The 60,948-nt window shown below is 37.3% G+C and overlaps 2 protein-coding genes and 1 long non-coding RNA gene across 4 annotated transcripts; 2 read left to right on the top strand and 1 right to left on the bottom strand.

The window, feature by feature from the left end:
* The first annotated feature begins 29,438 nt into the window (after nt 1-29,438).
* IFNE (interferon epsilon) lies at nt 29,439-59,291 on the top strand. The gene is made up of 3 exons (XM_079926610.1): nt 29,439-29,707; nt 31,894-32,730; nt 59,179-59,291. The coding sequence occupies exon 2, from the start codon at nt 32,106-32,108 to the stop codon at nt 32,685-32,687; it is 582 nt and encodes a 193-aa protein (XP_079782736.1). The 5' UTR covers nt 29,439-29,707; nt 31,894-32,105; the 3' UTR covers nt 32,688-32,730; nt 59,179-59,291.
* LOC307189162 lies at nt 42,792-51,827 on the top strand. Of its 2 annotated transcripts, none has more exons than XR_013829111.1 (3): nt 42,792-43,289; nt 44,444-44,475; nt 51,726-51,827. It is a non-coding gene; the product is annotated as an uncharacterized lncRNA (long non-coding RNA). The 2 variants fall into 2 exon arrangements; XR_013829112.1 differs by lacking the exon at nt 42,792-43,289 and adding an exon at nt 44,057-44,147.
* Nucleotides 59,050-60,468, bottom strand: LOC307188965 (interferon omega-1-like; the record flags this gene model as incomplete). The annotated part of the gene is made up of 1 exon (XM_079926608.1): nt 59,050-60,468. The coding sequence occupies exon 1, from the start codon at nt 59,800-59,802 to the stop codon at nt 59,050-59,052; it is 753 nt and encodes a 250-aa protein (XP_079782734.1). The 5' UTR covers nt 59,803-60,468.
* Nucleotides 60,469-60,948: the final 480 nt, after the last annotated feature.

Consider the following 60,948-nt stretch of genomic DNA (forward strand, 5'->3'; position numbering starts at 1 on the left):
TAAGGCTTTGGAGGATCTAGGATATGAATTTATTGGGAAACTCAACCATTATAAAGATTTTTTATTGAAGTATAGTTGATTTACAATAGTATATTAGTTTCAGGTGTACAGCATAGTGATTCAATATTTTTATAAGATTTTGTTTTTTAAGGTATGCACTATACCAGATCTTCAAGGGTGACGGCTATCCAGTGGTTAAGGGGTCCCCTTGGCTGGGCTTTCAAGGTATCATATATATTACTGGTAAGTCACTCACCTCATGTGTGACTCACAACAGCTCCACCTTCTCTACATTTTCACACATGAAAATATTGCTCACCCACCATCAGAATGCTCTGGTCTCTTTCTAGAAGTGTTGATAGGTTTGCATGGTTCTATCCCCAGTCTCTCATAACCCCTTTAAGGCCAACAGCACACAATCTTAGGTAACTAGCTAGGATTGGGGTGGCAGTCCATGGCCATGAAATCAAGAGAAAATAGAATGACTCATACTCAAATGAAGTAATGACCCTATTGTAAAATAAACATTTTAATTTAATAAAGGACATGTTTTAAGGGCTTGATTAAGAACTAAATCTTTAGGAAAAGATGCCAGTTACCAAATCAAGCCAATGCTTTTACACTGGTATAGACCACAGTATGGTGGCAATAGCAGTATTCAAAAGGATAATTGAATCATGACCTTAAACAATTAGATTTTTTAAAATAATTGCATTAAATGAAATTCTAGGAATATGGAGTTTAAGATCAATGAAAGGGAGCAAAGTAAGAGTGCATACTTTGTGTTTATGGAGCGCTGTAAAGTCTAGTTCAATTTTTAGGTCCATGGAAAGTTAGTTAAGCAGGAAAGGATTCACCCTTAGTCTTTAAAACTGATTTCAAATGTGTCACATACACTCTTTTCTTCCTTAAGCTTAATTTCCTTTAAAGGTTTAATATAGTTCAAGAAGTTTCCACAGCAGGGTTGTATTTTGTCCTCTAACCAAGACCCAGCATGGCTTTCCTTCAGATCACTTTGGCCACATAAGGCAGATGAACTTTTCTAGTGCAACAGGTTACAATTTACTGTTCAAGGAACATCAATCTTGAAGTAAATTGATACCACAGATTCTTTAAATTGAATTTCCAGATGGTGGCTTTATACTGGGATTAACTCAAGATCTCTCTAATTAGGAGTCTACATTTTTAAAATATTTGTCCTCTTTCAGAGTTCCCTATTTCAGTGAAAGTCACCGCTGCCCATCCAGGAGCACAGACCAGGAAACTGGGTTTTTTTCTTGGTTCTTCTATTTCCTTAAGCCCTCAAACAAGTTTTTTCTATTGTGCCTCCCAAATATATCTAGAATCTGTGTTCTTTTTTCTTCTAATCCAAGCTGACACCACCTCTGACTGGACAACCTTCGTGGCTGCCAGCTGGTCTCTGTTAATCCGTTCTGGCCCCTTTGTCCATTCACTACCAAAGAGCAGCCAGAGTCATCTTGCCACATCACAAGTCTTAAAAATAAAGAGATAAAAAGTGTTTAAACTTAGGAAAAAAATTGTGTTTTTAAAAACACAAAGCTTCTCATGTTGCTTCCTTACAGCTCTTTGACAGCTTCCCATTGATTTGATAAAATAACCCAAATCCTTACTATTCTCTTATTCAACAAATACTGACTGACCTTTCTGCTGAAGGCCTTGTATCACGTTGTGTCCTGGGGATGCAGAGATAAATGAGACTTGCCTCCTATCCTCAAGGAACCCACCATCTAGCAAAACAGTAGTTGATCAAAGTTTACTCATTTACCAGCAGGGTGCTGGTAGGAACTTGGGTGTCTGTTGACTTCGCTATGACTTTAGTGAAATGGATGGCTTGAACAAACATGGCCTACACTGCTCTCAGGGTAATTTTGACCCTGTCAGCCTAAATCCAGAGCACATAGTCTTAATCATTATTTATGTCACTTATTGTCAAGCAATAATGCTGCATAGCAAACAACCAGAAAAAAAATCCAAAGGAGTTCGGCAGAAGTGTTTATTTGCTTACACGTTGGGGTGGTCAGCTAAGCAGCTCAGTTCATCTTGGTTAGGCATGCTCACATGTCAGGGCAGGCTGTTGACTGATCTAGGCTGGCCTTGGCTAGGACGACCGGGGAGACTTTGCACTATGTGTCTTATTTTTCAGTAGAGTAGTCTAGGTGTGTTCTCATAGTGATGGCTAAGGCTCAGGAAAGAGCAGGCAAGCACAGTCTCACAGTGCTTTTTAAGCTCTGCTTGCATCCTGTCTTGCTAACGTAACAAGTTGACTAAAGTGAACTACACAGCTAATAACTCCAGAGTCAGAATGGGTACTGCAAAGTTACATGGCCAGAATGCGAATACAGGGAGAATTGAGGCCGTAAATTGTAATCCGTCACAATGCTATGTTTTCTCTTAATACACTTTGTGCATAACTGATCATAGGACTTACCAAAGTAAGTTGAGACATATAATATGTTAAGAGTTTACCCCTCCCCCAACTTGGGTAACTCACTATGGACGGAGACCTGTCTTCAGCACAATGTTTGGCATATAATAGATGCCAACAAATGTTAAAGTAATGGAATTATTGGTAGGTTAACTTTCGTCTGTTTACTTGAGATAATTAAGAGGATAATAATACCCACTGCAACCACCTTTCTGAGGGTTAAAAAGGGGAAAAAATGTAAAAGTACATACCATTTTCTCAAGAGAATTGGTTCTCCCCCCCCACCTTCCTTTCTCACTGGCTTTACATGAATTTGGGAAAATGGTAAATGATTTAATCTTGGCCTATTTTAGGCAGGAAGTTGTAGGATAGTGATCCCCCTATTAAAACCATCTTCCGTATCTTCTCATTAAAAATTAATTTTGTATAATACTCATCTCCTAAAGAAGTCAGGTCCCCTTGAAGGCTTAAGCCTTTGAACCATTTGCAGTTTGTCTTAAATTCCTATAATGAAGGGATAGATTTCTTCTTTCTCATTCCCACAGAGAACTTATGCAAAGAGGAAAGGCAGTTTAGAATGGATAGAGGACTGTAATTTGGGGGAATGGAGTTCTTTGAGGGAGAACAAGCCTGGTAGGTGCCACAGTATATGTGTGTGTGGGGAGGTGGACATTGGACTGGCAGAGGGGAGTATGAGATATTCCAGCAGGAAAGCCAGGGGCTAATGGGGAGGGCAAGGAATAAAAACCCAACCCTTTCTGCCAGTTTATCTTTAATTTAGTGGTTGCAGCATGGGGGTTGTTTTTGATGCCTGATACAGATATTCAGTTGTGTTTTATTAATATTTCTAAATTAAAATGTATAATATATATTTATATAGTCTTATTTCTTATTTTTTCCATATGGTTTATATAATTATATATAATTAAATATATATAACTCTATAAATAAATATATATATATAATTATATATATGTATAACTATACCCCTTTCTTTCTTGCAGTCCCCCAGATGCAGGGCAGACACACATCTGGCTTCTATCAGTTGGGGAGTAGCTTTAAGCACATCCTGTCAAATTGTCTGTTCCCAAAAGCAATACCAACACATTCAGTGAATGTTATTTTTTCCCCACAGTTATGTTCTTGATTGGACCACAAATTTTTCCATAATACTGTACTTGAAAAATAGGACATTCTAGCTCTTTATACATAATCAGCCCCCTACCTCCAGCCACTTTTAGAAAACTTGTCTTTTAATGAAGTGTTAAGTAGATTGTATTCCAGCTCTGAAAAAAAAGTAGATTGTATTCCAGCTCTAGTTACACCATTTTTCTTTTTTTCTGTGATTGAGTTGTTCTCATTCTTTATATCTGTGTACTAACTGGGGCTGGTATAGCTAACTGCCTCCTGTCCCACTCATGTCTGGGACATGCTGGATTTGCTGCCAGAATGGTTATAAATCAGTTATTCACAAAATGAAATCAGATTATTCATTTTAAATGAATTTAAAGTTAGTTAAAATAGTTTGAAAGTTCTATAATTTAAACTTCATTTTGTTAATTTTACTACAAAAAGGTTTAGTAGGTTTGAGATGTTTTTAAAAATTATTTTTAGGGCTTCCCTGGTGACGCAGGGGTTGAGAGTCTGCCTGCCAATGCAGGGGACACGGGTTCGTGCCCCGGCCCGGGAAGATCCCACATGCCGCGGAGCAGCTGGGCCCATGAGCCATGGCCGCTGAGCCTGCGTGTCCGGAGCCTGTGCTCTGCAACAGGAGAGGCCACAACAGTGAGAGGCCCACGTACCGCAAAAAAGAAGAAAAAAAAATATTTTTATTCTTCTTTTAGGAAAAAATTATAAATAGGCATTGCATTCTCTCCAGGGCATTTCATTGACAGTATTTTTCAAAGTTTAACCTTAACTGCCAAAGGCTATAATCAGGTACCCATAATATTTTTTTGCTTTCCAGTTGTAACATAATTCATGGTTAGGCCGTATTTTTGCAAGAAATTTGTCTGAGGTGTATGTGGTGAGGAGGTGCATTTTACCAGTGTCTGATGGAAGCCATCTTCCCTGAATACATCAGAGAAATTAACAAAAGGACCCAAGTTTTAACAGCAACAACTTCTTTAATAGGGGAAGGGCATGGTCTTGTTCTAGACTTTTAAATTATAAATTGAACAATTATTTGATAACTTACAAAAGTAAGTTTCATCTTATTTTTAAAAAATGCAAGTAAATAAGGAAGAGGATCATGGGGCAGGTTATTGCATTATCCTAGCTTTTCCCTTTAAGTGATCTTCATTTAAAATAGCCTGTATGACTTCTCAGGTATCTGCTGTATCTACTGCATCTGACTGGTAAATCAGATAGTTGCTAGCATTCAGTTTTCTTTTGCATATGCAAAATGGATCTGAAAAAGTCACAAGGAATTATTGTTTTCAAATATGTAGTCTCTTCCTTCCAAAATGATGGCAATCTACATCTTCCTCTCAATTATGAATATTAGGAATATTTTAAAAAGACTAAACTTTTGGAAGAAATTTGATTTAATTAAATCTTCTTAATTCAGTGGTGCATTTTGTAACCTAAGCTGTATTGTATTTACCATTAATTTTGAACTAATGTTCTGTACTTGATGAACCAAAAATGAACCAAAAATTCCTAAATACCTTTACATTAATAGATCATGATCAAGTTGAATTGTACTCTAGGAAGTCAATTAGTACCTCTTCCACCAGTTCTCTAGCTCCAGGACAATGTTTACAGGGTCTTGTGCAATAGAACCCTCATTACCTCCTGTCCTCCCACTAGAAATGTGTGCCGCATAGTGCACATGTATAAGTGAATGTGTCTGTATATGCCTAGCTCCAGGCTTAGGGAACAGGGAACTTTTGTTTCTGGCAAATGCAATTGATATTAGTCAAGTTTAAGTGAAAGTGATTCTTTCTTATCTGTACCTTGGTAGCACTATGCAGGGAAATGTTTTATGTTTATGTGGGTATATCTTAGGTTCATTTTTTTGTAAGTAATATTTGTTAGTATTTTTATTAGAAATGTATATAAAGAGGAAAACAAAAATATAATATAATCCTGTCATCCAATTACTTTTAAAATAATAAACCATTATTTAAAATAATAAATCACTCATGTACCCTTCAAGAAAAAATTTATATGTGCGCCCCAGGATATGTGTATGATTATACATACTTTTTCACTGACACAAAAGTTCTCATACACCGTGTCATTATTCTTATGCCATAATACTTTGTAAGAATGACAAAGTACTTTATTGTGAGACTATATCATAACTTATAATCATAATTTAGCCAATATCAATCATACTGATGGACATTCAGGTTGTTTCTAGTTCTTTGGCTATTACAAACAGTGTTTCAGTGAACATCTTTGGACATGATACTGGTGCTTTTGCAAATGTTCTTGTGGATTAAGTTCCCAGCTGGCAGTTAACTGGCTCAAAGGGGCACTATTTTTAAGAGCACATAAAGCAGTGAACTACACATTGCAGGGTGACAGTTTGTTATTGTTTGAGTACATCTGAGTGGCAGAAATTGACCAAGAGAGTTATTAGAGTAAAAATAAAACTGTACTGAGAGTCACTGGGATGTACCATGGACTGTGAATATAGTGGTAATAACCTATAATTAACTGTCATCAACTTCAGACTTTACTGACTTAAAATTTTTGTCAGCATTTTCCCTCCGTCGTTTCACAAGCAGTCAGTAAACATTCTCAGGACTCATTTTAGATCAAAGGCCATGAAAAAAAGAAACTAGCCACAACCTTCCTGTGCCTAACTACATCTTCAGAATTGGATGCTCTAAGAAGACTGTGTTGTAATGTTCAGAAACCAGTTTGCATTTTCAATTAATGAGTGTGTTTTCCCTCCCTCAGGTGGAAGGGAAGATTCTGGAAAAGTAAAACATCGAAGAGGCATGGTGCTGCCCCTGTAACTTGGAACTGGAGAGGAGGCAAGATGCTGGCATAGCTGTTGAACTGAGAGCCTGCTATGCCAGCATACTGCCACCTCTCTTGTCTGACAGCAGCCATCGCCACCTGCGTGCCGCTCCTCCACGCACTGCTCCGGATGTGTACCCTTTCTTGGATGTGGGTTTCCATTACATGGCACCTCTCACCTCCCTGACCTCTCCTGCCATACTCTGAGTCACTTCATTTTAGCCGCACTGCCTTTCTGGCTGATCCTTGAACACATCCAGGATGTTCCTGCCTCTTTCTCTTCATTTGGGTCTTAGCAAGGACATCACCTCCTCAGGGAAGCCTTCCTTGACCACTCTTTAAAACAGCTGTCACATACCATAGTCACCCTTCATGCCTGTACCCTGCCATATGTTTTCAAAACATTGGTCACCATCTGAAACACATGTGTTGGCTTGTTGAGTATCTTGATCTCCCTCGTTAGAATGTAAGCCCCTTGGAAGTTAGGGACCTTGTGTCTTGACCAACCACAGTATCCCCAGAGCCTGACACATAGTAGTCCCTTCATGCATATTTTTGAGACTCCACCCTGATTTTATTATGCTGGAGAGATGTCAGTCTCTTCCCATTTTGAATGGTTTTGGTAAAACCGTTCTGGGCCTGCAAACCTAACTCTTTAAAACAGTCCCAACATACAGTCAGTCCTCTGTATTCAGACTGAAATTTGATCCAAAGTTTGTTGAGCATGCAGATGCAGAGAGCCAGCTATACTACACCATTTTATATAAGGGACTTGAGCATCCGTGGATTTTGGTATCCCTGGGGACTCTTGGAATCAATCCCCCACATATACCAAGGGATGACTATATAGATCATTGGGTCCACAGACTCATGGAGCTCAGCAAATCATGGTGAGAAAAGCATGGGTTTCAGAATAAAACTTATGTTCGAATCTCACCACCGGTATTACCTATGGTGTGTTCTCGGACAGTCATTTAACCTTTGAGCTACAGTTTTCTCAAGTGCAAAATGAGGATACTACTACTAAACCCTCAGGATTCTTGAGACTAAGAAATGAGATATTTTAGCCAGATAATTCTTACTTTGTGTCTAAGTTAGTGTCTTAAATTTCTGAGGTATGTGTAGTAGTAGTAGACACCCAACAAATTTTATTTTACTACCAAGGAAAAAAAGTTAACTTTTCTTCAGCTAGAAACAGGTAATCAGCCATGGAATGTGTGGAACTGCGTTGCCAGAACTATAGCACATGTGGAATTCTTTGTTAAGACACAGAGATCTCAAAAGGCCAAGGAATTAATTGTCCAATATCTCAAATTCTTCTCTCTGGGTTAGTTCTTACTCCTCTGTCTTCTTTTATTTCTAGAGTTGCTCGTTGTCTGTAGATCTCTTTTAAAAGCAACTTTTACAGATTCACTTTACAGAATCAAAATAGTTAACAAATACTGTTTGCTGATCATGTTTTTTAAGCATTGAAGTTTTAGTGAAACGTTTTGCTTTTAATAAACTAAATTAATTTTAATTTTGATGCTTTTCCAAGAAATAACAGTCACTACTCATGACTTACTTATTTTTTTATAAATTTATTTATTTTTGGCTGCGTTGGGTCTTCATTGCTGTGCGTGGGCTTTCTCTAGTTGTGGCGAGCGGGGGCTACTCTTCTTTGTGGTGTGTGGCCTTTTTGTTGCAATGGCTTCTCTTGTTGTGGAGCATGGGCTCTAGGCACGCTGGCTTCAGTAGTTGTGGTACGTGGGCTCAGTAGTTGTGGCTCGCGGGCTCTAGAGCACAGGCTTGGTAGTTGTGGCGCACGGACTTAGTTGCTCTGTGGCTTGTGGGGTCTTCCGGGACCAGGGCTTGAGCCTGTGTCCCCTGCACTGGCAGGTGGATTCTTAACCACTGCGCCACCAGGAAAGCCCATGACCCATTTATTGTTGCTCATGGTATTATAACATCCAGAAACTGTGTATTATACATTTTTGTCTTGCCTCAGAGTATTATTAATCTGAACTGTGAATTTAACAAAAATACATAGCACAAAGTATGGCAGTTTTAGTCTACAAGTCTTATAAAAGTTCCGTTGATACCTGAGGATGATTAGTTTAGAGACATCATTTAAAATTCAGTATGGTAAGTACCTTAAGCAATATTATGCTGCTTTCCTAATCTGAAGTTCTACAGATTTATCATCTCAATCTTGATGGTTTGTGTATTCATCACCTTGTTTTATTCTTTGAATTCTTGAAGTTATCAGCCAGAAATAAATGCATAGAACACCAGCCCTGAAGGGTCATTATGTAAGCTGATATTGCCCATGAAAACTTTTAAGAACCCACACAATAGCTGTAGCTAAAAACAGAGATCCACATCACCTTATTCATTCTTTATCTTGCTAGTAAAGAAAATCTGTGCAGAGTCAATAGGCTGGGACATTCAGTCTATTCTAGGAACTGCTGTTATTTAATACTTTTTTAACCTATAACTTTGTTCTAAAAACTTGTTTCGTGAGTTTGTTTGGGCTGCTTCTGCCTTTTTCAGACTTCCATTTTATCCTCATCTACATCCATTGAGAGAGATATCCACTACCCCTTGACCTCAGTACCACTGATGGCTGGATCCATAATGGAAATGAACCCTGAGGTCACTTCAATCAATCCTCCACATCTTAATGCGTTTTACAGTAATTTGCTAAACACCTGAACCTTCTTTTTTATTTTAAGTGATCATGGGGGCAAAAACAAAACTTGGCATATAGAAACATCAAAATGAGAGGCTAAGAAATTAGTATTCTAAAGTATCCAATAACTCCTCTAAGTCAGTGGTTTTTAAACTTTAGTGTTGCATTATCAGTCAACTGGAGAGCTTGTTAAAAATGAAGATCCGAAACCATCCCCTAGACATTCTGATTTAATAAGTCTTGATTGAGACTCAGGAATCTTCATTTTTAACAAGCACCTTATTTTGATGCAGTTTGACAATGCACTTTGAGAACACTTGTCTTATATCCTAAGTCACAGGGCAGATTTTTAAAAATCATATACAATTCCCAATATGGAACTTGGGCATGGTTTTGAAAGCAGCCTGCTTTCCCACTGCATCTGTGCTTATGGAAAACTGGAACAGTGTTTTGTAATTGTGCTTCATATTCTGAGGTTTCTTATATAAACAGGCTATATAACTACACACAGGAGCACCATGGGCTGCTGATGTGCTTCTGCGGAGTTGTTTTTAACTTCAATTATCTTTTCTCCACTGGTTCACATTACAGTTTCCAAGATGTTTTCTTTTCTTTTCTGATTGACTTGATATTGACCAAAATCCTTTACCTCTAAATATACATTCTTCTGTAAGATTTCTGTTAAATTGCAAATGATATATGAGCTCCTCAAGGCAAGAGACTAAGTCTGATTGTGCAGAAGGGGAATTTTCAACATTTATAGGACTCCTACAGTGATAAATCTTTCTATAAACTAAAGGGTTACATCTTAATTGATCTATTTCTTAAGTTTAGACTTTTGTGGATTTTTTTTTTAATTGGGACATCTTTTCCTCTCTGAGACAGTATGGGGTAATAGAAAGAGCTTCAGAATGAAATGCAAAAAGACCTACGTTCTAGTCCGAGTCCTGTCATTTTCTAACTGTGTACATGAATTCGGACAGATCATTTAATCTGTTACCTTATTTGTAAATTGGGGGTAATAGTAGGAGAGACTATATGATATATTAGAAAATAGGAAAACACAGCTGTGAAAATTAAGCATGTAGGCAAACTGGAAGGCAATCTACAGAAAGAAAATAGTTGGACATTTTCAGTAGTAATTTAAACTTCTTTCAGTGTTTTGTTGCTTTATGTTGTTATTGTCTAATTTTAAAATTATTTAAAAATTATGACTCCCGGGTAAAAGGCAGAACTTTGTTCTCATTTAGCCTCAATCACTTATTTCCTAACTAACTCCAGTCAAAAGAGAAGGAAGGTGATATTTTAGTTAGTTTTATCTTGAAGAAAGGTCCAGCTTCTCTTATCCTATTTTAAGCCTAGAAATAGCTTATAGGACTTAAAATAATGATAATTCTGTGAACCATATACCTTTCTCTATCTCATTGGCTTATTATGAGGTTCAAATTATGAAACTGCGTCAAAAATGGTAAGAAGTTATATGAAGTCCTAAGATACTGTTTATAAATTCTTTCCAACCCACCCTTTCTCCCTTTATCCCTACAAAAGTTTGCCTTTGAAGTGATTGAAATTTTAACAAAAATGAAACATGTTATTCTAAAGCTGGCTATAAAGTTTTAATTCGTAGGGTTCTCATTATTTATCAGTATACCTGTAGCAGCTAAACTGACTACAGAGGATTGTATGTTAGGCCCATCTTCTTTCAGTTCTGCTCATCTGGGAATGCGGAGGCAAAAAAGTGAGAAGCTTAGAGCATCCACTACAATGAATTTCCTGTTCCATCCACACGTGTGACGAAACAAGCCAAAGTACTACTTTTAGTTTCACTGAAACTTAGATGATGTTTTTATTCCCATATAAATATTTTACATGTTTATTTAATGTATATTAGAAAAACTACACAGAGTTTCCTTTTGAAAGTAAATTTGTTTTAAAAGTTAATTAAATAAAATGTTACATTTATGGTAAGTGCATATGACAAATGTTGTGGAATTGCTGCACAGGTAGTGGGAAACGGGAGTTTGGGTGAGCAAGAGCCTGCTCTGGGAGCAACAGGTGAGAGCTTTATGGATCTGGTGAGATGTTTCCTAAAGTCTCTTCAATGGATAGTCCAAACAGAGAAGTTCATGTATTATTCATAAACGAAGAAAATTTTAGTTTTGAGTGTTAATGGACTTTGCCTGTGCATTGCATATATGGTCATATACTTAGTTGCTGTCAGAAACTACTAATACTTCCCTGATGTAAAGATAATATATCTTATGTCTTTGAAAGCAAAGCCCAGTTGGTAAATGATAAGAAAGTCCATTTAAGTTGATTTGCCAGTTGAGCAAGTATTTGAGGCTAGGTGTGTGTTCTGTTTTTGGAGATAAGAGGGTCCTCAGTGCCCAAAAGTGGCAGTTTCCATTGACAGAGCAGGCACATCACCTGCGTATATGCAATAAAGCCAGATGCCCTTTCTAATAGCCTAGAGAGCTTTCAGAGTCTCAGATCAGAAAATAGCACTGAGAGATTTGCCTTACAATGCCTATGTAATGCCATGAGAACTGCAAATTAGAAAATGTCAGCAAAGATAATTTGCTAAGTTTGGAATTAAAAATCTAGAAGTCCAAAAAGATGTGTACTGAGGAGATCATCAAGCATGTATGAGGAAACAGAACCGGGATGGCATTACAGGACGATGATGTAGTTACTGGGAAGCAGGCCACCTTCATAGTTTGCATATTTTGGAAATATGTTCTATCTAATTGTGTAACTTTGCTGAAAAATGAGTGACTTGACTTGCTGATTCTGAATTAATTACCTGGCTGTTAAAAGAATTTCTAGAAGAGCACTCAAAATTTCTGTAACCAATAATGGTATCTGCCCATGTTTTCTCATCTGCCTTTTCACTTGCAAATCTTTCCTGATTTCTAAAACTGTGTAAGGGACCCATATACTGGACTTTAGAGACTGGTCATAAAAAATAGGTTGACTCCATCGCTGGATTGTGGGGAAAGAGGGAGGAGAGAGGAGGTTATTTGGGAAGATCAAGGTCTAATCTTAGAAGAATCAGCACTTGAGAATGAAAAAGAGGTAAAAACAAAGGTAAAAATGTAACTGGTGACAAGGCCACAAACTGAAAAATTAGGGGAAAACCCACCTTTTTTTAAACCATTTTTTAAATTGAAGTATAGTTAATTTACAATGTTGTATTAGTTTCAGGTGTACAGCAAAGTGATTCAGTTATATGTGTGTGTATATATACATATATATGTATATATATCAGTTTCATATACATATATCTCTATTCTTTTTCAGATTCTTTTCCATTATAGGTTATTATAAGATATTGAATACAGTTTCCTGTGCTATACAGTAGGTCCTTGTTGTTTATCTATTTTATATATAGTGGTGTGTATCTGATAATCCCAAACTCCTCATTGATCTCTCACCCACCCCCCACTATCCCCTTTGGTAGCCAAATTTGTTTTCTGTGTCTGTGAGTATTTCTGGAAAACCCTTTAACCTTTTAAAATTAAAATGATTAGAGTCTGTAGATGAATACTTACCCTAAATTTAATGACTCTGCATCACTACCTTCACTGAATATAAAAGCTCTATCAGTTTTTTTGAGAATTACAGAAGTCTTCTACCCAACTTTCTGTGTCATGGCCTCGATTTTTTCAGTTATTTATTCACCATTTAGTATTTATTAAGCACACACCATGTACCAGATACATAGTCAGTCCTGTCCCATGGCTTGGAGTATTAAGGAAAGAGATAAGCCATTGCAAGTTTGATTATGATAGGGAAGTACTTTTTGCATATGGAAACATAACAAGGGAACCTAATTTAGACAGGAAATGGTGAAGTAATCTCATTCCAATGAAGAGGTGTTTTAAGTTTGGTTAGATCCTCCTAAGAGTGCTTTGTGAGGGGAGAGTGCATGTCTTCTTACTTCTTCATGGTACCTAGTGCAAAACCTTATGCATATAATACATTTGATGAATCTCTGTCATGATGGTTATCAATTGTTGTATAATGTACAAAGTACTTGCAACGGATCAGCTTTTATTAATTCATAAAACACACACAAAACGCTGCAGTTGCTGCGGTCCCTTTGCTCAGTGAGAGCTCATTTCCTTGCTCAGGCATTCCAGTAGTGCTTTATTATATAAGCTACTGCTGTGGTTAAACTCTAATGATTTCAAGGATCCAGTTACCTCAAACAGGAGGGGTCCAGTGTAAGAATTCATGACTGGAACTAGAAGATGTCAAGAATCAAAGCAGCTATAACGGAATACTCTTTTCTCCACCCATCATTTCCTATATATCTATTGCTCACTGCTCCCCTGCTCCCTCTGAGAGTACTCCATTTTCTTTTTCAGTACACTTTTCTATTCTTACTCATTTTTCTCTTTCTCATAGCTTTGGCTTAGGAGGGGCTCTTATATGAGTGCCACCACCTGCTTTTATGGACTGTCTGCATCACAACCTTTCAGCTTCACTTCCCACTGTTAATTGTAACAGACTCTCCATGTGTCCCAGTTCTGATTCCCAGGAGTGAGAAGCTGACGGGCTCAGTTCTCCTTTTGTACCAGACCATGTCATAGGGTTCTGGCAGAGACAGTCCTTGGGTCATGTACCACCTCTGGCCCAGTCACCTCTAAACAAACAAACGTGGCTACCTAGGTCATAGAAATTGTGGGCAGGGCTCTATTCTTAAGGGGTGTAAGGAGTATCTGCTTATACTCACCAGGTGCCATCACTGAATATCATTAATATATTTACATATGCTTAAAAGTTTAGAATTATTTTCCTACTATCGTATATCCTAATCATACTTCCAGAAACACTAAAATAATTTTGATTATAAAACATCATAACCCCAATTTTTGGTTTTCCTTTCTTCTGTTTCTCCTCTATATCATAATGAACTTTGTCCTTTGAACCATTCATTTATAGGACTTTCTCATACACTTGCAAGATTTAAGTATGCTGATATTTCAGAAAGTCCTAAACCTTAGAGATTTCTTGTCTCTCCTCTTCCTCATCTTTTCATAATATAGCCCACATAAATTCCCAAGTTTTGGTGTTTGCCTTCCCTTTTAGCATCCTTTATCACTGCTTTCAAGAATTTTAGATAAACACTGGAGTACGTGTGAGACTGGGTCTCTTCATGTTCTACTTTAGACCAGTTCTTTTAACACTTAACTAAAAAATGAATTTAATGTTCAGTGATTGGCTGAGTGAATGAGTTAGAGAAATCATGAGAAAAAAGAAGGCCTTTCTAGATTAAAGAAATCAAGTGTAATATCTTGTGAAATTTCCAAAACCTTTCAACCTTGATTTAATTCTGAAGTTATATAATACCGAGTATCTCAGTGACATGCCTATAGCATAAATAGCCCGTTTCTTCTTTAATCTCATCTATACATTTCTTGATGTACTGAAAACATCCTTTTATGGTTGTAGCCAGAATCAGAGTTAGGCATTCCTTTAATTTTTTAAAACATTAATGGACTGAGTTTTTTTAAATAGTAATCAAGCAATGTGCTGATATGCAAAGTCTTCTATGGTATTTCTCTTGCCTTTAGCTAATATTTGTAATTCCTTGTTAATGTGTTTTAGTATGAGGGTTTATTCTCTAGTTCCTCTTAAAAGATGGCAAAATTACAAGAGAATCTAAATGCTAACAACTTACTCTTTCTCTCGGGAAGGCCAAGAGGAGTGATAATTTAGAAAAACAGTGATGTAGAAATCAAAACCAATCTCTAAGGAATCAAATGAGGAGTATCTAGATTTCACTGTTATTATTGATAGGCACTCAGTAAATATTTGTTAAGATGACTGACAGTTTTCATTGTTTAAATAAATAAATTTTATGGTTATTTCAAACCCTTACTGTCCAGGTTTTAAAGGAGTAACAAGTACTTAAAAATCAAGTTCCCTTTAAGAGGAATATAAAGAGTAATTAATGACAGCACTGCCTTCCGGAAAGTCTCAAAATTAACTGTGTAGCACTTGCTGAAACTTCATCCTTTGAAAAGACTGCCAGAGATATCGATGTTGCCTTATGTGCAGTGCCCTTCTTTTTCACAGACCACAGCCAGTGTCCTCATTTTTGTCTGAGTCACAGAAGGATGCCCAGGCTCCTTTCTCTTTATTTATTTAAGCTTAAATTTACTTACCTGCCAATAGATCAGTGGTCTTAGTCTATTGTTTTCTGATGTCTTTAAAGGGAAAGAACATGTAGGAGTCATGGTGTTATTAAAAGAACACCATGAATTATTGCTATGGCAACCTTAATTATATATTATGGACAAATCAGAAGCTACCTTGAGAAGTCAAGATAAATCATTGCCCACATTAATGGTTTAAGACCAAATTACGAGGAAAATGCTTACAATTTAGAAAGCTCTGTCCATTAACTTACTCTATATGCATTGGGAAATGCTTGCCGTTATTTGAGTTTAGCAGTAGATCATCCAGCTTCAACTTGCAAAATCTTGGTTCCATTCCATCCGAGAACCAGTGGTCTTAGTTATTTACCTCTTGATAATTTAAAAAATAATAAATCAGCCTAATATGAAGGCTAATTTAAAATTTTTAGACTTTCAGAATGACTGCTTTTCTTGTTTAGAAAAGTGGTTGTGCCTGTACTGATCTCAATAAATTACAAACTGCTTTGTACCTATTGCCCATCTTAATGCCCTTGGTTTCCTACCTCACTCCTCTCCCACCATACATATCTGTACTTTTTCTTTTCACATCAGTGTGATTAGTGTGATTACTAATAGTGTGATTTGCTAATTATGGCTGAATAGACATGAATTAGGGATGTAAAAGTTCAATTTTACTAAAATCTAAAATGAAGCACTATAATGTTTAGGCTCATACCCTCCTTTAAAATAAAGCACTGTCCTTAAACTGTTTTGGATGGTAACGTGAAAGTACAAAGAATGTGGCCATGAGCTGTGATGCAAAATTATACATCTTTTTAAAGGTCCATGTGATGAATATAAAATGATGGGTCTCCTTGATCTCTGAAATTCTCACAAATAACCTTAAAGTCTTGTAGTAGTACAATACTTTGTATTCAACACTCAATCCCAAATAACAGCTGACTGGCAACATTTCATAGTGTCCATTTTCCCCCTTCTGTGATACAAGGTGTTTTCTTTTAAAATGCTATTTTCTGCCTTGTATGTAAATATTATGCATACTGATGGATAAAGAAAAACAATTCTGAGGTCCTCAGAAACTGATGTAACTAAACCTTCTTGAAAGTATCAGTACACCACCAGCAGGGGAGTCAGTTCATTTCAGGGTGATCTTAATCTTGTTCTGACCTTCAGGATAGGTGAGATGAGTAGGAAGAAGCTCCATTTATATTCCCAAAGCTAGTGAATGGTTTCATTATATGACCTGACTGTATTCGCTACCCAGTCACAGTGACAAAGAGGACATTTGTTTCTGCATCTAAGGACTTTTTACAAAACCTTTATTTCTGCCCCAAAGAGGAGAACTGCCACCACAAAGGATGCTTATCAAAGACACTGTCATTGTTCCAGCTTGCTCCACCCATGCCCCAGTTGCTACCTGCTGTTGGGTATGTGTTACCATTTCTAAGCCATCTTCTCTTGAATTTCCAGAGGGCCCACTCTGGGCATCAGTCTCCCTGTTTTACATCTTTAGAATGACCTTCCTCATCTTGCATTCACACATGACCCAAGGCAGCACAGATTAGGCTTCCTGACTTCCTAGGTTAGTCGGAGTGAAGTTCGACACTGATAGATGGGGTCAAACTTAGGTGCCTACAGGAAGTTAATCATGAAGATAAATGGACCCAATGTTAATATCTATTAAGCCTGGAAAAATTGAAATTGAATTTAAGTAAATCTGTTCAGTGCTTCTCCCTCCGTGTTCCAGGCATAGATTTTCAGCCTTCATAAAGAACTTTGCAAATCTACTACTACACCTTTAATAAGATTTTTAAGCAGCAGTATTTTGTCTTCATTTTTAGTTCATTTATTTAGAAGAGCACATTGTTTGAGACAACACATCTTAGCCCACAAAGAATATTTTTACCTGGAATTCAAGTGAACTTGGGTTCTTGGCATGGCAGCCTGTAGATCACTTGGATACCCTCCCGGCTCACTGGGCTTTTGATAATACTCTCACCAATGTGAGAATTTCCTGGCACCACGTTAGGCCACAGCCTCTGTACTAGTCATCCTTCCAGTCCTATGCCAGGAGAAATGTGTGACTAGGTAGTCAGACTATGTTTTTCAGCAAACTCATTAATCTCTGGGCCAGGTCAGGCACCGGTCTTCATATCTGCTTTCTGGTGGTTATACAAGGTAGCAGTATTGATTTTAGACAACTCTGTCTCTTGATAGTTGCTTAGAGCCTTGAAAAATGTAGGCTAGGTTAAGAAGGCAAAGGGCAAAGTTTCCAGCTCTTTAATATTTTATAGTCTCCTGGTTTATTTTTGTCTTTGCTCTACCAAGAAGTGAAGCCAACCAAGTTCTTCTCAAAACTCAGAGATTAATGAACCCCAAATGTGACAAAGCTCTGTGAGGTTACAATGACTTCTCTTGTGTTTGTCTCTTTTAATCCCTCAAATGTTGATTCAGGAAAGGAAGAAGTGATAAGCCTAAACTGAGAGAGTTGACATCAGAGGCCAGTGGTATGGAATCTTAGTTCAATTTCCATCTGAGGAGGATTTCATAATATCAGATAAAATAAATAGGAATTGAAGGGAAAAAAGGACTCCCGAAGGGCAAGAAACAAATAAATATTAAATTACTAATACTAGGCAATTTATATATGTTACCTTATTTAACCGTTATAACTACAAGGTTATTATTAGCATGCCAGTTTTACAAAAATGGAGACTTAATAAGGTTAACTAACTCTCTAAGTACTGTACATCTAGTATGCTGGGTTCCAGAGCCAGTACTATCTGAGGGTAAAACAGACTCTGAAATACGTCATTTTGTTCCAAGGGAAAATGAGAACATTCATTACAATGTGAAGTTGACTGGCACATTTCCTAAAATATGTATTTTGGCAGATCCTTTTCAATGATGATTTCCATCTAGAATTCCTGTAAACTTTTTTTTAGGTCAAAAGAGTAATATCCATTAAGGCTTTGTATGCTATTCTGGGAGAAATATGTTCACGCACATCATCTGGCCCACTAGCTTTAAAAGTGGCTAGAAGCCTGGTGCAGAATCCTTGGCATCCAGGACCACCCCCTTCCACACACACAGATAGACACATACGTGCACACACATCCTATAGCTTTTCCTGAGCCTGATGCAGGCCTTCTAGTCATTGATATTTAGTTTCTTGAGCCCATGTAAGAATTTCAGCGTTCTCCCCTACCAGCTATTGAAAAAGTTATATGCCTATGTGCCAAGTGGAGTGATAAGTATCCTCTCACTTTATCTTAATTGTTGCTATATATTGCCGTGTATTGGTCCTTTCTTTCCCAAATTTACAAATGAGTCAGTGAATTCAGTGTTCATGGATTTGATTTCACCTAGCTCAATAACAGAGCTAGAATTTGAGCCTATGTCTGTCTTGTTTCTAAAATTCTTTTCTTCATTATGCGAACTTTACATTTGTCCCTCTAATCACAATCCCTCTGCATGAATGATATTTCTGCCTTTGTTGTTATCTGTGGCTTTTTATAGGGCACTATAAAATGAGAAGCACCATGAGAAAATCATAATACCTTGGAGTCATGTGGAAGTGACTTTGAGTTCTATTTATGACCTGACCGTCTCTGTTGTGTCTTTGTTGTTTGGTTGTGAATCCCATAGTGACATATTCAGATAGTGTATTTTTCAAATCTTGACTTTCTCTTTGGCTTATTTGTTTATTTTGTTTTCCACTTCTCTTCTCATTGTGTTTATGTTTGTTTTCCTCTATGTCCTTAAGCATATGGAGCATAATGTTAATATCTTTGCTAGTTCCATTATTTCTCAATCTGATTCATTAACTCATTATTCTCCTAAGTATGGGTCACATTTTCCTATTTCCTCATATGTACAGTAGTTTTTAATTGAATGCCAGACATTGTGATTTTATGTTTCATTGTGCTGGATTTTGATGTATTTCTTTTAAGAGTTTTGTATTTTGCTCTGCCAGGCAGTCATATATATATATATATTTTTGGCAGTCATATTGATTGTGGATTAGTTTGGTTTTTTCCAGTCTTGTTCTTAAGCACTTTTGACAGGTCTAGAGCAGTCTTTACTTTAGGACTAATTTAGTTCCACATTTAAGAGTGGCTCTTTAAGGGCTCTTTATGGAATGCCCTATGTATTCTCCCATGTGCCTGATGGGAACCTGAATGATTGCTATATATTGCTATGTATTGGGCCTTTCTTTCCCAAATTTACAAATGAGTCAATGAATTCAGTGTTCATGGAATTCAGTGTTCATCAGCTCTGTGCTCTTTAGCCTAAAAGTCCATGATACTTACTTTCTTCTTCTGAAGATTATACTTGTTGTGCCTTGTAGGATTTCACCTAACATGTACACACATTAGTATCCACCAAAGGCTCAAGAGTACATCTCTGAAATTCTAGATAGTTCCACCCTTTTGGGTACTCTTCCCTGCAAATTCTAGCTGTGTCGGCTCTACAAACTCTGATCTCTCTTTCTTTAACTCAGATTGTCCAGGGAGGTTTCTTCTTCCGGCAGCCTAGTCTAGAAATTGCCTCCAAGCAGAAAGCCTCATTTGTTTCCCATCTCTCAGGGATCACAGTCTTCCACTGCCTATTATCCAGTGACTAAAAATCGTTGTTGCCTGTATTCTGTCTTGTTTTCTAGTTGTTTACAGTGAGAGGGTAATTCTTGACCCTGTTACTCCCTTATAAGCAGAAGTATAAGTCCATGTAGTTGGAAATGTTATTTAATTCTCTAAATCAAAGGTGTTTTTTTCTTTTCATTTTTTAAGTGGAGATAATAAGACCTACCTCTCAAGCATATTATAAACATTAGAATTTTATCTTTTAAAAATATATATATTCTTTTTCAGATATTTTCCATTATATGTTATTACAGGACATTGAGTATAGAGTTCCCTGTGGTATACATTAGATCCTTGTTGTTTACCTATTTTATATATAGTACTGTGTATGTATTAATCCCAAACTCCTAAAAAAAGATTAGAAATAATATTAATGTATTTTCTTAACAATGTACAACATTTGTATTTAATATGTCTTCATCTAAGCTTCCTTGTTTATACAGTGGGGGTAATAATAATACTTCATAGAGTAATTGTGTGGATTAAATGAATTAATATGATATTTGCAGTTTGCCTAGCACAATGCCTTGCACAAAGTAAGAGGTATAAGTGTTAGTTAAATAAATAATTTTGGACAGTTGTGGAGGTGTTGTTTACTACCAGAAAGGAAGTAATCTTACCATTAATCAACAGTGAACACACTTGGCATTCAGAGAAAATACAAACCATTTCTTAACCTTTCCCATTGAAATACTTTTCAGCCTGTAGCAACCATCTCAGATGGTTGTCCAGGGTGCCATCTCTTTCATTGGCCCCTTCATCTTCCCTTTGTCTAAACCTCTCTTCCCTACCCTGCCTAATTTCCTGGCTCACTCCTAGCCACATGATGAAATGTCCTCAAGATCATGCCTCATACTTGCCTTTTTAAAACTTTCATCTTTGAAGAGCTTTGGATACCTTTTACTGTTCATCTTAGAAAAGCTTAGGTCTTTTAATTTGTCAGAACATATATAGGACAAATTTTTCTCTTGTTATGTAGACCACTTCTCATAATTTTGATGTGTTATATAATGCTAAGAGAGTCTCTGTTACTTTACACTATTTTACCAAGAATCCTGCTGAGAGGGAGAGGAAGGAGGTAAAGCTTTTTGAGAAGTGTCTCATAGATAGTATATATTCAGTAAACAGTGGCTATTATTTGGATATTTCCATGTGAATGGATACACAAGTAACATTGTTATCTAACCAGGTATTCAAACTAGAGAAAATATGATCAGAGGGGTTTAGGAGGACTATACTGCTCCTGAACTTGATCATTTAGGTATAATCCAGACTCACCTGTTACCAATTCCACGGTCCAGTACTTCTACTACTCTCTTACTAATATCTTGGAATTATTTCATTGTCATTCAGTTGAATACCACCTGGCAAAGCCCCAACCCTGGGTGGACTGTGGACCTTCTCTGCTTCTGCTCAAAGCAAGGTAAATTGATGCCGTTATTAACTTAGGTTCACCAATGTACCCAACAAGGTGTAATAGTCAACTAATAGGATGTGTGTATGTACACAGAGGCATAAGGAGGCTGGCAGATCCAAAATCTGCAGAGTGGGCTGGCAGTCATGAGACCTGGAGACAAGCTGATGATACATATCGAGTCACTGTGGAATTCCTTCTTGCTTGGAGGGGGGTCAATCTTTTGTTTTATTTTGTTTTATTCAGACCTCCAACTGATTGGATAAGGCCCATCCGCAGTATGGAGGACAGTCTGCTTTACTCAGAGTCCTTTGATTTAAATGTAAATATCATCCAGAAACCCCCTCATAGAAACATCCAGGATAATGTTTGACCAAATATCTGAATACTGTGGCCTAGCCAAGCTGACACACAAAATTTATTATCACACCAGGTCAATATTACTCTCCTACCCGATCAGCCATCTCTTCCTCACATTTTTTGCTATCACAGCCCTAAATCTTGTCCCTTCTCTTCAAACCTAGGACACTTCTCCCTCTTCTGTTGAATTAAAAACACTTATTCATCCAATTTTTATTGAATCCCTACTATTCCAAGCTAGGAATATAATGTGCTAGGCTGTGTGATTTCAATGTGAGCAAAACAAAGACTTGGCCACTGTCTTCTTAGGAGAGAGAGAAATTAATAAAATAGTCACAAATCTTATAGACTGTGATGAAAACAATGAATGGGGATATAAGAGGATGCAGAGAGGCACGTCAGTAGGTGAAGAGGGGTTGGAGACAAGAAGGGCTTTGAGGGCAGAGGAAACAGCATGTGCCAAGGCAAATGCTGATCTCAAAGATGGCCCTTCAAGTGATCTAACCGCCTACTTCACCAAGAAAATAAATAGAAACCATCAGAATGAAACTCTCAACTTCCTCATCCGCACCTGCACACCAACCTGCATCAATGCCTATTCTTTCCTCTTTCCTTCCTGCTAAAGACCAAGCCTGCCATGAGTCCCCCCCCCCCCCCCCCCCCCCCCCCCGTCTCTCTCTCTCTCTCTCTCCTGGCTTCTTGCAGCCAATGGGTAGTCTTTCTCACCTTAAATCAAAATTTATAAACTAACGGGACCTTTCAAGATTGAACATCCTACTCCTGCTTCCACTCTATTTTTCTCCTCCCTGGAGTGATCAAATTTTTGTTGGCATTGCCTACATTGTTTTTCCATTTCTTCTTAAAAGCGTTGAAATCTGGCTTCTACCGAGACTACCCTGTTGAAAATTCTGTTTATCAGAGTCACTAATGACTTCCATGGCATTAACTGCAACATATGCTTACTTTATTTTGCTTATCCAGTCAGCAGCACTGGACACTGTTAGACTACCCTTTTTTCCTGAAAAATGGTTTTCCTTCTACTGATCTAGGCGCTCTTTATTTCCCTTGTGGTGTCCTCTTCTACTCATTCCTTAAGTACTGGTGATCCTCAGGGTTGATCTTCAGGCTGCTTGCTCTTCTCATTCTGTATACAGAAGTTGTATAACAAAGAGGTGAATAAATGGAAAGAAAAGATGCTCCCAACTGATCTTATTCTGATCTACTTCTGTTTTATATTGTGCTACATAATTTGATTATATTTCACTGTTTCTCCCTTCTCACCCTTCCTAATCAATCCAGTTAAACCACATTCCAATAATCTTTATCTCTGGCTCAGTGAACAGGTCTAAAGCAGTAATAGGAAGATAATAAGCAATCAATAAAAATGTGTTGAATGAATTAGTATCATGAGGACCAGTAAATGTTGTGTAAGTGCTTCTAGAGCATGCACCCACTCGGTCCTTCTTTCTTTGGATTAATCAACATTTACTGAAAAACCATTGATGGAAGATAGGCTTCATCTTATTTCCAGCTGTGATTGATTAATAGGGGTCTGCTTGGAGAGCTATGTTGAGAGCAGTTACCTAGGGATCAGTGTGAAAGAGTGCTGTAATCTATTGATATTAATACTGTTGTGCCTAATACAAATAACATACTACTATTAATTGAGCACAGACCATGTGATAAGCACATTAATTGGATTATCTCAGTTAGATCTCACAACAGCTCCATGGGATACCATGACTTTACATTAATGTAACTGAGACACAGAAATGTTAAAACTTGCCCAAGACCAACCAGCAAACAAATGATAGAGTTGGGATTTAAATCTAATATATCACACTTTAGATTCCATGGGCTTAAGCATCATGCTATATATATTCATAATGGGGAGTGGTGGCCTTTTTTCCCCTGAATTTTTGCCATTCTTGGCCTAAATTAAACTATGAAGAGGGGAAGAAAGAATAGTATAGGTGATGATAGTATGTAAAAAGAAGGATACTCTGCCCTATGAGGCCTCAGTTACCACATCTCAAAAATGGGTTATTTCACTTAAAAAAATACACACAACACAAACTTCTTTTTCCTTTTGATATCTCAAAAGTTGCCAATACAGAGGAGAGAACCTTAGTTTTGGAATTATTTCAGAGTAAGTTGCCAATCTGATGCTCTAATACTCTCAAATACTTTAATGTGTACTTCCTACAAACAAGAACATTTCTCCCATATAACCACAATACCATCATCAAAACTGAGAAATCAACATTGTTACATTAGTACCATATAATACTCAGCCTTCATATTTAGATTTGTACAGATGTACTAATAATATTGTTAATTGCAAATGGACAGTGTTCAGAATCACGCTCTGTATTGAGTTGGCATATCCTTTAGTCTCGCTGAGCATCCAGCAACTCACCAATTCAGGTTTTCCCACCCAGCACTGGTTCCCACAGTGGTTTCCTCTTCTGAGTCTCTGCTCCAGTAAACTCTTACTCCCTGTATTCTCCTCTCTCTCTCTCTCTCTCTGTCTCTGAATTGTAGGACAGAAGTTTGCCCTGTGTCTTCCCCTCTTTTATGGATCCTAAAAGAGTTATTGATTTCTTGGTCTGTTCAACTTTTTACTTGTTAAGACAGAGTGACTACTTCCATGCTCCTTACACACAGAACTGGAAACTGGAAGTCCCTTTAGTCTCTTTTATTCTGAAACAGTTCTTTGGTCTTTTGTTGACTTTCACAACCTTGAAATATTCAGGGCAGTTGTTTTGTAGAATGTTCCTCATTTGGGTTTAAGTAATGGTGCTTCGTGATTAAAGTTATTTACACTTGGCAGTAAGAGCACAAAAGAGATGGTTGTGTTTTTTGAGTTGCATCTTATCTGGTCATCCATGATTTCAGTTTGTCCCATTTTGAGGTTCACTTTGATGCCTTGAATGAGGTTATGGCTGCTGGGCTTTTCCACTGTAAAGTTACTCTTTCACTCTTTAAAACTAATTAAGTTATTTAGGTAATTATGTGAGGTAATAGATATATTAATTAGCTTGACTATAGTAGTCATTTCATGATGCACATGTATATCAAAACATCACATTGTATACCTTAAATATATACAACTTGTACAAATAAATAACAAAATTTTACTTTGAAACTTTGTCCATAAGAAACTTTGCTCTCCTCACCCAACTCAGGCTGTGACTCTTCACAGCAGCTGCCCATCCCACCCACTGCAGATACTCTACTCATTCTTCTCAGGCTCCAACGTCTCATGCCAGGTTATCTCTTCATGTGGGTGCTTGACCCATCCTCTTTGAACTCTGGCATCCTACCATGGGATCTGGACCACCATGAGTCCCTGCCCCTTCCAGCACAATGCTTACTTTTTCCTACCCATCTTTTGGCTTTAGAACTAGTTTTTCAGGAAGGGAAAGGGAAGCAGAGATTACATACTATTTAAGATCACTTCCAACTCCAGCATTCTGTGATAGATAAATTAGTATGGTTAATTTAATTTGCAAGTTTATGCTTAGAAAATGGGGATAGAGGTTTGTTGAAATCATTGGGACAAATGACCATGCCTGAAATAATCACTGAGGCCGGGTCAAAGTGGGTATTTTGGACTAGGGCTGGATGTATCACACTGAGGAGTCTGGCCAGAAGCACAAGATCCAAGAGTAGGCAGAGAAGTCAGGATATGTTTACCTATAACCCCCAGAGAAGAGAGCAGTGATGACAGTGGATATCCAGAAAGCAGTAAATGTCCATTAGAGTAATCAAAGCAAAAAAGAAAAATATTTAACACTAACCAGTAAGTATCTTAGTATGAGTTAGAGTGATTAGTAAGCTTATGCATTATGGGAACAATTCAGTTGGTCAAAGCAATAACATGTTGACTACACATTATTAGACTACTAGATGCCATGAACGTTTTGATTTCTTTTGCTAATGGTGCAAGCTGATTCCAGACTATAAGTAATTGATCTTATACTGCCATCCTTTGGTTGAGTTTTAAATGCCTTCCATACTAACAAACTATTTTGGCATATTTTTAGCACACAGAGGTAATCAGGATTCTAATTACAGCACTAATTTTTTTAGATTAATAGTAAATAAATTATGGGAAAAGTGAAGAAATAGAAATATACTTTCAGCTAATAAACTTAGAAGTCACTGACAAAGCCCATTTTTGTCACAACTAAACTCGCCAATTATAGCATGAAAGTGTCATATGCAATACATAATTGAATGGGCACAGTTGTGTTCCAGTAAAACTTTATTTATGAAAACGGGTAGTGAACTGGATTTGGCTCATGGGTTGTAGTTTGCTAACTTCCGATTTAGATCATTAATGTTGAGAGAACTTTCACTTCCAGACATGCTGAGAGACTAGATTCACCCTCCCACTTTAAACAACTAAAATATGAAAGAAAACATATTAAACAATAGGTTTCAGACATTGGGTAACAGGAAGCATAGGATAATGATCCTTGAGAAAAAGAAACTAAATATAGTTAGCCCTATTATTGCTCCTGCTTACTGTGTGGAGAAAATTTCTAGGAGCACAAGGAGGAGGAGGAAACCCAAACATCAGTGATCTCACTGAGTTGATAGTCAAAGTTTGGAGTTCAGAGAGGTAGTTAGATATTGCAGGGCAAAATATTAGAGAGAAAAGAGATAGAGACAAATACTGAGATATAAAGATACAGAGATCTGTAGAAGGGACTGCTGCAGTCTGTAGCTAATTTGTGATGTGTGAATTAACCAAGACTGGGGAAAAAGACCCAGAAAGGAACAGGCCAGCTATCCCCAGGGCTGACACAGGGCTGGGAATATTTCATTTTCTACTGACCAAATTGCAAAGACTTCCTAATACAGGGAACATTGAGGAGAGTCCTTACAAGGGTATTCTCTTGGTAGTGGAATAACATTGCCCTAGACTATAAAGTCTGATCCATCCACCCTAGCAAAGCTTAAAAGCAAGGCCCCAAGAAATCAAACAGATTCCAAGTAAATTAACTATGTCTTAAACAAAGCCCAACCATATATATAGGACTTAGCAAATTCAGTACCCAGTAAAGTAAAACTTAGAATGTTCAGAATCTAACCAAAAGCTACCAGGCATGCAAAGAAGCAAGAAAATAGGACCCATAAGCAGTAGAAAAAATAATCAAGAAACCAGACCCAGAAATGACACAGATAGAATTAGCAGACAAGGAGGTTAAAAGGCCTATTATAAAAATACCCCATAAGCTCAAGAAGGTAGAAGAAAAGATGAACATAATGAAGGAAGAAATGAAAGATGTCAGAAAGGAACAAATTGAACTTCTAGAGATGAAAAATGTAATACCTAGAATGATAAATATATTGGGTGGGATTAACATTAGATAAGATATTAGGATATAAGATAAGATATAAGATATTATTCAATCAACTTGAAGATATAGCCGTAGAACTATCAAAAATAAAAGAGAAAAAGACTAAAATAAATGAACAAAACATCAGTGGCCTGTGTGAAAATATTGAATGGTCCTGACATATCTACAATAGAGTCCCAGAAAAAGATGAAAAATGTTGGAAAAAATAATGTCTGAAACTTTTCTGATTCTGATGAAAATTATAAAAACACAGATTCAAGAAACTCCTAGTAGAAGATACAGGAAGAAAATCACACCAAGGCATATCATAATCAAATTGCTGAAAAATGATGATAGAAAAATTTTAAAAGCTGTCAGAGAAAAAGGAGACACATTATGCACAAGGGGATAAAATTAAGAATGACAGCAGTCTTCCCTTCAGAAATCATGTAAGCCGAAAGACAGGAGGAAAATAACACCAGACAGAAATTTAGATCTACAAAAAAAGAATGAAGACCACCAGTAGCTATGTGGTAAATATATGATGATGGTAGATATGGTTGGTTAAATGGTAACTATGTGAATAAATATAGAAGACAGATTTCCAGAATCTCTTTACAATATAATTGACTATTTAAAAGACAAATATAATATCAATGCATTAGAGGTTTAAAATATGTGAAAATGTCTGACAACAATAGTACAAGAATGAAAGGGAAAAGATAGAAATATGTTGTTGTAATATCCTTACAATATACTTTGTGTTATATAATATTGTTTGAAAGTAAACTGTAATATGCTAAATAAAAATATATACTTTAAACCCTAGAGAAGCTATTATAAAAATAAAACAAAATGGTGTAGCTAATAAACTCATGGTAGAAATAAAGTGGAATTACTTTTTAAAAATAAATCTAAAAGAAGGAAAAAAGAACATGCAGGCAATTAGAAAACAAATAGCAAAATGGTAGATGTAAACCCAGACATATTGATAATCACATTAAATGGAAATGGCCCAAACACTCTAATAAAAAGCAAAGATTGTTAGATTGGATAAAAAGCAAGGTCCAACTATATGCCATATGGAAGAAACTCACTTTCAATATGAAAAAACCATGTATAGGTTAAAAGTAAAAAGATACAACAAGATACACCTTGCAAACACTAATCAAAAGAAAGCATGAGTATATAATATGAGACAAAGTTGATTTCAGAATAAGGAATATTACCAGGGACAAAGAGGGACATTTCAAAATAAAAGAGTCAATTCATCAAGTGGACAGTGATGTGATGTACCTAACAGCAAGAGTTTAAAGATATATGAAGCAAAAACTGATAGAACTGAAAAGGAGATAGACAAATCCAAAATTATAGTTGGAGATTTCAAGGCATCTCTCTTGATAGTTGGTAGAACAAATGATAGAAAGAGCATAGAAAATGTCAACAACGCTATCAACCAAGTTGACCTAATTACAATTTATAGAGCAGTTCAGCCAACAAAAGCAGAAAATAATTCTTTTGAGTTCACATGGTACAAGTCACCAAGATATAACATATTCTGAGCCATAAAATAAGTCTCAATAAATTTAAATTTCTTTGACTACAACAGATTCAAATTAGAAATCAATAACAATGATATCTGGAAAATCCTCCAGCATTTGGAAATCAACGCAATTTTACATTATTATAGTCAATTGGATGAAAATGATGTGAAAGTCTTGATTGCAGATTAGAGATTGTTCTCATTTATCCTTACAGTGTTTTCCTGAAGTTCTGCATTAAAGATTTATAGATATATGTTGAGATCAGGTCAAAAATCTGTTGTCTAGATAGAGAATCAGAATGTTATCAAAACAGATGTTATTCCTTTTGTATAATATAAATAACCATAGGTCTTTGTTGAGAGAGAGAGAGAAACAGAGACACAGATAGAGAAAGAAGGGGCAGAGAAGGAAGAGGAGAAGAAGGAGGAGAAAGAGGAGAAGAGGGAGAAGAAGAAATTTCAAAAACACTAGTGGAGTTGCTGCCACATTAAAAATTATTCAGATATAGTGAGATCAGACCCTTCCAGATACCCAGAACAACTCAGCTTATCTTCAAAAGAGCCACAAGAAGATAAAAATGTTGAACTTTTAATTCCTATCTTCTGTTCTATCTGTAAAAATATTTTACCATAACTATCTGTGAATCCCCAGGAAGAATGTGACTGATGAAGTCATTTGTTAAGTGGAAGTAAAATAATATGTATTAGTTATTTATCATAGTTTAGACACCATACTAGATTTTTATTTATAATCTTATTATCTGCTGATCCTCAAAAATGTTTATAAATTAGAGATGAAAACACTGAGTAAGAAAGGAATTAAGTAACTTGCACAAAGTCACACAGCCAGCAGATGGTAGAGAGAATATTCCATTCCAGGTCTTTGTGATCAAAATCCAAATTCCGTAATTCCGATGATAATATATAACAGATTTCCTTCTTTTTCCCTAGCCTTTTCTTAAGCAATTGGCTTCTCTAGCAGCCAGTGGGAAAGAACAGAGCCCTTAGTTCACTGAATCACTTTATAAAGTTACTGGTTGCCCTAGGAGATGTGAAAACATGAAAGAAGTATTTGTCATTCTGATGGACACCATGGTCCCAAGCAGAGGAACACTATGTACAGATGTCAAATAACCAGTAAGTCTAGTGGAATTACTAGGTAATTTTTGATCCTGTGAAAAGTTTAAAAACTTTTCAAAGAGGACATGCTTTACAGAACAATATCCAATACAAGCTGTGCATAGCTTAGATGTTAAGTTTGTAGTCATGGGCCCAAGGTTTAACATGACATAACCTACCTTTGAACAGAGTTAATACTCTGTCCAATTTGGTGTGAAGTTTTCTTTTCTTTCCAACTCCCACTCCCTGACATCAGTTTAAAGCCTATTTACCTTGTTAGCTCAGATAAGAGATTTCTGTAATTTGACTCTCATAGACCTGGATCTGAAAGTTCAAATTCCACAGCACCCAAAATGTTAGAAATCTTTTGATCGATGTAGTTGAACTTTTGTACAGGAAAAGATTCCTCCATGGAGCATGTTGACTCAGTTTATTTCAGCTTATTAATACCAGACCGACTAAGTGACACCAGCATATAGCTGAGCTGGTAGATAATGAGACCACACATGTTTACAGTCTCTTTTCAACACTTGTGATCTCACCCAACTACCTGCAGAGAAATGGTCAAATATAAGTTGTAACATCTTGTATTACTTTGTGGTAGAGCACATCGTCACTCCAAGTCAACACAGGTTTATTAAGCTCCTATTATAGTTGTATAGACAGTAAAAAAGATGAGTGTTTATTCCACTCTATTAAGAGGTTTTAATGTTGGAAGGTTGTAAGACAGGTAAGTAAATAACCATATATAAGGCAGACCAAGAAAAGTGGCTTAAAAGGTGCAAAGTGCTGTGAGGATCCAGAGAAGAGATTAAAGCTCCTTGGGGAGAGATCTAGGCCCTAAAGGAGAAGTTGTCCTTAGTCCTTGGACAGACAGGTACTGGGAGTGAAGGAGGCAACAAGTGATGTTTCAGAGAGAGAAAATATCATTAATACACACACACACACACACACAAGTCTAGCTATATTAAGGGAATAGTGCATCATTAACTTTATTTGGAATTCAGGTTCCCTCATACTACATTTTGAGCAATCTTATCTAAGATCGGAAAGGTTGATTGGGGGGTTATTCTGGAGGACTTAGATATGGAACTGGGAATTTGTAATTCAAGAAGCATTACTGATGTAAACTAGTCACATTGATTTACCATAGTTATTGGTACCCTAGGGAATATAGACTAACCAACTGCTCCCAAACTCTTTTCACGTATAATTTTTATCATTTATAATGGTTACATAGCATTTCATTATGTGGACTTACCAACATTTATTTAACCATTCTCCTATTGTTGGACCTATAGGCTGTCTCTAATATTCTGCAATTGCAATAATTTTTTAATGACCTTCTTTTGCTAATATTTTCCCTTTTATATTACTTCCATAGGCTAGAATCTTAGATGTTAAACCGCTTGGATAAGACACAAAACAATTTAAGATTGCTGATACATAATCTTAAGATTAATTTACTCAAGGATTTGTGCAAATTTACAGTTCTACTTGAGGTTTTAAATTTAGTAGTGTTAAAAAGGTCTCCTTTTTAACACTACTAAAAGGTCTCCTTTTTAACACTACTAAAATGTGTTTAAAATGGAGTTACTTGTGCCAAGCCCCATGTCAGTAAACCAAGACTTAATATTTAATTTAATTGCCGTTTCAACAGCCCAGGAATGTAACCTTTAACCAGCCAACCTAGAATTACCTGGTTAGCGCTAGTGAGGTAATCTGCCGTATAGGCCCCTCCATTCCCCTTAGGAAGGCAACCTTGCCTGAGACAATACATTTTTTGCTAATAATTTTCTTTTTTCTGCCCCCTTTCTACCTTTAAAAACCTTTCCTAAAAAAAAAAAAAAAAAAAAAAACCTTTCCTTTTCTACAGCTTGGTGGAGCCAGTTTGACCTTTAATTTTACTCAAATTTTTGTTATTTAATTTTTGCCCCTGAGTGCCTTACAGGTGTTTCTAAGCCTCTGATACATATAACTCCATGAAACACTACTACTTTAAGAAGAAACATTTACTCTCAATAAAAGAACTTTAATAAGCTTGATCAAATGACTAAATATTTAGAAAGCGTATTGTGTTGAGTGAAACTTTGTGTGTCATAAATAATGAGAGTAATAGAAGATCATTTTGGATGACTGGTCTGCAATTGCCTCAAGGAACACATACAAAGAAAACAAATTCTTCTGATTACTTCCTCAAACAGCCAACACAATGGGGAGGAAATATCCCATGAACAGTATGAAAAGGGAACCACAAAGCCTAACATGTAAACTTTGAGAAATGACAGCATTAGAAACAAAACTGCAAAAGAGATCCCCTTCCAGAATAATCTGAGATGCACGAAAGACATATAGTCACTAGAGTTGGAGCCTTATCAAGTCTGTACAGAGGTGAGTGGAGTATTTGACCTTCACCATGATTAACAAGCCTTTCTTTGACATTGTGCTGGTGCTGTTGGCTTCTTCCTCTGTCTGCTCCCGAGAGCTGAAACTGGTTCTTTTCCAACAAAAGAGAGTGAACAGAGAGAGTTTAAAACTCTTGAATAAATTGCAGACCTCTTCAATTCAGCAGTGTCTACCACACAGGAAAAACTTCCTGCTTCCCCAGAAGTCTGTGAATCCTCACCAGTACCAGAAAGGACAAGCACTGACCATTCTTCATGAGATGCTTCAGCAGATCTTCAACCTCTTCAGGGCAATTATTTCTCTGAATGGTTGGGAGGAAAGCCACATGGAGAAGCTCCTCATTGAACTTCATCAACAGCTGAAATACCTAGAAGCGCTCAAGAGACGGCAAGCAGAGCAGAAAAGAGACACCTTGGGCAGTGAGAACCTTAGATTACAGGTTAAAATATATTTCCAAAGGATACGTGATTACCTGGAAAACCAGGACTATAGCACCTGTGCCTGGACCATTGTCCAAGTAGAAATCAACCGATGTCTGTTCTTTGTGTTCCAACTCACAGGAAAGCTGAGCAAACAAGGAATGGAAACTTGAACCATGTGGAGGAAGAGCCAACGGCAGGCTTTAAAAGCATAGGGTAGGTGGAGGGGTGGTAGGATTTCTCCAGACACTATTATTTCTTTTTGTTTTAAAATGGTAGTATTGCTTTGGTTTTGTGTGTATATATATATATATAGTTTAATTTTGTTTTATATTTTTATATATAAATATATATATTATTTAATTTTGTTTATATATATATATATATATATATATATATATATAGGTCTGTGCTTTAAGATGATGCACATTGACTACAAGTGTTTTTATTTTGTAATGTCACTTTGTATTTTCTATCCATCTGAAATTTTTATGAGTTGAAATGAGCCATTAATATTTCATAATTGTTCTTCAAATGGGTATATTTTCATAAAAGTTGGCCAAGTAGATATAATGATATATGTCTCCACTATAATACTTTCCTTATCATAGAATATCCATCCCAGTGATTTCTTTATTTGCCGGAAATTGGTAGGAGCAATGAGAAATACTAGGAATAATTTGTATTGCAAGATCTGAAAATATCATCACACACTGAATATTTGTTACAGGTGACACAATAGAAGTAAAGCCAAAGGACATGAGCAAGCAGTTTGCAGAGGAAACCATAAATGCATGAAAAGAGGTTCAACCTCATGCACAATAATAAAAAATAGAAATTAAAAGTGACTAACGTGCCATTTATAACCTATCAGATAGATGAAACTGCCGAGTTCGGTTTTAAAAACACTCTTATGGAGACTTTGGGGAGGGATGCTCTTATAATTTGCCAGTCCTGGAAATTGACACGATCACTGTGGAGGCAATTTGGTGAAATCTATTAAAATTACAGATGCATATAGTCTTTTATCCATCAAGTGCAGGTCTGAAATGTGTCCTATAAAAATACTTGCATCCATGTGAAATGACTTACATACAGTATTATTCATTGCAATGTTATATATAATATCAAAAGACAGAAAATCACCCAGATCCTTTGATTAGAGATAGTTAAGTCATATTCACAGAAAGGAAAACTATTCAGCTGGAGGAAAGAATTGGGTGCTCTTCCTATACTGAAAAAAAAAAAAGCAAGATGCAGACTGTATATATAAAATGCTACATTTGAGATTAAAATGTAAAACACATTTTATATTTGACCTTACTTAGGTATGACTAAATAAAGAATATACAAGGAATAAATTACAGTGATGATAACCTGTATTTGGTGGAGTGGGGTAGGGAGAGAAACTAAGGGAGGAGAACAGGGTGGAAGAGGATTTACAGCATATTTTTGTATTTTAATTTTTAGCCATTTGAATGTTACAAATTAAAATAATAAAATATATCTAACAAGTCGCAGTAATCAGAAATATACATGGAGGAGTCTTGTTGTTGAAAGGAAGTGTTTGGTGGAGGTTAGAAGAAACAGGACTGAGCCAGCCTGCCCTTGGGGTGGCCCGGAGGAGGGCTAGATGGGAGGAGAGCTGGATAGAAGGGTGCTCATGCCAAACAAGAGGAGATGCTGGTGATGAAGGGATTCCAGCTCTTCCACCCAGGAGCTCCCCAAAATTGTCATGGAACAAATGTGAGGCCAGAGAAACTGAAGGTCACTGAGGCTTGTTAACTTTCCCACAGTCACAGCAACTTTTGCCCAACGTGAGAAGCATAGCTGTGGCCCCCAAATCTGGTGCTCATTCTACTACTTTATGTCATGTTCTGCTTCAGATTCATTGTATAATTCTAGTTAAAAGTTATCACTGGCTGTAAAAGCTTGCTGAGGAACATATTCCATTTCAGTTTAACTAATGTAAGTATATTAACTATTGGCCAGTGCTTCCAGATTTGGATTGAAAGGAACGAGGAGGAACCGAATAGGATCCTGAGACTGAGGCAGGGTCAGCTGCAGTAGTGGAAGAGGGTGAGGAAGCAGAGGCTGGGCAGTCAGGAGGAAGTCTTTGTTGGCTTCACATTTTCAGCCCACGGGTTGACCTGCTTACCTTCACGTTCACGCAGAGGTAGGGAAGTGGAGAAAGGAGAAGTATTTATCACACTCAGCTGTGTTTACAGGTTATTTGCTTCTCATGTCTTCAATTTTTGTTGTTTTCTATAAACCAGGAACCTTTCAGAACCAAATCCATCATTTAGCATGTTATTCAGTTCTCTAGTTAATCTCGCAAGGTAATTTCTGTTATTCTTTCCTCAGAGTAATGCAGCAAGCCACAGAGCTAGCAAATGCCAGAGCAAAATTTCCTCCCAAGTCTGCGCGCCTTGAAAGCCTGTGTTGTATTCTAGTCACCACAAACCTGAACAGCATTGTGCAATATCACTGGGAAATATAATGATGGCAGTCATGATAATAATTTGCTCCTGGCTTTCCTTATTCAAGTTCGCGTACTCTCACAGTCTTGAATTACAGAAAGGATATTTTCTCTCCCGGACATTTTTTTCTTCAGAACTAAGGTAAACAGAATGGAGAAGCTGCCAAGTGGAAACTTACAGCAGATGATAATCATATTTAGACGCTAGAACCAATACTTTACATGCTAATGTTTCCCCAAACATTTAGCTTAAGTTGACATCCTGCTTGTATAACTGTTTTAACTGCATAATACAGACTAAAAATTGCTTGCTTTTAAATATATGTACCCTTTTAAAACTTTAAAACCAGAGTTCTAAGCTTGGAGATATTGAGGAAGAGAAATACTTTAAAAGACTAGATGCCCTGCTAGTAATGCATGGGTGAGCTCAGAGTAAAGGCAAGTTCATTTGTACTCCCAGTCTGAGTCATCTGAATTATCATTGTTACATCTACATGTCCTGAGCTAAATAGATTACTAAATCAAAAAAACGAGTTACTAAATAACAAGTACAGTATCGTATTTTTTCCAAATAAAATATGCATGAAAAATGTCTGAAAAGAAATGCATTGAAATGTTCACAGCGGTACCATCTGGGTGATAGAATTTCCATTCTCTTATACTTTTCAGATTAAATACTTCTGTTATGAATATGGATTCATTTTGGAACCAGGAAAAATAAAATAATTTTATTTTTGAAATTTAAGAAAAGAACAAATAGGGAATTCCCTGTCCGTCCAGTGGTAAGGACTCCACACTTCCACTGCAGGGGGCATGGGTTCAATCCCTGGTCTAAGATCCCACATGCCGCATGGGGTGGCCAGAATATAAATAAATACATAAATACAAATATTTTTCAAAAGAACAAATATGGCCTCTTGTAGACATTTGGCTTCGTATGCTTATCATGTGCAGTAAATTAAGCCCCACCTCCAGCACATCAGAGTCATCTGGAGGGCTTGTTAAAGCACAGATCACATGACTCCACACCCACTGTTTCTGATCTAATAGGTCTGTGGTGGGGACTAAGTCCCGCATTTCTAACAATTCCTAGATGAAGTTGATGCTGTTGGTCTTGTGACTACACGGTATTAACCACATCCCTATTTCTTGATAACCAAGGTAGACTTTTAACAGATGAAGGCATGGTCTCCTTGAGGTTACTGATCTCATATTTTCCCATAGTACCTGGAGAGAAATGGGCATCCTATAGATAGGAGGTAGTTGGTAAGGATAGTTTTTTCTGTCACTGCCTTTTCACAGCAGCAGATTAAATGGCTTTTTTCCCTCTTAAAGAAGCTGTAATATTCCAGTTACACCCCATAACAATAACTGCTTTTTAAGGAAAATGATCCAAACCAAGTTTCTTTCTGTAAGAGTTTCTGTTTCTCATGCCTGTGGTTAAATGAAATCAAAACTACAACTCTAGGGGCTTCCCTGGTGGCGCAGTGGTTGAGAGTCCGTCTGCCGATGCAGGGGATGCGGGTTCGTGCCCCGGTCCAGGAGGATCCCACATGCCGCAGAGCGGCTGGGCCCGTGAGCCATGGCCACTGAGCCTGCGCATCCAGAGCCTGTGCTCCGCAGCAGGAGAGGCCACAACAGTGAGAGGCCCGCGTACTGCAAAAAAACTACAACTATATAATTGATTGGAAAAAGAATATGTTGTGAACACAAAGGAAACCACACTTCTGAAAGATAGAGGATTCCCGGGTGAAAGATGACAGGTGATTCAATAATCTCTATTGAGACGTATAGATGTTTGGTAAATAAAGAGACTTGGGGTTCATTCCTGGAATTACTTTTGGCATTTAGCCCAAGTTTTCTCCCCTTTCCTGGACTCTGCCTGTATTCAATGACTGGTCGATGTAGAGGTATAAAGACTCATACCCCTCACTCCACCTCAGAAGGGTCATCCCAGCTTCGGAGCTCCTCACTGTAATTGGCCAAGGCCACTTTGTGACTGCACTGCAACTCAACATTCTCTGTCTCAATCCTCCTGGCTTCTCTTCCCTTAAGTGTTGATCCCATAGTACTCCCTAGTAAACTCCTTGTATGGTAATTTTTGTCTCAAAGTCTGCTTTCTCAGCACCTGAACTCCAATGCATAGCATATAGAACTTCCCTTTAGGGCCATAGAAAACCCAAACTCACATTCTGTTTCTTTGGTCTGGTACATATCCTTTTTCTAATATGTGTTAATAGCTCATTCTTGCTATTTATGACTCACTTAAAAATTTTCCCTTCACTGAAAGCCCTTACAGTCAGATTTCTCTGAATCTATTTGTGCCCCTGCAGATCACAACTCTTACCATGTCACAAACTACATTGTACTATAATCAATTACTTCTCTTTCTTTCAGCTAAAGTGTGAACTACTTCACGGTAGGCAAATGACTTCTTAAGTCTTTACCTGAGCACATAACAGGGACAATCTAACTATTGAATGAATGAAGAAATTTTAAATGTATTAAAAAAAAAGAAGGGATATGTCAGTACCATATTGTCACGGACAGCTGTATATGTGAGGAGACTCTGTCTAGAGGTGAGAAGGTCTTGTTTACCTGTGTCTGCCAAGGGGTAAATTTTTTTTGTTTTTCAGTTTCTCTACTTTTCCTGGATGGGATATTTGGATAAGCTATTTCTTGGAGTAAAAAGTGAAGTATCTATCTTTCTCTGATAAAAGAGTGGTTTTTAACCTTGTATATTAAGGGCATAATAAAATAATGTCATGATATGTAGGGCCGGAGCCTCTCTTCTGATTGTTCTGGTCTTCTTAGACAATCCTTTTCTGAATTCACCCTTCCTGGGCCTTTGATCCCTGTCAGCCTAGTGATGGTTAGTTGTGCTTTCAACTGCCAAGTAGTATAGAAACCACTGGTACCAACTTAAAATTTTTGTTCAGTTTATAGAAAGCTTAATATGTTGGAAAAATTATGAAGACAATACATGGAAATGGTGTAAATGGCTTAATTTTTCTTCACTGAAGGTGGAGATGTGTACCTCTTAGCAACAGTGGAGCAAGTTTGAATAGAACAAAAGGCAGGTTCCCTTGACCCATAAATCATGTAACTTTTTCTGTGTAAGAGAGCTAAGTGCACATTGTTTTAGTGAAATTTATTCCAAGTTAAGTTTCAGTATAAGCCTTGTGCTAAATAAGGCATAGATCCCTGGGGGAAATTTAATTATTCTAAATAACAGAGATTCATTTCGGTTCATGTCAGATGATCAAGGTTGTTATCAATCTGATCAAAACAGAGTTAGTTTGAGAGCATTAAGAACTGAATTCTAGCTGGTGTATTATTTCAATATAACAGACATTTTTTAAGTAACATCTCCTAATCTATTATCACTCCTTGGGAGGGAGGGACAAGTGGAGGAGAAAAAGGCTGGATGGAGCTGGGAAGGAAATAAGCATATTTCCAGAGCAGATTGTGCTATTACAGGAAAAATACCTTGAAGTCCCCACTTTTGTCTAGTAGAGGGGTAGGGGAAAGAGGACACACTTTCTGTGGGTGGGATAGTGTTCAGGAGCTGAAATAAATAAAATAACAGAAATGTCCCCCAAATGCCTCTAGCTAAGTGGATTTCTACCATGGATTGAAATTAGAAGGGCAAAGAGATGAGTTTGGACATATCAGGGATTCCGTTGTAGCATTCTACAGGGAAATTGTCTCAGAAGATACCAGATCAAGGGTCCCGGGGAAAAAGGATGTTAGAATTTCCATCAGTAGGTTCATGCTGTAAGTTCTAGGCACGAAGTTCACTGGAGCACTTGGGGTCATATCTGAGGCCTTGAACATCAAAAACCACATGTGGCATTATATACACGTGGGGTAGAGTGTAAGATTCCAGAGGAAAGATTTCTTCCCCAAAGCATTTCTCTCAGATTGTCATGTGTTGTCTTGTGCAACTAATGCCTGACATATTAAAAATAAACAAAAAGTCAAATGAAAACAAAAAACACTAACTGTCCTTCTCTTTCACAGCATTCAGGGGTGTGGTTATAAGGGTTGGGCCACCGGAGATCCTAGTGTCAAACCCCATGGCTTTGTCAAAGCTGACCTTCTACTCCCAAGCAGAATTAGTGTGATTGGACCAGGTTGTGGTCCTCAGGAAGCTCCCTTGTCATCTCATGCAAATGGAACCCTGTGAGCCCAGTCTAAGACCCCTGACACAAGCCACACTGGTATGAATCCAAGGACAACACTAGTTAAGCTCAAGCTAGGCATCTTCAGTACATAAGGAAAAAATGTAAAATATAATTTATTATATAAATATATTTAGGCAATTCAGATGATGATATCATATCCTGAATAAACATTGAGTAAACTGTGAAACCCATACCTAGTAACGTATTTTTGAAGAAATAGATACACCCCTACCAGAGTACTAGCTCTGCTTGAGCCTCAGCTCTCCCTGAGCTGGGCTCAGACTCGGGGGTATAATGATCTACACAAGAAGGAGACCTCACAGCTTCTGCACCAAAAGAGAATCTTGCTTCTCTTATGCCTGGAGAATAGGAAGGACCAGATTCCCTCAGGAGCTGATGGAAGATAGTCAGCCATGGACAAAAGACCAGGCCACTGTGTCCTCTGTGAGTAGCACCAGCAGATGTTCAGCCTTGAGGCACAGCAGATCTCATGCTATTTGGGATAAGACCTGGATGGAAAAATTCCTCACTGGACTTCACCAGCAGGTGGACAGCTGGAGATGTATCAGGGGCAGGAGAGAAAGGAAGGAGGGGCTCCTCCTGAGCAGTGAGGAGCCAAGATTGGAAGGTTAGAGGGCCTTCCAAGGAGTAAGCCTCTAAATTAAAGTAAGTGAATATAGCCTCTGGGAGGATATCAGGGTGGAAATCAGGAGGGGCTTCCTATCCATTAAAAAACTTGCTAAAAAATTAAGGAAATAAGGAAAATAAAAGAATAAAGGAGACCCTGGGTCTCTCCATATGGGGGTGAATGTTGACTCTCTCTGGTACCCACACAAGCAATATGGTTTGGTACCCCAGGGTTAAGAAGGGTAACTTACTGTTGCAGTGCTATTGAGGATAACAGGGATCTGCTCTCAAGAGTAGAGATCAGGCCATAGAAACTGGGGTCCATGCCATGTCCTCTGAAGAGAAGGGGACCAGGATCCCACCTTCCACGATGACTGCCAGAATTACCTTAAGCACCCTGAGCAGTGCCATTCAATGGAAGCTGTGAGTGAGAATCATCTGTAGACCTCCTTGCCCTTCTCCCTCATCAGCTCCAAGTCCTCATTTTATTTATTTATTTAAATGTATGATACAAGCTATATACAAATTCATATACATTGAAATGTTAACAAGAGCAAAGTAAAAAACAAATGAGTATTTACAACCTCTCTCCCTCAGGTACCCTGTAAGAAAGATTGTACATCTCCTTGCTTGGTTTTTGGTCTTTTGCTCTGCTGCGTTATGTGTATTTATAAAGTATAGAAAGGGATGCAGAAATTGTCCCAGAAAAAATATAGAGCAATTTTCATAATATAAAGGAAGAAAACAATTGGGAGACAGATAGAAGAATGGATCCAGAAAAGCAGTGGCAGGAATCAAAAAATGGGCAAATTTCCATGTAGTCAGAGAAGATTTGAAGAGAGGGTCTCCAGGGATTTAGAAAGAGAGGAAAAGGGAAAATATCTTAAGGGTTCTGCAGTGCAGGGGCTGGAGAAATAGGGTACAGAATGCGGTGAGCAGAATCCAGATGGAAGAGCCTGGAAAAGATGGATTTTAAGAAGTTTTGTTCTGGGTTTTGAGTCCCAAAACGATCTGAATTGCATTTTCATATGACTTTGCAAAAAACATATTTTTTTTGTTGAGACGTATGTAACTTTTTATTTAAAGAGAAAGAAAATGTTTTTAATTGGAATTTTTAAAGTTGGTACTGGCACAAAAATAAACAAAACTGCTTTAAGATTCCTTGCATACTCATGTATGTATGAGAACTGATAATTGAATAATGGTTGTTTTTAAACTAAATGGGGAAAGCTTGACTGATGCAATAAATATTGTTGGGAAAATAGGATATCTGGGAAAAAAATTAGATTCCAAATCTCCCACAGTACACAAAATGAAATTTGATGTATACAGAATAAGAGGCAAGAAGAGGGTTGGCTCTGAAGGCAGATCACCTGGGTTTCAATACCAGCTTTGCCATACACTGCTTTATGGCCATGAGCATGTTACTCTGCATCTCTGTGTCTCAGGTCATCCAGCTGTTAAGTTAGTATAACAAATCGCTGAATGGTTATGGTTATAAATATATGAAACAAAAACAAACCTATTAAATACTAAAAGAAATGTGTATATAAAAAGTTTTTAAATTTTCAGATAGGAAAGCTCTTCCTGAGTGATGTGAAACACAAGGCTAAAAGGAAATGAGCAACGCATTTTAATACATGAATTAAAAACAAAAGTCTCTCCAATACAGAACTATCAAGAAAATTTAAAGACGTGAAAAAAATCTTAAAACATGCAATAGAATAATAATATTTTCAATATAAAAAGAGCTCAAAAAAGTTTAACCCAATAGCAACATGAGCAAGAAATATTGAGGTAATTTTCAAAAGCAGTAATAGCTACAAGTAGATAATATACATGTGCCAAATAATCAGCCTTCCTAGTGATCATGGATTTTTCATATAAATGAAAAATATGATAAAGAACAAGATAGCTTGGTGATGGTTGTGGTAAGAGCCCACACCTATACACAATAGAAACATAAAATTTTTTAAAAATCAGTAATTAATTTAGTAAAAATTACCAAAATTTTTGAACCACTGGACTTACCAAATGCAGTTCTAGGTACTTATATTACAGAAATATTCTGTCCATACCCCTGCCCAAATATGAATACGAATTTATTTATAGCAGCCCTATTTATATAAAAGGGAATTGTAGTCAAATTAATGTGCTATTATAGAGGATTGGTTAAGTAAACATTGATCCCCTCATATTATGGAATACTAGCTACACAGCAATTAAATTCATTTAGGTAAAGAACAGTCACCTAAATCCAAGCTTGTTCATAACATATTGAATTATGTTGAATGAAAAAGCTAATTAAGGAATAAGAATGATTACACTGGGGAAAACTGATGTCTCATTATTCCTAGAGAGTGGGATTTGATGGAATGGAGGGTAGAAATGAGATCTTTAAACTCCATTTTAACTTTTGGGACCTAGGTATCTTTCCCTTTTTTTTTTTTTTCTTAGCTATGTGTTTAAAATTGACTCTTTTAAATTGTGTCCAGTATTTCTGTTTTTCTGAAAAGAAGGGGGCTTATCTTAGCTCAGTATCCCAAAGTTGGTACTGGAAGATGACTCCTGACTTTGTATCACCAGGGACAGTATGGAGGAACCACTTCACTGGACTCTGTTAAAAGGTGAAGGTGGAACAGACAGAATTTGGATAAAAATGTTTTCCTGATAATATATAAATAAGAAAATTTTAATATGTTTCTCATTTGATGAATAAAACCATTGCTATAGCTTTAAATAAGAGTAAGTAACTGACTCCTGAATGCTGATTTTTTTCTTTACTATATGGTTTTTCATAGTAGTTTATGGATGAATAAAGTATATCCTGATTGTTTCCTCCAGCACTATTCTAGATCTTGGATCTATGTTTCTGCACCTCTTGGTATTAACTTATTTTCTCTTTAGAGCAAATATTTTCACTAAAAAGGATGTCTCTAACTCAATATCTTGCTTCAAACTTACCTTTAGCACTTCCAGCAATTGTTGAATAAGTTCCAGAAGAAATTTCTCTACATGTATCTATTCCAATCAGAAGGGATGCTCTTGGATGAAATTAACACGAAGGAAGAACTTCTGGGATGCAAGTTAGGGAAGAAAGACATTGAGAAAAGGACTTCTGGTAAAGAATTAGCCAAGATCTCTTACCTGCAGGAAGTATGAACCTACAACAAAACTTTACAAACTCAGAAGGATCCTGCAGCAATCCAAGAGACCATTGTGATGTTGCCAGACTAACCAGATTTAAAAAAACTCAGAAGATTATGAACTTACTTGCATCTCTAGCTTATTTACATCTGTAGCTTTCTTGCAAATTTTTAAAATACGTGTTTCAGTATCAACAAGAAAATGAGAAAGTATCTTCACACTTTGTGAAACTGTACTTCACAGAGGAAGGTATAAACTGTACTTCACAAAAGAAGATATCCAAACCATCGACAAACTTGAAAAAAAGTGATCAACATCGTGACTGCTCATGGGAGGTAAATTAAAGCCAGAATCTCACCACAACACACACACCAGAACAGCTGAAACTAAAAATATTAAATTAAAAAATTTAAAACACTGACATGACAATTGTTGACGGGAGTATAAATTATTAAAACTTTTGAAAAGTGCTTGGTAGATTCTATAAAGATAAGCATGTATGTACCCTGTGACAAAGCCACTCCACTACTGGGCATATATCCAATAGAAATTATTGCTTAGATCCACCAAAAGAAATGTCCAAGTATGCTCACAGAAGCCGTAATCATAGTAGCCCCTACGCATGCCAAAGAAAGCAAAAGTACATTAATACTAAAGTGACACATATATTTTGATCTATTCAAAAAACATAGTACATAACAATGAAAACAATGAATTATTGATACACAAAACCAATATGGATGATTTCACAGACGTAGCATTGAGTGAAAAAGCTAGATATAAATAAAGTATCTGAAGTGTATTTTCATTTATAAGAAGTTCAGAAATTGGCAAAACCAATCCATGGTGATAGAGGACTCAGAGTGGTTAGACTTATGGTGGAGTGTTCATTAATAGGGCTCAAAGGTAGTCTTACTTTTACCTTAAGGAACTGTATTTTCTACTTACTATAATAATTTTGCTTCCTTCTGTTTGCTTCATATTTATCGTTATTATTCCACCACAATATTAAATACTAGAAGGGAGGTAAGCATTGTTGTCTTTTACCTAATTTTTAGGAAGAATACAGGCGTATCTTCTTTATTGTGCTTTGTAGATACTGCGTTTTTTACAAATGGAAAATTTGTGACAACCCAGCGTTGAGCGTCTATCAGCACCATTTTTCAAACTTTGTGTCTCTGTGTCACATTTTGGTAATTCTCACAATATTTCAAACTTTTTCATTATTATTATATTTGTTATGGTGATTCATGATCAGTGATCTTTGATGTTACTATTGCACAAATTATGACTCACTGAAGGCTCAGATGATGGTTAGCATTTTTAGCAATAAAGTATTTTTTAATTTAGGTATGTGCATCATTTTTTTAGACATAAAATGTTATTGTACACTTAATAGACTACAGTATAATTTAAACATAACTTAGATGCACTGGGAAAGCAAAAAATTTGTGTGACTCACTTTATTGCAATATTGGCTTTATTGCAGTGGTCTGAAACTGAACCTGCAAGATCTCTGAGGTATGCCTGTATTCCAGTTTATCATTTCTCCTGTTTATAAAGAAAGCTGCTTGATGTTATTCTCATGTTTCTGTTTATTTCTCATCAGTTTGGAATTTTTAAAGATGATGCATATAATTTCTTTTTCTTACAAATATCACATCAAAATATTTGAGAAGAAAGTTTATTTTTCTCATGTTAAATACTGATGAATAGATTGTTGTGAATTGTTCCCAGGAGTTGGATCAAAAATCCATGTTACTGGTTGCCTTATCAATTATGGTAACCAACTTAGAAAAACATTGTACAAAAATCTTCCAAGTGCCGTTGTATTAAAAAATTAAATATATTTACAGAAATCTAGAATAAGTAAATAATGTAAAAATGAAGAGGAAGAGGTAAGCTTTAAAATGGCTATGTCAGCCTGTGTTGTTATGTACTACGTAATCTGACCATATCAGGCATCCAATATAATTTAAGGGAGGTTCTGGAATTTTTTCCATTCTGATTTTAATAACATATCTTTGTCCTCTGGTTTCTCTTTGCTAAGAAGTATATTTGAATGGCTGAGTGCTGTTAAAAAAAATAAGTCTTGTGTTCATTAAGGATGAACATAACATGGTGTTATGTTAACTAACCAAATGCACTAAGACATATGAATACCTGGACTTAATTTATTTGCTTACTGTTGACACGGTAAGCAAGTGCCTTCTGTGACTAATGTTATTCTGCCCTCTACTGGTTCAAATTGAAATCCCCAATTTAGATACATTCCAGGAAAACAGCTTTAAGGTAGAATTTTAATGAAATTTTCCCCTTAAAAAGAAAACAAGCAAAGGAGATTGGTTCAAGATGGCGGAGTAGAAGGATGTGCGCTCACCTTCTCTTGTAAGAGCACCAAAATCACAGCTAACCACTGAACAACCATCAACAGGAAGATACCCCACATCCAAAGACAAAGGAGAAGCTGCAACGAGACAGTAGGAGGGGCACAGTCACTATAAAATCAAATCCCATACCTGCTGGGTGGGTGACCCACAAATTGGAGAACAATTATACCACAGAAGTTCTCCCACTGGAGTGAAGGTTCTGAGCCCCTCATCAGGATTCCCAGCTTGGGAGTCTGGCAAGGGGACTAGGAGTCCCCAGGGAATCTGACTTTGAAGGTCAGTGGGATTTGACTGCAGAACTTCCACAGGACTTGGGGAAACAGAGACTCCACTCTTGGAGGGCACACACAAAGTCTTGTGTGCACCAGGACCAAGGGAAAGGAGCAGTGACCCCATAGGAGACTGAATCAAACCTACCTGCTAGTGTTGGAGGGTCTCCTGCAGAGGCAGCAGGCGGCTGTGGCTCATTGCAGGGACAAGGACACTGGCAGCAGCAGTTCTGGGAAATACCCGTTGGCATGAGCCCTCCCAGAGGCCGCCACTAGCCCCACCATATAGCCTGTAGGCTCCAATGATGGGTCACCTCAGGCCAAAGAACTAACAGGGAGGGAAAACAGCCCCACCCATCAGCAGACGAGTGGATTAAAGTTTTACTGAGCATAGCCCTGCCCACCAGAGCAAGACCCAGCTATACCCACCACCGGTCCCTCCCATAAGGAAGCTTGCACAAGCCTCTTGGATAGTCTCAACCACCAGAGGGCAGACAGCAGAAGCAAGAAGAACTACAATCCTGCAACCTGCAGAACAAAAACAACAATCACAGAAAGTTAGAAAAAATGAAAAGGCAAAGGATTATGTCCCAGATGAAGGAACAAGGTAAAACCCCAGAAAAACAACTAAATGAAGTGGAGATAGGCAACTATCCAGAAAAGGAATTCAGAATAATGATAGTGAAGATAATCCAGCATTTTGGAAAAAGAATGGAGGCAGTGATTGAGAAGAGGCAGGGAATGTTTAACAAAGACCTAGAAGAACTAAAGAACAGAGATGAACTGAAATGAAAAATACACTAGAAGGAATCAATAGCAGAATAACTGAGGCAGAAGAACGGGTAAATGACCTGGAAGACAGAATGGTGGAAATCACTGCCATGGAACAGAATAAAGAAAAAAGAATGAAAAGAAATGAAGACAGCTTAAGAGATCTCTAGGACAACATTAAATGCAACAACATTCTCATTGTAGGAGTCCCAGAAGGAGAAGAGAGAAAGGACCTGAGAAAATATTTGAAGAGATAATAGCTGAACTCCTCCCTAACATGGGAAAGGAAACAGTCAACCAAGTCCAGGAAGTGCAGAGATTCCCAGGCATGATAAACCCAAGGAAGAACACACCAAGACACACAGTAATCAAACTGATAAAAATTAAAGACAAAAAATACTGAAAGCAGCAAGGGAAGAACAACAAATAACATACAAGGGAACTCCCATAAGGTTATCAGTTAATTTCTCAGCAGAAACTCTGCAAACCATAAAGGAGTGGCACCATATATTTAAAGTGATGAAAGGGAAGAACCTACAACCAAGAATACTCTACCCAGCAAGGCTTTCATTCAGATTTGATGGAGAAATCAAAAGCTTTACAGACAAGCAAAAGCTAAGAGAATTCAGTACCACCAGACCAGCTTTGCAACAAATAGTAAAGGGACTTCTCAAGGCAGGAAACACAAGAGAAGAAAAAGACCTATGAGAACAAACCCAAAACAATTAGAAAATGGTAATAGGAACATATGTATCAATAATTACCTTAAATGTAGATGGATTAAATGCTCCAACCAAAAGACATAGACTGGCTGAGTGGATACACAAAGAAAACCTGTATATATGCTGTCTACAAGAGACCCACCTCAGACCTAGAGACACATACAGACTGAAAGTGAGGAGGTGGAAGAAGGCATTCCATGCAAATGGAAATCAAAGGAAAGGTGGAATAGCAATGCTCATTTCAGATGAAATAGACTTCAAAATAAAGACTGCTATAAGAGACAAAGAAGGACACTACATAATGATCAAGGGATCAATCCAAGAAGATGATATAACAATTGTAAATATATATGCATCCAGCATAGGAACACCTCAATATATAAGGCAAGTACTAACATCTATAAAGGGAGAAATCGGCAGTAGCACAATAATAGTGGGGGACTGTAACACCCCACTTTCATCAATGGACAAATCATCCAGACAGAAAATCAAAAGGAAACACAGACCTTAAATGACACATTAGACCAGATGGACTTAATTGATATTTATAGAGCATTCCATCCAAAAGCAGCAGAATACACATTCTTCTCAAGTGCACATGGAACACTCTCCACATGCTGGGCCACAAGGTGAGCCTCAGTAAATTTAAGAAAATTGAAATCATATCAAGCATCTTTTCTGATCACAACACTATGAGGTTAGAAATAAACTACAAGAAAAAAAACTATAAAAAACACAAACACATGGAGGCTAAACAATATGCTACTAAACAACCAATGGATCACTGAAGAAATTGAAGAGGAAATCATAAATACCTAGAGATGAATGAAAATGGAAGCACAATGATCCAAAACCTATGGGATGCAGCAAAAGCGTTCTAAGAAGGAAGTTTATAGCAATACAGGCTTACTTCAGGAAATAAGAAGAATCTCAAATAACAACCTCAACTTACACCTAAAGCAACTAGGGAAAGAAGAACAAACAAAACCTAAAGTTAGTAGAAGGAAAGAAATCATAAAGATCAGAACAGAAATAAATGAAATAGAGACAAAGAAAACAATAACACAGATCAATGAAATGAAAAGCTGGTTCTTTGAAAAAATAAACAAAATTGATAAACCTTTAACCAGACTCACCAAGAAAAAAAGGGAGAGGACTAAAATCAATAAAATTAGAAATGAAAAAGGAGCAGTTACAACTGATACCACAGAAATACAAAGGATCATAAGAGAATACTACAAGCAACTGTATACCAATAAAATGGACAACCTGGAAGAAATGGACAAATTTTTAGAAAGGTACAGTCTCCCAAGACTGATCCAGGAAGAAATAAAAACTATGAACAGACCAATCACAAGCACTGAAATTGAAGCTGTGATTTTAAAACTCCCCGCAAACAGAAGTACCGGACCTGATGGCTTCACAGGCAAATTCTATCAAACATTTAGAGGACAACTAACACCTACCCTTCTGAAACTGTTCCAAAAATTTGCAGAGGAAGGAAAACTCCCAAACTCATTCTATGAGGCCACCATCATCCTGATACCAAAACCAGACAAAGATACCACAAAAGAAAGAAAATTACAGGGCAATATCACTGATTAACATAGATGCAAAACCCCTCAACAAAATACTAGCAGTCCGAATCCAATAATACATTAAAAGGATCATACACCATGATCAAGTGGGATTTATCCCAGGGATGCAAGGATTCTTCAATATTCTCAAATCAATAAGTGTGATACCCCACATCAACAAATTAAAGAATAAAAACCATGTGATCATCTCAATAGATGCAGGAAAATCTTTCGACAAAATTCAGCACCCATTTATGATAAGAACTCTCCAGAAAGTGGGCATAGAGGGAATCTACCTCAACATATTAAAGGCCATATATGACAAACCTACAGCCAACATCATACTCAATGGTGAAAAGCTGAAAGCATTTCCTGTAAGATCAGGAGCAAAACAAGGATGTCCACTCTCGCCACTTTTATTCAACATAGTTTTGAAAGTCCTAGCTGTGGCAATCAGAGAAGAAAGAGAAATAAAAAGAAAGAGAAATAAAACTCTTAATATTCTAAGTGCTTTGTATACACTATTTCCTTGTAGACACTGGGCTTTTTGCTGCTGTAGCCGAATAGCTTTCAACACACACACAAGAACAAAGGCACATGCGTGAACCACCCCCCTACCCTCCAACACACACACACATGTACAGGCACCCATGTATGAATGATACAGACTGGCTTCTAGACCAGCTAACCCAAATTCTCCAGAAACTCATGCCTGTTTCTGCCCAGGTTACTTGTTGACCATCTGAATAGTCAGGTGGCACTGACTGCATTCCCCCACTCTCCAGCCATTATCTCTGCAGGATGTTCTCCTATACTAAGCATTTTCCACTTGGGATGGATGTGGCTATAAACACATGTACTTTTCTATGGTGCTTTCTAAACTGCAGCTTGCCTGCACATATTTTCATCTTTCTTTTATAGATATAACCAAAGGTATAAGTTTAGATAAGAGGCAGTATCAGAACAGAATCAATATACCGTGGATAAGAGCTCCCCAGGTCTGTGACTCAAGCACTGCTGTTTTATTTTTGCAGTCTCCATTCCTAGTTCTTGTCTATAAAAGCATGTCCAGCTCTTTATTGGTCCGTATCCTCAAATTTGTTATGATAAAAGTATGGACTTAGCATTCTTTGACTTATGTCAGGTGCCTGCAGATTCTCCCTCATCCCAAGAACTTAATATGTCCATTGGTCCTGAACAAAGATGCTTCACTGAGATTCAGCCCCAAAATCAGCCTGGGAAGTATAGGTATTCTTGTTTCCAGTGTAGGTCTCACATGGGAAAACATCAACTCCATTGCAGTTTCTGTGTGCATTGATTTAGATTTAAAAATTGAACACATGAGCATATAACTTTTGAGAAATTGCATGTATGTTTACAAAATAAAGTTTTATACATTGTAATGAGAACATTTTGTTCTATAAGATATAAATAACATGTGGAAAATAAGTATGTGATAAATTTAAAGCTGTCAGCCTTATGATCATTGAATATAATTCATATTTCTCTGCTTTTAAGGTCACCATTGTTGATTCTAGGCTTCAGTTTTCAGTTGGTAAAGGAACTTCTAAAATGCATGAAAACCTGAACTTTGTAAGGATCATTTTGTCACCGTTTTGTGAAAGCTTAGTTTTCTTCCTTTTTTTCTTTAATTTCTTTTACAAGTTTGTTAATGAAGAGAAAGCACCTGTTGATTCCCACTGCGACAGTTTGTTAAACATGGGGTCTGTATTCTTCCCCCTTTAGGGAAAGGTTCATTCCTTGAAAGTAACTCTTCTTATCCAGTCTTGAATCCTCACTTCTAGCAAGTTCTCTTCTAAATCTCTCTCTTGTCCCAAACACATCTCCAGCTGTTCTGCTGCTGCTGATGTCCAATGTGGAATTTCTCCAAGAGAGTCTCATCCCAAACATCCTGGGCCCTTTGTACTGAAGATGCTACAGAGAAATCTCAGGGAAGACAGCGTGATGTGGACTCCTTGAAACTGCCCAGCATCCCCTGGATCTCAGAGATCAGTCAGATGTGTTTTCCAGAAATAACAGATGGGAAGCACTTGCTTTTTGTTGGAGAAACACTGAGATGTGCCTCTTGTCCAGACCATGACCTGAGTCACCTCACAACTTGAGCAAAATTTGGGGCAGAAGAATGGAAGTTCTTTAAATTTTTTTCTGTAAAGTATTTTGCACTGATTTGATAGACTTTTATAGGCAGGTTCCCAAGGAAAATGTGCATGTGTAAATGTCAAATAAAGATGTGAAAAGATGCTCAACATTATTAGTCACCAGGGAGATACAAATTAAAAGCACAATTAAATACCACTTCCTATTTATGGAAGTGGCTAAAATTAAAAAGATTGTGCATAACTGGTACAGAGGATGTGACATCACTGGAATTCTCCTCCATTGCTGGTGGAAATATCAAATGGTACAACCACTTTGGAAAATGGTTTGGCAGTTTCCTAAAATGTAAAACCTATACCTTTCATATGATACAGCTGTTCTACTCTTAGATATTTACCTGAGAGAAATGAAAGTACATGTCCTCATAAAGACTTATACATGAATGTTCTGAGCAGCTTTATTCCTATTTAAAAACCCTGGGGAAAAAAATGTCCATCAACAAGTGAAACAATGAATTATCATAGATCCATAAAATGGAAGATTATTCAGCAATAAAAACAATCAACTATTGAAACATGGTAAAATATGGGTGAATCTTAAAATGTTGAAGCCGAATGAAAAGAAAAAGAGCACATACTGTGTTATTCCATTTACATGAACTTGTAGGAAATGCAAACTTGTCTTTAGGGACAGAAAGGGCTGACTGGCAGGGTGAGAGGTGAGGTTGGAAAGGGAAAGGGATTACAAAGGTGCATGAAGAAACCTCTGGAGGGTGACTGGCATCTTCATTATCTTAATTGTGATGGTTTTATGGATGTATATATAAATATCAAAACATGATTTAGATTTATATTCTCTGCAGGTAGGAGATCTTTGCTATGTCTGTACCAGAAGACCTTGTTCAATGTTTTTTTCTTCCATAAGGCACGTTCCAGCAGACCCTCCCTGCTATTTTCTGCCAAGAGTGTACCTAAGGATTGGAATAGAGACCCATGAAGGATTTCTCAGCTGATGGAACAGCTAAAGGTAAATTTGGAGCAGGATACTGAATCAAAAGAGTCCTTTTGGTGCAAGCTCTGGCTCTATGGAGGAAACAAACCACTACCAAGAGGAGCAGAAACATAGCTCTAAGACCTAGAAGAGTCTGGAGAAAAAAGCCAAGAGGTGCTTTTTATTCATTCATACTAAGAAAACTCAAATGTTGAAGAAATAAACGTCCAAGATTGAAAACATTACTTTTGTATAAAATTATCTCAAAGTTTTTATTAAATGAGAAACATCACTAGCATTCTCTTCTTTCTGTATTGGTAGACAACTCTGACTGCTGTCTAAAGTGTTAAGTAGTCAATGCTGTCTGCTCCACTTCTACCTTTTAAAGAGTCCAGTCAACAATTTTCCCCCATGTTTTCTCCTGGTGATACAAAGACAGTGCTCTTTTTTCAGTATCAAACGTGTGGGATACTAAGCTAAGATGGACACCCCTTGCTTCAGTCTAATAGAAATGTTGGAAACAATATTAAAAAATCAATTCTAAGTATATAGCTTATTTTTTTAAGTTAACAAAAAGCAATCTATAGGTTCCAGAAAACAAAAGGAAGTCAAATGATCTTATCTCTACCCTTTATTTCCTAAAATCCTAATCTTTAAGAATAGCTAGATATCAATTTTCACCAATGTGTTTACTCTTATCCCTTAACTTGCTTTTTCACTCGAGAAGACACTCAGAATATCATGAACATCCTTGGATGCTGGTGAGTATTGGTCCACCTTATTTAAGTTAATGTGGCTGCACAGTATTCTGTGAAGGAATCCTGATTTACTTAACCATTCATCTGTACTGTCACACATTAAGTTGATTTCAATTACCGTTCATATAAATAATGCTACACAATGAGCAAATTTGAGTATTCACTTAGTATTTCTGTAAGATAGACACATACTGCTATATTTGCTGGGTCTGATGCTTTAGAATTTTTGATAGATGTTACTAAACTAATGATCAATAGTGTTTGAAATTTTTACACTTCTACCAACTCTGTAACTGTGCACTTTTACCCCAACTACCACCAAGCAATCTTTTTGTTGTTGCTGTTCATCAAATTTTTCATTTGAAATTTCATTTACAAAATCTGTGATCACTAGGAGACTGATTATTTAGCATATGTATGTTACCCACTCAGTTATTTCTGCTTCTGTAAATCGCCTCTTTATATTCTTTTGCCCAGATTTTTTTTGGATTCCTAAACTTTCTTGAGCTCTTCCTATTAGTAAAAATGTTAATGCTCTATTATACGTTATAAGGTTTTTCAATACCATGTGTTTTAAAATTTTATGATGCTTTGCTGAACAGACTTTTTAAAAATTAATGTGTTAAAATGCATTGCTCTATTCCTTTATCGTTGCTGTATCTCAAACCTTTGCATCTGTTAACAAAACAGGCTGATGTAGTTTCTTTCATTATTCTGATTTTTATAGAGAAGAGAACAGAGCCATGGAGAGATTAATAACGTTCCCAAGGTCCTGGCCTCATTTTAGAATCCAGGCCCTCTGAATGCACAGCTTGAGCTCTTTACCAATTTTGGGAATATCCAAGTCCACAAGGATGAGAAAGACAGCCGGGAATCTGAGCATTCTTTCTCCAGGACAATCTTAAATAGATAAATAATGATAAGTTCTTTCTCCCCAATTCCCATTTGTCCCAGTCATAATAGGCACCATTCCCTTGTGACAGACTTTTTATGGTACCATTAATTTGGTCATCACTTTCCTTATACCTGTTACAAACCAGCCTTGTCATCCTGAGAACATTTCTGTGTTTGACTAGCAGAGTTATCTAAAAACTGAATTTGGGTGATGTATACATGTTGTGTTATATGAAGTATTTATTTTCTGCCTTTATTGAATTTCCAATCAGGCTCTGATTTCCAGGCTCTGATTGCCTCCTTCCACAGCCAGCCATTCTGCAACTTGTCTGAAAATACAGCTGGAGGCAGAAAACCATAAATGTAGACAGAAAACCATAAACCAGTCCATGGCCTGGGAGTTGCGGACCCCTGCTCTAGATCTATCCATGTTGTTGCAAATGGCAGGAATTGTTTTTCTTTTTATGACTAATATTCCATCATGTGTGTATACCATATTTTCTTTTTTCAAATATGAATGGACACTTAGGTTGCTTCCATATCTTGACTATTATAAATAATACTGCAGTGAACATTGAAGTGCATATATCTTTCCAAATTAGGGTTTTTCTTTCCTTCTGGTAAATACCCAGGAGTGAAATTGCTGGATCATATGGCAGTTATATTTTTAATGTTTTGGAAAACATCCAGACTGTTTTCCATAGTGGCTGCACCAATTTACAATCCCATCAACAGTGCACAAGGGTCCCCTTTTCTCAATATCCTCGCCAACACTTGTTATGTGTTGTCCTTTTAATAGTAGCCATTCTGACAGGTGTAAGGTGGTGTCTAATTGTGTTTTTCAACTGCATTTCCCTGATGATTAATGATGTTGAAGATCTTTTCATGTGTCTGTTAGCCATCTGTATATTTTCATTAGAAAAATGTCTATTCATATCCTTTGCCTATTTTTAATCAGGTTGTTTGTTTTATTGATGTTGAGTTGTATATGTCGTTTGTATATTTTGCATTTTTTTCCCGTTGAATATATTGTTTGCAAGTATTTTCTCCCATTCAGCCGATGGCCTTTTCATTTTGTTGATAGTTTCCTTCACTGTGCAAAAGCTTTTTAGGTTGATGTAGTCCCATTTGTTTATTTTTGCTTTTATTTCCCTTGCCTGGGAGACGGATCCAAAAAAAATATTGCTGTGTCAAAGAGCATACTGCTTATGTTTTCTTCTAGGAGTTTTATTGTTTCAGGTCTTACACTTAAGTCTATAATCCATTTTAAGTTTATTTTTGTATATAGTGTGAGGAAATAGTTGTTTCATTCTTTTACATATAGCTGTGTAGTTCTCCCAACCATTTATTGAAGAGACTGTGTTTTCCCCATTGTAATATTCGTGCATTTTTTGGTCATAGATTAGTTGATCATGTAAGTGTGGCCTCTTAAACTATCCTCTTTTTTTTTTTTTTTTTTTTTTTTTTTTTTTGCGGTACGCGGGCCTCTCACTGTTGTGGCCTCTCCCGTTTTGGGGCACAGGCTCTGGACGCGCATGCCCAGCGGCATGTGGGATCTTCCCAGACTGGGGCACGAACCCGTGTCCCCTGCATCGGCAGGCGGACTCTTAACCACTGTGCCACCAGGGAAGCCCTATCCTCATTTTTTTAAATTCTTTTTTCTGTTTAGCTTGGGTGATTTCCACTGCTCTGGGTTCCAGTTCACAGATCCATTCCTCTGTATCATCTAATCTACTGTTGATTCTTTCTAGTGTATTTTTTATTTCAGTTATTGTATACTTCAGCTCTGTTTGGTTCTTCTTTATATTTTCTAAGCCTTTGTTAAAATTCTCACTGTGTTGATGTGTCCTTCTCCTGAGTTTGCTGAGCATCTTTATGATCATTACTTTGAACTCTTATTGGGTAGATTCCTTATCTCCACTTCAGTTCTTTTTCTGAGGTTTTGGCTCGTTCTTTTGTTTGGAATATATTCCTCTGTCTCCTCATTTTACCTAATTCTCTGTGTTTATTTCTACATATTAGGTAGATCAGCTATAGTTCTGAATATTAGAGAAGTGATCTTATGCAGGAGATGTCCTAGGGGGCCCAGCAGCACACTCTCCTCTGATCACCAGGCTGTATGCTCTAGGGGTGCCCCCTGTGTGGGCCCTTCTGTTTTGGTGGGGCTGACTACTGTGGACACACTGGTAAGTGGCTGGCCCCTGGCCCAGTTGGCTGCCAGGCCCTGCCTTGTGTGGTGGCTGCTGGCCCACTGGTAAGTGGGGCCTGGTCCCAGGGCAGCTGGTTGTGGGGCGGGGAGTGGCAGTTCAAATTCTTGAGGGGCTGCTGGCTCCTACAAGTATTTCATAGTTCTTGATGCTTTGTTTATTGAGCAATTGAGCATTACATGACTGGTGCATTATTCTTCTAGTGGAATCAGAACTTAAACGCACCTAAACATTGATGCAATGAGCTCCTGGGTTCTTGACCAGCTTGTTTCATGTAGACATGTGGGCAGTGTTGGTGCTTGCACCTACCTCTATTTACTGCATTTCTGTGCATTCCTGGATATCAGGAGCACCTTGACCTCTGCAGAGGAGGGCTTGGCAGATGGAGAGGGTTGAGTCGTGGCCATGTTCCTACTCTCACTCCAGCAGCCAGCAAATCTGAGCTACCTCTCACTGACAATGCACTGTGATCCCCTGCAGAAGCTCATGGCCACCATAGCTTCAACCCTGTCTTCCCTCATCCTTTCCCCAGTTGACCACATGTGTCTTGAGCTGCTAAAGTCCAGAGCCTGGGCAGGACCTGTGCACAGTTGGCTGGCAGCGCAGTGCTGGCAGCAGCTCAGTCATCCCTAGCTCTGCTTTGCCAACCCAGCTTCTTGTTTCTCCAATAATTTGGAATGTACAAGTTAATAACTTCTGAATATTAAACAGGATATGACTGTAAGAGATTTTCAGGGCAAGGTGATAGTACGGAACTAGCTAGGACAAGTTTTTCACATTAAATATAACAATGTAACAAAATGAATGAAAAGTAAAATTATACGTATATATGTATACCAACTGGCCAAATGGGTGGGTCAACACTACATCCTATATTGTGAGGTATGTATGACTCCTTAAGTTTCATACTATGGATTTCTGTCATCATTTCTTAAATTTGAATTTATTCAATCCTTAAACTCTCTCTTGCTCTCTGTTCTTTTTTTCCTGGCTAATGTTATAACTCTTCCCATATATTACTTAGTAATTGTTCTTAGCCTTAAGTTTTGGGACAAAGATTCTCTGATACCATTTCTTTCATTCATTTTTATTGGATGTCTCTTCTTTGTTATAATTAGCCATTTGGGGATCCACAAATGTTTGTGATTCTCATTAAGCCAATGCTCTTAACCTTAGAACAATTCTAAAACTAGTCAGGAACTACTGCAAGCAATAATGTTTAAAAGCCGAAAGGAATTCTTGACCTTGGTTTGCTACCTCAACCAGAAGTATTAAATGAGTTTTAAAGTAGCTGTAGTAAAACAAGTGTAGCAATGAGTAAAGTTCAGTAATCATATTAATAAAACAAAGAAAATCTCAAAAATAGTTGTATTATCAGAATTAATTAGATTTATGCTAAAGATGTACCTATTGTTAATAAGGAAAGAAATAATATTTCAATAAAATGTTCTAGAAAAATTGCCTTGCACTCTAACAGAAAGCAATTTAGATTCTCATATCATAGATCAAAAAAGGAAAAAAACTGCCAATGAAATACTGAATTTAATGTAAAAACAGGTGGACAAGAAAGGGCACTGAATACATGTAAACTCAAAAGAAGAATGAATGTGACTAGGGAGAGCCTTGGTTCTATGTCCTAAACAGCCCTTGGAGAAATATACAAGGAACTGTCCAGGTCTTTGTACACAGGAAAAATTAAAAACAAGTGTCCATCAAAAGAATATGGCTATAATTTATAGAAAATGTATGTGTCAATGATTAGAGATATAAAATGATAAATAATGTAAATTACCAATATAAAATTAAAGGAAGTGGCAGATAAAAGAAAATGAAGCTTGATTGTAAAAGTTGATTGAAAAAAGAAATTAAATTAGCAAGCAAATGAGTTACCGTTGAAATTCACTACAAAGTGATATGAATTAGAACAATGCTAAATTAATTTTTAGCCAAATAAGCAATGTATTAAATATCTAAGCAGTTGTTTAAATCAAATAAGTTAGATATTAAAAATGTTCTTCTGTTTTGTGGCAATTCACCCATTCTTTGAAAATGATTCTCGAAAAACATGAAGAAAAATGTGCATGGGCATGTTAAGCCACAGTCTCCTCCACGTACTATCTTATTTCACTTCTCCACTTCACAAACAAAATTGTGAAGGTAATTGTCTATACACAATGCCCCTAATTCTCTTTCTTGTGTTTGCTTTTCAACCTACTCCCATCGAGTTTCTGTCTCATTAATTCTACTAAACCAGATCCTGCTAAGGTCACAGTAGCCTTTGTTTACAGGTCTGCTGGGATAGTTCAGTCCTCACCTGCCCTACAAGCACCCCTCCTTCTTTTAAACACACTTCTTCCCTTCAGTTTTCTCTCCCCTGTTCATCCTTGTGTCCTTCTAACTGCACTGCCACTCTGCCTTAGTGCCTGTTGCAGACTCTCCTCTGTTCAACCTTTAATGCTGAGGGTCTGCAGGATTAGGTTTAGGTCCTCTTCTCGTTGTCCATTCTATTTATAAGTGACCACATCCATCCCCATGCCCTTATTACCAGATACACAATAACTTCAAATTAATACCTCCCCCTTGGCATTTTTTTTTTGACTCAAGACCCATATTTCCAGCTGTCAATAAGACTCTGCACTTATATGTCTTCCAGGCAGCTTAGAAGGGATATACTGTATAATATTATTTTTCCTTTCCAGGATCATTTGTACCTAAAAATTCCAGTGCGAGAAAATTATTTTCCTTTACTTCTCTTTGCAGTGTTTAATGTACTTGAAATAAAATGAACAATAATACTGTTTTATGTCCTCTTCCCTGTAAGACTGAGAGTTTCAACACAGTAAAAACTGCTGTGCTTTATTCGCTTGTATTTCTTGATAGCAATTACACTGTCATTTAGGTACTCAATTTATATGTATAATCTGAATGGAATGAAGAGTAAATGTTACCATCCATTCTTCAATATCATTTACCAAATGAGTGTTTGAATTTAGAGTAAACAAACTCAAATTTTCTTTGTTAAGAGTTTAATAAATAAAACAAAGTGCAAACTTAATAACATGAAATGAAAAACATGTTTTAAAAGTTTTATTACAATATACAGATGAAATGTAATTTTATAAATAATTTCTAAATATTATAAATATGAGCGATGCAAGAAGGAATAGATAAATAAACAATAAATAAATAAATAACATCAGGGCAGTCATCACTTAGGGACTGATGACCCTGTAGCTGAATACTTTTATATATACTTGCTTATTACTTGCTTATTACTACTGACAAGTAATGGCTGAATTAATGCAATAAATTTTGTGGCTAAAGCAGAAATAAGTCTTTTGAAATGACCAAAGATGAATGTGCAAGGGTGATGTGGCATCTTAGTCAATGAGAATCATTTCAAGGTGACCCCAGGTCTCCATCCATAATTCTTATCCTTTCTTGCAAGTTGGTTGATGAAGACAAGGATCTCATGATTTCCACTCTGACAATTTCCCAGGCACAGTCACTGTATTTCTTCTCTTTCAGGTAGAGGTGGATTCCCTGGAAGTACCTCTTCACGGCCAGTGTAGGGCCCATCACTCCCAGGGCAGTTTCTTCATCTCCCATCGCCTGCACCAAGCAGGCGTCCAGGTCCTCCAGCTGCTGATGGAGTCCAGTGCGGAGTTTGTCCAGGAGGGAGGTGTCCCAGGCGACAGAGGAGCGCTCTGTGTGGAAGAGGCGGAAGACCTGCTGGAGCATCTCGTGGAGGACAGAGGTGGCCTGGGCCTTCGGGAGCTGGCTGCCATCCACCATGTCCTGGGGGAAACCGAAGTCTTTTCTGTCCTTCAGACAGAAGAGAGGGGAGATTCTCCGCATCTGACCCAGAAGCATGAAGTTTTTCTTGCTAATCCACACGTGGTTCTGAGACAGGTCACAGCCCAGAGATCCACCAGGGCCATAGCTGAACACCACCAGGGCGGTCAGTAGAGAGAGCACGAAGGCCATGGGGCAAATGAGGCTGCTGCTGGCCTGGCTGAGACGGGTGTCTGGGGGAGCCTTGGGGGTAGGTTCTCTGATGACATTCTTTCTAAGTATGGCTTTTAAATAGGGAAGACAGTTTCCATTTTCTGAAAATTTCTCTCTACTTTCATTTCCAATTTGTGTTTTCATTTAGATATTTTCTTTTGACCTAAGACGATGTAATCAATCTAAACTCTTAATTTACAATAGAAGTTTAAGTTTCCCAGTAAACTTTGGATGTGTCAATCCAAAAGAATATCAATTAAATGAGAAACTAAAGGATGAAGTATATGTAGGTATGTAAAGATTCATGCACATACTTATGTACACATTTTATTTTATTATTTTTTTCTTTGTACAATTTATTTATTTATTTTTGGCTGTGTTGGGTCTTCGTTGCTGTGCGTGGGCTTTCTCTAGTTGCAGCGAGAGGGGGCTACTTTTCATTGTAGTACATGGGCTTCTCACTGCAGTATCTTCTCTTGTTGTAGAGCACAGGTTCTTGGCATGTGGGCTTCAGTAGTTGTGGCATGCTGGCCCAGTAGTTGTGGCTCGTGGGCTTAGTTGCTCCGCGGCATGTGGGATCTTCCCAGACCAGGGCTCGAACCCGTGTCCCCTGCATTGGCAGGCGGGTTCTTAACCACTGTGTCACCAGGGAAGTCCCTGTACACATTTCAGTATGTATAAATATTGCTCTTCTCTGTGTTAGGAACAAAATTTGTCCTTGACTCTGGACTACATTTTTACCATCCTTACTTTATACATAGGAAGTTGGGTTCCCTCATCCCTATAGGTTTCTGTATTTTGTTAAGTAATTACCAGACCATGCATGGTAAATAAGCTGTTTAGAACCAAAGACTGGTTTTGTTTTCTGTTTTATTTAGAGCAGAGGCTTATGATTACTAGTGAATGAGCTTCTCAGGTGTTTCTCTTCTTCCTAGAATGCATTCATTCAAGTTCCGGAGGGTATTCTTCACTGGGGCCACAAGGTCAGGACTAATATACTAGACATCGCCCTTTCTTTCCACCATTTTTTTACAGGAGACCTATAGTGCTCCACAGGCTGGGCCAATACCCTCAGCAGGAATCCTGGTTCTTTTCTGGTGAATGTAGGTATGCAGATTTTAATTCCAAGATAATTAATTGTATTTTCCAGCACCGCCTCACTCACAAGGTAGTTATCACATCTAGTAGCACTTTCCTGGAATGACACAGTATCCTCAACCCAAACTCTCTGGGGCTCACTCCCTGAGGGCAGGCTCACCACATCCCGAGGAGTTCAGAATTCTACTCTGG

Source organism: Stenella coeruleoalba (genome assembly GCF_951394435.1).
Source record: "Stenella coeruleoalba genome assembly, chromosome: 7".
Taxonomy (NCBI): domain Eukaryota; kingdom Metazoa; phylum Chordata; class Mammalia; order Artiodactyla; family Delphinidae; genus Stenella; species Stenella coeruleoalba.

Excerpts from the sequence above, each read along its gene's own strand:
- IFNE (XM_079926610.1), top strand. The coding sequence starts at position 32,106 with ATGATTAACAAGCCTTTCTTTGACATTGTGCTGGTGCTGTTGGCTTCT.